Source organism: Manis pentadactyla, chromosome 17 (genome assembly GCF_030020395.1).
Source record: "Manis pentadactyla isolate mManPen7 chromosome 17, mManPen7.hap1, whole genome shotgun sequence".
Taxonomy (NCBI): domain Eukaryota; kingdom Metazoa; phylum Chordata; class Mammalia; order Pholidota; family Manidae; genus Manis; species Manis pentadactyla.
In genome coordinates, this window is record NC_080035.1 from 24,145,739 (window position 1) to 24,217,827 (window position 72,089).

Consider the following 72,089-nt stretch of genomic DNA (forward strand, 5'->3'; position numbering starts at 1 on the left):
TGTCCATTTCTCCTAGGTTTCCCAGCTTGTTAGCATATAGGTTTTCATAGTATTCTCCAATAATTCTTTGCATTTCCGTGGGGTCCGGCGTGATTTTTCCTTTCTCGTTTCTGATACTGTTGATTTGTGTTGACTCGCTTTTCTTCTTAATAAGTCTGGCTAGAGGCTTATCGATTTTGTTTATTTTCTCGAAGAACCAGCTCTTGGTTTCATTGATTTTTGCTATTGTTTTATTCTTCTCAATTTTATTTATTTCTTCTCTGATCTTTATTATGTCCCTCCTTCTGCTGACCTTAGGCCTCATCTGTTCTTCTTTTTCCAATTTCGATAATTGTGACATTAGACCATTCATTTGGGATTGCTCTTCCTTTTTTAAATATGCTTGGATTGCTATATACTTTCCTCTTAAGACTGCTTTTGCTGTGTCCCACAGAAGTTGGGGCTTAGTGTTGTTGTTGTCATTTGTTTCCATATATTGCTGGATCTCCATTTTGATTTGGTCATTGATCCATTGATTATTTAGGAGCGTGTTGTTAAGCCTCCATGTGTTTGTGAGCCTCTTTGCTTTCTTTGTACAGTTTATTTCTAGTTTTATGCCTTTGTGGTCTGAAAAGTTGGTTGGTAGGATTTCAATATTTTGGAATTTTCTGAGGCTCTTTTTGTGGCCTAGTATGTGGTCTATTCTGGAGAATGTTCCATGTGCACTTGAGAAGAATGTATATCCCGCTGCTTTTGGATGTAGAGTTCTATAGATGTCTATTAGGTCCATCTGCTCTACTGTGTTGTTCAGTGCTTCCGTGTCCTTACTTATTTTCTGCCCAGTGGATCTATCCTTTGGGGTGAGTGGTGTGTTGAAGTCTCCTAGAATGAATGCATTGCAGTCTATATCCCCCTTTAGTTCTGTTAGTATTTGTTTCACATATGCTGGTGCTCCTGTGTTGGGTGCATATATATTTAGAATGGTTATATCCTCTTGTTTGACTGAGCCCTTTATCATTATGTAGTGTCCTTCTTTATCTCTTGTTACTTTCTTTGTTTTGAAGTCTATTTTGTCTGATATTAGTACTGCAACCCCTGCTTTCTTCTCACTGTTGTTTGCTTGAAATATGTTTTTCCATCCCTTGACTTTTAGTCTGTACATGTCTTTGGGTTTGAGGTGAGTTTCTTGTAAGCAGCATATAGATGGGTCTTGCTTTTTTATCCATTCTGTTACTTTGTGTCTTTTGATTGGTGCATTCAACCCATTAACATTTAGGGTGACTATTGAAAGATATGTACTTATTGCCATTGCAGGCTTTAAATTCGTGGTTACCAAAGGTTCAAGGTTAGCCTCTTTAGTATCTTACTGCCTAACTTAGCTCGCTAATTGAGCTGTTATATACACTATCTGGAGATTCTTTTCTTCTCTCAGTTCTTGTTCCTCCTCCTCGATTCTTCATATGTTGGGTGTTTTGTGCTGTGCTCTTTCTAGGAGTGCTCCCATCTAGAGCAGTCCCTGTAAGATGTTCTGTAGAGGTGGTTTGTGGAAAGCAAATTCCCTCAGCTTTTGTCTGGGAATTGTTTAATCCCACCTTCATATTTGAATGATAATCGTGCTGGATACAGTATCCTTGGTTCAAGGCCCTTCTGTTTCATTGTATTAAATATATCATGCCATTCTCTTCTGGCCTGTAGGGTTTCTGTTGAGAAATCTGATGTTAGCCTGATGGGTTTCCCTTTATAGGTGACCTTTTTCTCTCTAGCTGCCTTTAACACTCTTTCCTTGTCCTTTATCTTTGCCATTTTAATTATTATGTGTCTTGGTGTTGTCCTTCTTGGATCCTTTCTGTTGAGGGTTCTGTGTATTTCCGTGGTCTGTTCGATTATTTCCCCCCCCAGTTTCGGTAAGTTTTCAGCAATTATTTCTTCTAAGATACTTTCCATCTCTTTTCCTCTCTCTTCTTCTTCTGGGACCCCTAAAATACGGATATTGTTCCTTTTGGATTGGTCACACAGTTCTCTTAATATTGTTTCATTCCTGGAGATCCTTTTGTCTCTCTCTATGTCAGCTTCTATGCGTTCCTGTTCTCTGATTTCAGTTCCATCAATGGCCTCTTGCATTCTATCCATTCTGCTTATAAACCCTTCCAGAGTTTGTTTCATTTCTGCGATCTCCTTTCTGGCATCTGTGATCTCCCTCCGGACTTCATCCCATTTCTCTTGCGTATTTCTCTGCATCTCTGTCAGCATGTTTATGATTCTTATTTTGAATTCTTTTTCAGGAAGACTGGTTAGGTCTGTCTCCTTCTCTGGTGTTGTCTCTGTGATCTTTGTCTGCCTGTAGCTTTGCCTTTTCATGGTGATAGGAATAGTTTGCAGAGCTGGGACGAGTGACGGCTGGAAGGACTTCCCTTCTTGTTGTTTTGTGGCCCTCCTCTCCTGGGAGAACAGCGACCTCTAGTGGCTTGTGCTGGGCAGCTGTGCGCAGACAGGGTTTCTGCTTCCTGCCCGGTTGCTATGGAGTTAATCTCCGCTGTTGCTGTGGGCGTGGCCTGGCTCGGGCTGCTTCTCCAAAATGGTGGAGTCGCGTTGGAGCAGGAGCTGCTGGGAGGCTATTTATCTCCGTAAGGGGCCTCCCTGCTCCCTGCAGCCCAGGGGTTAGGGTGCCCAGAGATCCCGGATTCCCTACCTCTGGATTAAGTGACCCGCCCTTACCCTTTAAGACTTCCAAAAAGCACCCGCCAAAACAAAACAACGCCCACCAAAAAAAAAGAAAAAAAAATTTTTTTTTAATTAAAAAAAAAAAAAAGGTGGTCGTTCGTTTTTCTTTATTCTCCTGTGCTAGCCTCAGGCCTCTGCTCACCGGTCTTTTTGCCCTGTTTCCCTAGTATTGGGGTCCCTATCCCTTTAAAACTCCCAAAAAGCGCTCGCCAAAGCAAAACAGCAAAAAAGCAAAAAAAATAAAATAAAAAAATGGTCGCGCGCTTTTCTTATGCCCTCAGTCGCCCAGCCTCCAGTGCCCGCTCACTGTTCTTGCTGCCCTGTTCCCCCAGTATCCAGGGCCCCCTGGGCATGCACTGTGTCTGCACTCTGGCCCGGATGGCTGGGGCTGGGTGCTCGGCAGTCCTGGGCTCCGTCTCCCTCCCGCTCTGCCTGCTCTTCTCCCGCCGGGAGCTGGGGGGAGGGGCGCTCGGCTCCCGCGGGGCCGGGGCTTGTATCTTACCCCCTTCGCGAGGCGCTGGGTTCTCTCAGGTGCGGATGTGGTCTGGATATTGTCCTGTGTCCTCTGGTCTTTATTCTGGGAAGGGTTGTCTTTGTTATATTTTCATAGATATATGTTGTTTTGGGAGGAGATTTCCGCTGCTCTACTCACGCCGCCATCTTCTGCCCCCCCCTCATTTCCTTTTTCTAATGAATGTATAGTTTTTAGTGTTTTTTCTTTAGTTTAATGATATAGCACAGAAGTTTCGGTCACTATCTTGGCTCTTTTATGGGAACTGCCTGGGTGACATTGCTTATAAACCTAAAAATTCTCAATTGTAATCTGTTACCCTTTTAAGAATATTAACCCAGGCTCATTAGTTTTTTCTTATATTGGATACTGAGTGAGTAAGTGAGTTTAATTTGATTTTTAAAAGTTCTGGATATTAATATTTGTTAGTTTTATGTGTTTTAGCATTTCCTATTTTTAAAAAAATTCCTTTGTGACAATGCTTATCTGTAAAAAAAAACCCCATTTAACCTTACTTTAACAATTTATAATATCACAACTGCCTTATATCAAGTTTCTATGTATGATTGTCTAATTTTAATAATTTTTTTCTGTTGCATTGACTGATGTCCCTACCACTCACCAATACTGCACTGACTTAATTTTTGTAAATTCATAGAGTTTCTCTGCTGGAATGTGTCCTACTACCTTTGTAGATTAATTTAAGGGAAGATTGAATGTATTACTTAACTGAGTCTTCCAGTCCATGAACAATCAGGCTGGCTTTTCACCTTTCTATCATTTCTGTAACTATCTCCTAAAAAACTTTTTGTGTCTTTTGCTAAATTGATTCCCAGCTATATTTTCATGATGCTGTAAATTATGAATGGGATCTTTGTCTCTAAAGAGTGATAATTACTTTTATATGTAATTTTTAGCTAACCTTGCTTAATTATCTTATTAATTTAAATGGTTCACATATTTTTTCTATGTAGTCAATCAAGTCAATTAAAAGCAAAGAAGATTTACTTTTTATGATTCTTATGACTTATATATTGTTTCTGATTTTAATGCATTTGCCAGAGCCTCTGATACAAGGCTGAATAGACATGTAGAAAGGGCTATTATATTCTTCCTATTTTAATTTAGATATTCCTCAATGCCAAATTTACTGTTTATTTTTAATATATCACTTATTAAGAACATTTTATTTCTAGCTTCCTACATTCTTAAATAAGGAATGAATGTTGACATTTGTTAATTATTTTTAGACATCTACTGGGATCATAATTTTTAAATTTCCCATATATTTTTGAATATGCCATATTTAATTGGTTTTCAAACTGAAATACATACAACCTTTAAAAGTGTTCAAGAATTTTCAAAGACTGCACAAACTTGAATGATTTTAATGTAATCAATTTCAACACTGTCAATTTCAACTTCATTCCTTCTGCCTATAGGTAAGTCTAAGAATATGCACATGTTGCCCTTTCACAATAGTCCTTTTGCATGTAGCCAAAGAAAATCCTAATTTTAACCCACCTAGAATTTTTCTATAATGAATTGACACTGGTTATTAAAGTACACTGAAACACAAAACACAGGGAAAAAGTAAGCATATTTGTATCTGCAAAGACTCCTTTAGTCAAAGTGCCATGAAGCTGAGGAGGGCAGTAAGACATTCTCTGTCTTATGCATGTTTTGTTTAAGAGTGCCTAGTGTGAAGTAAGGATGGACAGTCCTCTTTTACTGTACAAGAATGCTTCCCTGCTGGAGGAGAATCCAACAAGACAAAAGAAAAGAGAGCATCCTTAAATAGCAATGAAACTTTTAAGTGATCTTTATTTCTTTCATGTTAAAAATTCATGGCAACCCTTTCTACCTAATCTATCTTTCTATTGCAGATTATATTTTTGTTCCCCACATTTTACTTCCTTTCTGAATATGGAGTAAGCATCCTGTACCTTTGTCATGTGATATGTTTTGGCATCCAGAGGAATCAGCTTATTATTTATCCCTGATGCCTTCACGTGGGGTTTGGCCTTCTTTGACCAATGGAATATAAGGGGAAGAAGAGAGAGTGGCTGTGTAACTGTTGCAGGCTAATACTTTCAGAAGTATCAAAAGCTCCAACCTACTTTTTTACATGTTCACTCTCTACCACAAGAAAAACATATTGCAAGGGCTGATACTCCTTCAGCCTGTGTCCCAGAAGGCACACAGGTGGCGCAGACCTAAATTGTCCCAAAGCCTAGCCTACTTTCAAATGAAAAACAAGAAAGTGGACCTGAAAACTCACATTAGCTTATGCTGAAAATGTGAGGGCAGGGGTATGGCTGAAAAATTGTTCTCTGCCTCATACAAGAGCAGTATCTCAGATAATAAGAAAAGCCAACAACTAAGATAGTTGCATTCACATGTATATTTGGGTGATGTTTAGTGATTGCTTGTAATCATTGTGAATAATGAACACTGTTATTGGTAAAATCAGGAATGACATTTTTGAACTTGCTATTCTCTTTGCTCTGTGAGTCAAAACAAAGCATACAGATTTTCCCATGAACACAGATATGAACACTTGAACAAAACAGGAACCCTCAAGTCAAATGCATGTTTTGTATGTGAGTGTTTTATATTCCACTCTTCTTTTAAAGTATAGCTTCTTCTTTAGTGTGATTATTAACTGTTATCTCAATGTAAAGCGATGCTGAAGAACAAAAATATAATGTAGTGTATTCTTAAATGAAGATCTATTCACTGACAAGCCAAACTATCACACTGTGAGAAAGAGCAAGACTTCTTAAAAAAGACATGTGAAAGCTAATATTTTTCTGCAAAAGAGACTTGGCTGAAGTGGAACACTGAGGATTATATTTAGGTTCTGGTGTTCTTGCCCTAGAAGAATGCACAGAAGGAGAAAATAGAAACTATTGGGACTGATGCATGTGTTTCAAATTCTATTTCTGGAATTATAAATATCCAAGGAACAACCTGGAAGGCTAAATTTAGGATATTCTAATATTGCTTCAAAGTTTTGATAAAAAAGTACTATAAAATAAAGGAAACTATAAAAAGTATATATGTACCCATAAAAGAAGTAGAGTGGCATGTAGAGTACATTAGTCAACGTTATTTTCTTTTGAGAAATTACAATCCAAACTACATATGTCTGAGGCTTACAGATATTCATTGAACAGACTTTATTATTATGAACATCACCACAGAATCAACCTATTCTATGAAGAATGAAAAAAACACAGGGAAGTTAACTTCTTTTTAAGCTATTAACTCATATTTTTGGAATTAGATATATATTCAGAATTGTACTGGCCATGGCACTGATAACTACTATGGTAATGAAATAGCATTATGAGAAGAAGGAAAAAAAAAACCAGGAATAACAGAATAAAAGGCCACGGCTGGTAATTCTCCAGATATCTTCCTGGAAAAATTAGAAAGAAAAAGGAGAAAATCACAAATGAAAACAAAGTAACACTTGATAATTTATGCTTGTACCTAAATCTCAGGATAGGAAATGGTGGCAAACCAGATAGAAAACATGGCTTGGGTTCAAATCTTCTTAACTTTTTCTTCTCCACAGCTCACACTCAAAATGAATAGAAAAGGCATGAGAAGAAGTATCTGGGTCATAGGAGAGAAGGGAGAGCAGTTTGGACCTCTCTAATAAAAGAACATCAATCCATTTTCCACCACTGAAGTCTTACAGGAACCCAGATCATAAAAATGGCATTGTCTTTGTTCTGGAATTTGACCAGTCATATTAAACTGCCTATCCTTAGGGTGGAGAAGGGAAGGAATAAAGAAAGGAGTGAGTAAGAGTAAATGTGTATTTGTCAAAATCATGTATACTAATAATCTTGATAAATATCTGCCTTAAAGGAAAACAAAAGAAGCAGTCTGTTATTTTTTTAGGTTGTAGAAATTTAATAGGAGATCAATATTTCAAGGGTTCTCTGAGATTTTAAAAGGAAAAATTATAGCTCAGAGATAAAAGAAATTGCTGAGAAAATGCCATACCATAATCATGAATGAACCAAATAAAGATAGAAAAAATGTTTAAAAAAATATGGCTACAGCAATGATTCTGTAATATGAGAAGAGAAGGGAGTCAGGAATAAGAGGAAAACTTTAAGTAGAATCACTTATCAAAGAAATGTATGTAAGTAAAACAAAATGTACATGACGATTAAGCCAGATGTGACCTGAGTTCTACAAAAATTTTAAGGGAAAGTTGATGATTTTTAACTACATTCAAAATATCTATTTTGAAGAGAATGATCTTTAAACTATAAGATCGAAACATCAATACTTGAAATATATGGAAGTCTTACATCAGTGAGAAACTTACCCACATGAAATCAAGTTTCTAATTACTGGGAAATAATATCTAAAGGCAGACTCTAAAAACAACAAGAAATAATAAGAATAAATGGCAAGAAAGAAATCTTACTTCAAAGAACTATAACCACCAAAATTTAAGAACTCAAGAAAAGTTAGGAGATAGTATTCTGATATAGTGTTAAATACTGATATGGGTATTTGGGACCAAGGGCATTTGCATAAGTCACTTGTAAAATTCTAGGATCATTTAGATCCTAAATATGATTTGGTTGAATGATTTATTGATTTATTTATTTAAAAATTTTTCATATTGAGATACCTATAATAAATGCACAAATCATTACTGTATAGCTTCATGAATGTTGACATGTGTATACATTCAAGTAACTATTGCCCAGATCAAAAATGCCATTCTTACCAATATTTTCTTTCCTATTCACCTATTTCATCATTTCCCCACCATTCCCCTGTGGCAACCACCAGTCTGTTCTCTGTATTTATGAATCTATTTCAATCTTGTTTCTTTGTTTTGTTTTTCAGATTCCATATAAGGGAAATCATATGGTACTTGTCTTTGTCTGACTTATTTCACTTAGCATAGTATCCTCTAGGTCCATCCCTGTTATTGCAAATGGCCAGTTTTCATTCTTTTTTTATGGCCGAATAATATTCTGCTGTATATATGCACCACATCTTTTTAACCATTCATCTATTGATGAACATTTAGGTTGCTTCCATATTTTGTCTATTATAAACCATGCTGTGATCAACATAGGAGTACACGTATCTTTTTGGATTAGTGCTTTTGTTTTCTTGAGGTAAATTCCCAGGAGTGATAATTCTATTTTTAGGTTTTTGCGAAACCTCCATACTGCTGTCCGTAGTGGCTGGGCCAATTTGCAATCCTGCCAACAGTGTAGGAGGGCTCCTTTTCCTCCACATCCTTGCCAACACTTGTTATTTTTTGTCTTATTTGTGTTAGCAATTCTGACTACTGTGAGGGGATATCCCATTGTGTGTTTGGTTTGCATGTCCCTGATGATTAGCGATGTGGAGCTTCTTTGGCCATCTGTATGTCTTTGGAAAAAAGGTCCTCTGCCCATTTGTTAATCAGATAATTCATTTTTTTGGTATTGAGTTGTGTGAGTTCCTTATACATTTCGGATAAAAACCCCTTATAAGATGCACCATATGCAAATGTATTCTCCCATGCAGTAGGTTGCCTTTTTGTTTTGTGGATGGTTTCCTTTGCTGTGCAGAAGCTTTTTAAGTCAAATATCTTAAAAGGATCAATGATTAATACAATTTTACTAAGAGATTATACCAAGAAAACCTCAGTTCTTTCAAATATGGATCTGATCAGTTCATGATTATGAAACCTATAACAACAAAGATAATATATATTAGTTAAATTATAATAAAACAAAGTTTCTCATAAGACACATCAGAACAAAATCTATACTCTAAGGGTGGATTGAAGTGCTTTATCTTCTGCAAGTCTGTTCTTAGCTTCCTCTCCTTCACCACTGTCAAAAACAGTAAAATATACAAAGAAAATATGAAGCTGAAACAGACTTTATTGCATTTTCAGCTACTGGATATAGAGTAATTAAACTATAACCCAAGTGCTCCAACTGGAAAGAAGGTGACTTAAAAATGTGATGCAGGAAGTTGCTGATACCAGAATTTCACCTTACTGATATAAAGAAATATAAATTGGTAGCACACAGTTTCATTAAGGAAGTTACTTCTCTTTAAAAACCCTTAGTATGTATTGGTATACCATAGACATTTAGCAAAATGATAGGACCTTCCACAAAGTGAGATTCAGTACCTTTCTATATGATGGTAAGTATCACTCTCATGCTGCATTAGAAGAGAGGAAACAAGAACAGCGAGGGAAGAACAGGTAGAAGTGTGAGACATTACAGAGATAAAATTATTTAAATTGTGCAAAAAATGCGGTAGCAAGAAAATATAAAAATTCAAGGTGATTCTTAAGTTTCAAGCCTTGATGAATAGAAGCAGTATAATATATACTTTTATACCAGAATAGAATAGAAATCCTGAAGGAAGGTTATTTTAGTTTTTGTTTGTGTGTGCTGATTATCTTGATGTTAAATGCACTGAATTTGATGTTATAGAAATAACTATATACATTCTTCATTAATTTAGCAAGCTGTTTATCTAATTTTCATGGGGAGCACATTATGTACAAAGAGCCCTTGTATATATTAAGAGTGACGAAAATACAGAAGCTATGAGAGTTTGAAGATTTAACAAGGTCACAAGTTAGCAAGGAAAAGATTGAAACTGATGCCTGTTTGACTCCAAATCTTGTGTTCTTTCTCTAACCTGAATCTATTTATGGGGGAAAAAAGGAGTAAAATACCTATTTATTCAGCCATTGCTTGATTTCTAGATGTTAGGCTTTGGTCCTCGCATTCATAGAGTTAATTCAATTTTTTTCACCAGTGATGTGTCTTCTGAGCCTTCAAAGCTCAGGGTGGGATTGGTTTCTGTTAGATGTGAGTTTGAAACCAGACTCCCCATTAAACAGATGTATGACCTTGAGTGACAGCCTTAACCTCCCTGAGGTTGAACAAAGCCGTTAATGAGCTCACAAAACAGGTCACTGAGAGAAGTGCTCACAAAGTACAATTAGGGAAAGGAAGCCAGCCAATTTGTAATCAAAACAGGAATTGATTCAGATAGGCATCAGGAAGGCACAAGGCTAGGTTATATCAATCAACCAATCTATCAGTTGGGGTTAAGAAAGGAGAAACAATCATGAAAGATCATTTGGATATGAGTACACTCATAATTCTGACTTATTTTATATCCTAACTCCATGTCATCTGTTTTTAAGGGATGTTCATCTCAGAGGCAGTGAGCAGTTTGAAGAACTAGAGCACTGAACTAAGAAAAAATAATTGAACATATCTTAAAATATTATTTGCTCATTGTCAATATTATGGTTTAGGTTATGGAAAAAGCAATGGATTAGAACTAAGGAGATTTGCTTCCTAGTACTTATCTAGTACAAATATGCTGCTGACCTCTGCTGCCAGTCCTTGAGTATCTTTGAACCCAGTTATCTACTCTGTGGAAATGAGGATTTTGAATAAATAGTTTTCAAAGATCCCTTTGACATAAAGTGCCTATGATTCTATTACTTGAGTTCCAACAAAAACAACAGAGATACAAAAGAAAGCTTCAAACAACTAAACATATACAGATATTAAAGATGAGCCAGGATTGAAAAGAAATAGTCCCACATTCAGAAAATGATTTTAAATTAATGCATCCTCCAATCTACCATACTATTGAATAAAGGGTGTATTTATTTATAATATACAAATAAGTATATAAAACATACAGGCAGAAAGAAACCAAAAGTAGACAAATATTTGGAAATATTAGTTGGATAAATAGAAAAATATTTGTATAAGCAACTCATAAATTTGTAGTAGTGGTAGAAAGAGTGAGATCAGGTATTAAATCCTACCAAACAAAGGAATAAAAGAGGATTGCTGTGTTTTAATTTAAGTGAAAGAATCTTAATATTATTATATGTAAACTAATGGTACACATGCTTATGGCTTTTCACATTTAATGGAATAGAGAAAAGCTTTTGATTATTAATAGAAAAAGGAAATCAAAGATGTAAATTTAAATCAGTCTTTAGTGAAATTCCACTGAGACATTTTATGGTATCAAAAATATAAGTTTCCTCATCTTTATCATGTAATTCTAGGAATTAGAAATATCTAGTTCACTGAACTTCAATCCGTTTTTTCTTCATCATTTCATGAATCACATAATAGCCAAACAGGAAGACTTACATTCTGATGCTGTGAGATACTGACAATGAACTACCTGGCCACCTGATCCTGATTCCATTATTGAATGCTTTTTTTTATTTGTTATACATGGGATTTCTCTATCATCCTAAGTTAAGTCTACCTCAAAGGTGTGTTAAAAGTGCTTTGCTTGTTGTTCTTGTGTCCTACCAGCATGGCTGGCTATGAGACATGGTTTGAAATTGAATTTCATTAATAGCTCAGCAGCCCATTAGTTTCCCCTCTATATAAAAATATGTCAGATTCATAGAGAACAAGCAAGGACCTATCTTAGTTTGATCTCACAGGCACCATCTCTTCTAAAATAAGGTAAAATGCTCAATCAAACCCCAGGCCTTGATGCATCCACGTTTCTGAAGACCCAAACCCCAGGCATATGGGTCTGTCTCATTTTTAGATACACATAACAAAACGGTCATTCTGAAAGTTCATTCATTTGTGTGAGATACAACTGCTGACACAGTAAGCGTGTATTCTTTCAGAATATGGGGCCCAGTGGGTGTCTGCAACAGGCTTCATTTGCCAGTCAGCTCTCACAATGGATCACAGTCAAGTCTTTTCACCCCAGGTTTCAAAATTGAAACACGTACCCTCTGAGAAATCTTTCATGTATTTCTTTTAAGCTGGGCAGCAAAAATAATGAGCAATTAGCTCTTGTAATGATGCACTGCTGTTTAGATGAACGACTTGTAGATATTTCAAGTAGTTCATTCAGATCCTGGAGAAAAGAAAAGAAGTCCACTTAGGATGAGCCTTCCTATTTAGTCTTCAAAGACCTAGGTTGCTGACCACCAAGCTGAGCGTCTGAATAAAGTGATTGCTTTTAGCCTCCATGAAATGCTGGCACCCTGTTAGAATCATGTTTTTCAAGTTGCATTTCCTGGTACCAAATGCTTGTGCTATGTAACTCTCTAGGTAGCCTCCGAGAAAGGTTGAGGCTTTAATATAGAAAACCATATTCCTTTTCTACAGATTTAGTTATATTTAACAGATCTGTTTGTAGATTTTACCATAAATAGGAATTTCATTTAAGAAAAAATTGAGTATTCTATCCTTGAGCCCTTTCTTTGAAGGCTGGTCAAGGGCACATCTGACAGCTAACGGTTTTGTTTGATTTTGTTTTCCTACCAAATATATATATATATAAAAAACAACCCATAGTGGATCTAGATCTGTTAGATTTAAATTTATCTGAAGCCTTTTAATCCCAATTTATATAGTTTATTAATCCATGATTAATGAATCAATTTCACTTTGATTTTTTTTCCCTTTTGCTGAAGGTGTGGATACTTACAGAAAGCTCTAAAACTCCAACATTGGCATTTAACAAGTTTAAGTTTGGAGAGTCTTAGAGGGGAAATTTTTTATATCAGTCTTGAATGCTCATATTGAGAGAAACCAGTTCCTCATGGCAAGTGATGGTTGTTTCATTTCTAATTTGGGATAAATGGTGCTTCAAAATAAAGCCTTATGATAAAAGAGCAAAAGATTTAAATATGCTTTCTCTACTTAATAACATTTACTATCATATTACTTACTTCTTTGGTTGACCATAGTTTTTTAATTAAAAAGCTAATACACTGCATCAAACATTATCACTATAATATATTAACATCTTGGATCTGATCAGTTTATCAGATCCCTGACAGAAATACAGAAAAAAATGAGACACTGGTAGAAAATCTTCAAGTAGAAAATTTTCAAGGAAAAAAAAAATTTTTTTATGGTTAGGACATGGGGCATTAAAGCCAGTTCAGAATGTTCTACTCTAATAGATTATTGGTAACCAGAAAGCAGAGGTTCCCATAAGTCAGCGAGTTCCTCTTCCCCAGCATTTATGTGTTTTGCATCTTTGCCTAACACAAGGTACATAATTCAGTCCCTAGAATTTAGCAAGCAAACACTGCTGAAGTAAAAATGTGTGGCCTCTGTTGAATGGAGAGTTTTCTGGTAAAGTATACTGACTGTAGGTGGGGTACAGAAAGTAGAATGGGGTGCTATATATAACCAAAAGATTTTTTTCTGTCATATTCTTTCATAGGTAAATTTTTGCTCATAATTTCCTTTTGTGTGACTTAAAGAAAAAGGCCTCATTTTGGTATCTTCTAAATTCTCTTGAGCATCTCATTCGGTTTGAATGGGAAACCATTTTAGTTCTTGCCTCCCGTTCACTGCTGATGACAGCAGAATGTTCAATACAGGGAGTCGTGTTTGAAGCCATAACCCGCCCCAGGACAGTTGGAAGGCACGATCAGAGAAGCTAATGACTACAGTGCTACAGAGGGGTTGGAGGGAAGAAGTTCCCTACATACCAAGCTCCGTGTTTTCTGTAAATCTATTTTATACTCTCTAGGGAAAGATTCATTATGAATGACATAATTTGGATTTCTGCTAAGCAGGAATATCTCTCTCATGCAGGATTAAGGACTGAGAAAATTAGAAACACTCCAGGAGCTGAAGAGGGTAGAAAGTTAATAGAGGACGAGTAATGGAGAGATCAGAACAAAGGACCTGGGGGGATTATGAGTCTAAAGACCACTTCATCAAACTCTCAAGTGAGGAAAACCTATCAAGTAGGAAAGAAATGGAACTGTTTACTCAGCTCACAAAAGAGACCTTAGATGAGTCTTAGAGGGACTTTCTAAGCAAAAAAACTTGTAGTGTGGGCACAGCAAAAACTGCACACATGAGGAATCAAACAGAATAGTAAATCCAACATTTTTCTGCATGGTGAGGCTTTACTGTTAGAAAATTTCCTGACAAAGAGGGTACAAGGCCCACAGGCTCCTGCTTGTGCCCCTGGTAACGGTCTCATGCATTCCAGAGCTGCAGGCACTTAGAAGCACAGAATGCTTACACCTGGAAAATGAGTTTCTGACTTCTCTAAGTTTGCAGCATGTCATCTGTCTTCTTGTAGATATGCTTGTCTCGAACTACTCATTTTTAAAACCAAGCTCCCTGAGCAGAGTTTCAATACCATTTTCATTTTCATCCAACGGCTTATAGAATGAATAAGTGCTTATTTGTTTCTGTTTGTAATTTTCCCAGAGCAGCTGCTTGAACTCCCCATTATCTGTAAACATGAGCTCCCTGGTGGAGAGGTTTGGTAGTGATCAGCTGGCTGAGTGTGATTTCCACATGGCCGTCACATGCAGTCAGCTTCTTTTGTTCTGATTCTTTGGTATCTCATACAACCTCTGCTCCAACACTTGCCTCCTTCCCAAATAGAATTCCAGTTCCAATGGAAAATGGCCAAGCTAGAGCTACAAGAATATTGCGGAACATATCCAAATGGTTAAAGCCTGTCACCTCACTCACAAAATCCTCTCCTTTTCGACATTTCCAAATGATCAAATTAGTTTCAAGAAAGAAGCAAAATTAGAGTGTTTTACCATCTTAGTTTTTCCTGAACCACACACCTGGGCGATATTTGTGGGGGAACGAAGGTATTAAACTCTTATTCCTAACCCGTTCAATGTTACTGTCGCTGGCTCTGACGCTTTCACTTTCACTTCTCTTTGAACACCTCTTCCAAGACCCTGCATTCCCATTGTACCACAAAGGAAAAATGTGGAGATTTCCAATTCCAAATGTAAATAACTTTACCTGACATCCAAGAGACAAGGAACTTTTTCTTCATATGTAAACAAGAAAACAAACACTAGTGATTTGATAAAGTCACATCTTTGGGGATTCTGAAGATTCAACTAAATTTAAGCATACAGCATTTACTTTTAAAAGAGAGTTAAAGCACTGCTTTTAAAATGATTGAGAAAGAAATCCCATTTTATTTCACTAAAATTGTCATGAGCCTTTCTTCACTGAATTATAGTCAATCAAAATACGGAAGCCATTTGAACCTTGACAGGACTACCTGGAAACAAATATTTATCCAGCTACCATTGGAAATAAATTTTACAGGATTAATTATTGGAACTTTTCTTTAAAAAGCCTATGTCAATGAAGGTTATCTAACTGTCTCCTCAGTGGTCTCTAAGAGCAACAGATTAAAGATAAAACAGATGAAGGAGATTTTAAAAGGGGAAATGCACACGTTGTCTTTTGAAGTCTGGTTTCAACAATTTCATATTGAGTAGTGGTTCATTTCATGAGCAAATTTCTGAAATGGCAGGCTTGCCCCTGAGAGCAGCCTGGAGACTGACTGTGGACAGACTGTATAGCATAGATTTCTTTTTATTTTCCAATTTTTCTGCCAGTCTGAGGTCAGACTGACCTTTTATCCCTCTGATTTTTACCCTTAAACTTTTCCATCTCATTAGAGAATTTTCTCTAATTTGAATGATGAAGCCTTTTTCATAAAATTAAAAATGTTTACCAGAAAGGGATCTTGAATTCCAAATGAGAATGTCTCAGACTAAGGACAAGGAGGTCAAGTTCTGTAATCAGATCAGGATCACCTTGTCTATTATACCCTTCCCTTGATCTTTCCATAGTGTTGTCCAGTCTCTTAGCAGAAGGAGCTCTGCCTATTAAAATTCCTCTGCAGTTCATGGTAACAGGAGTCTGATTTAAAAAGACAGGCTAAGATTTTACCCTCTTAAGTGCTACTATTTAGTAAATATTTACTTTTACATTTTACTACTCTTTAAATTTCTTCAATAGTTTAGAAAAAACTTTTCTTTCTCTTTTTTCTCTTGTATTCACGAAGCTTTTATTTATTTATTTTTGTTAAATCATGTTCTTTTAATATGTTAGAATTTGGGGAAATTCTAAGATATAGAAAGGGAAATAACCAGCTATGGGGAAAATTGAAGTGCCTACGGCCAGGATCCTCAGCTGAACCTAAAATACTTGATGATGTAACTGGCCTGCTGCTAGGCTACTGCTTCCACACCTGCAGGCAACAAGCTATTATTGACTGAGTCACTGTGTAAAGTGCTCTGCTCAGTGCTCTGGACAGAGAGGAAGGAGGATTACATACCTGCAGACTGTTAGATGCAGACTTAATTCTAGTGCTCGGCCACCAGACAGACAAGTAAATCTCGGCACCTGCCTGCTAGAAACTTGAGAGTTTATACAGAGTTCTTAATGGAGTTCAGTTATGTATTTAGTCCAGATGGTCTCAGCAACACATTATGTGGATCCTAGTGCAGAAGGCAAATTACAAGGACAGGTGGCAGGGTGGGGGTCCAGGTGGGGGTGTAAGGAACCTCGGACTGCCTGGGTCCAGATAGCAGGGGCATTAGCAGGCACATCCTCTTGATGACTTCTACCAACATAGTGATTAGGGAGCAAAATCTGTAGGACTTAACTACTAGATTGCCTAGTGGCAGGTTGTCCCATGTGACAGTGAGCAAATGCTCAGCTTCTATCCATCTCTTTTCTTTATTTTTTATTTTGCTATCATTAGTGTACAATTACATGACCAACATGTAATAGGTTACATGATAATAGGTTACTAGACTCCCCCTATTATCAAGGCCCCACCACATACACCATTACAGTCACTATCCATCAGTGTAGTAAGATGCTATAGAATCACTACTTGTCTTCTCAGTGTTATACTGCCTTCCCCGTTTCCCCCCACCCCCCCACCTACATTATACATGCTAAATGTGATGCCCTGTTTTCCCCCTTATCCCTCCCTTCCCACCCATCCTCCCCAATCTCTTTCCTTTTGGTAACTGTTAGTCCATATTTGGTTCTGTGAGTCTGCTGCTGTTTTGTTCCTTCAGGTTTTTCTTTATTCTTATACTCTACATATGAGTGAAATCATTTGGTACTTGTCTTTTTCTGCCTGGCTTATTTCACTGAGCATAATACCCTCTAGCTCCATCCATGTTGTTGCAAATAGTAGAATTTGTTTTCTTCTTATGGCTGAATAATATTCCACTGTGTATATGTACCACATCTTCTTTATCCATTCATCTACTGATGAACCCATAGGTTGTTTCCATTTCTTGGCTATTGTAAATAGTGCTGGGATAAACATAGGGGTGCATATGTGTTTTTCAAACTGGGATGTTGCATTCCTAGGGTAAATTCCTAGGAGTAGAATTCCTGGGTCAAATGGAATTTCTAGTTTTAGCTTTTTGAGGAACCTCCATACTGCTTTCCACAATGGTTGAACTATTTTACATTCCCACCAGCAGTGTAGGAGGGTTCCCCTTTTTCCACATCTTCACCAACATTTGTTGTTGTTTTTCTTTTGAATGGGGGCCATCCTAACTGGTGTGAGGTGATATCTCATTGCGGTTCTAATTTGCATTTCTCCGATAATTAGGGATGTGGAGCATCTTTTCATGTGCCTGTTGGTCATCTGAATTTCTTCTTTGGAGAAATGTCTGTTCAGCTCCTCTGCCCATTTATTTTTTATTTTTTATTTTGGTATCATTAATCTACAATTACATGAGCAACATTATATTTACTAGACTCCCCCCATCATCAAGTCCTCCCCACATACCCCATTACAGTCACTGTCCATTAGCCTAGTAAGATGCTATAGAATCACTACTTGTCTTCTCTGTGTTGTACAGCCCTACCCATGCCCCCCACCTACATTATGTCTGCTAATAGTAATGTCCTTTTTTTTTTCTGCTTATCCCTCCCTTCCCACCCATCCTCCCAAGTCTCTTTCCCTTTGGTAACTATTAGTCCATTCTTGGGTTCTGTAAGTCTGCTGCCGTTTTGTTCTTTCAGTTTTCTTCTTTGTTCTTATACTCCACAGATGAGTGAAATCATTTGATACTTGTCGTTCTCTGCCTGGCTTATTTCACTGTGCATAATACCCTCTAGCTCCATCCATGTTGTTGAAAATAGTAGAATTTGTTTTCTTCTTATGGCTGAATAATATTCCACTGTGTATATGTACCACACCTTCTTTATCCATTCATCTACTGATGGACACTTAGGTTGCTTCCACTTCTTGGCTATTGTAAATAGTGCTGCAATAAACATAGGGGTGCATATGTGCTTTTCAAACAGGGCTGCTGCATTCTTAGTTTAAATTCCTAGGAGTGGAATTCCTGAGTCAAATGGTATTTCTATTTTTAGTTTTTTGAGGAACCTCCATACTGCTTTCCACACAGTTGAACTAATTTACATTTCCACCAGCAGTGTAGGAGGGTTCCCTTTTCCCCACATCCTCACCAACATTTGTTGTCGTTTGTCTTTTGGATGGTGGCGATCCTTACTGGTGTGAGGTGATATCTCATTGTGGTTTTAATTTGCATTTCTCTGATGACTAGTGATGTGGAGCATCTTTTCATATGTCTGTTTGCCATCTGAATTTCTTCTTTGAAGAAGTGTCTGTTCAGATCCTGTGCCAATTTTTTAATTGGCTTACTTGGTAATTGTTTGTTGAGGTGCATGAGTTCTTTATATAATTTGGATGTCAACCCCTTATCAGATATGTCATTTATGAATATATTCTTCCATACTGTAGAATGTCTTTTTGTTCTGCTGATGGTGTCCTTTGCTGTACAGAGGCTTTTTCATTTGATATAGTCTCACTTGTTCATTTTTGCTTTTGTTTCCCTTGCCCAAGGAAATATGTTCATGGAGAAGTTCCTCATGTTTATGTCCAAGAGATTTTTGCCTATGTTTTTTTCTAAGAGTTTTTTGGTTTCCTGACTTACATTCAGGTCTTTGATCCATTTTGAGTTTACTTTTATGTATGGGGTTAGACAATAATCCAGTTTCATTCTCTTACATGTAGCTGTCCAGTCCATGGCTCCTCTATCATATATTAATTGACCATACATGGTTGGGTTTATATCTGGGCTCTCTAGTCTGTTCCATTGGTCTATGGGTCTGTTCTTGTGCCAGTACCAAATTGTCTTAATTACTATGGCTTTGTAGTAGAGCTTCAAGTCAGGGAGTGTAATTCCCCCTACTTTATTGTTCCTTCTCAGGATTGCTTTGGCTATTCGGGGTCTTTTGTGGTTCCATATGAATTTTAGAACTATTTGCTCTAGTTCATTGAAGAATGCTGATGATATTTTGATATGGATTGCATTGAATGTGTAGATTGCTTTAGGCAGGATGGCCATTTTAACTATTAATTCTTCCTATCCATGAGCATGGGATGTGTTTCTATTTCTTGGTTTCTTCTTTAATTTCTCTCATGAATCTCTTGTAGTTTTCAGAGTGTAAGTCTTTTCACATCCTTGGTTAGGTTTATTCCTAGGTATTTTATTCTTTTTGATGAAATTGTGAATGGAATTGTTTTCCTGATTTCTCTTTTTGCTAGTTCATCATTAGTGTATAGGAATGCAAAAGATTTCTGTGTATTAATTTTGTATCCCACAACTTTGCTGAACTCAGATATTAGATATAGTAGTTTTGGTGTCGATTCTTTAGGGATTTTTATGTACAATAACATGTCATCTGCAAACAGTGACAGTTTGACTTCTCCCTTACCAATCTGGATGCCTTTTATTTCTTTGTGTTGTCTGATTTCTGTAGCTAGGACCTCCACTATTATGTTGAGTAAAAGTGGGGAGAGTGGGCATCTTCGTCTTGTTCCTGATCTTAGGGGAAAAGCTTGCAGCTTCTCACTGTTAAGTATGATGTTGGTTGTTGGTTTGCCTTTATTATTTTTAGGTACTTTCCCTCAATATCCATTTTGTTGAGAGTTTTTATCATGAATGGATGTTGAACTTTGTCGAATGCTTTTTCAGCATCTATGGAGATGATCATGTGGTTTTTGTCCTACTTTTTGTTGATGTGATGGATGATTTTGATGGATTTTTGAATATTGTACCATCCTTGCATCCCTGGGATGAATCCCACTTGATCATGTTGTATGAACCTCTTGATGTATTTTTGAATTTGGTTTGCAAATATTTTGTTGAGTATTTTTGCATCTACATTCATCAAGGATACTGGTCTGTAATTTTCTTTTTTTGTGGTGTCTTTGCTTGGTTTTGGTATTAGAGTGATGTTGGCCTCATAGAATGAGTTTAGGAGTATTCCCTCCTCTTCTACTTTTTGGAAAACTTTAGGAAGGATGTGTATTAGGTCTTCACTAAATGTTTGATAAAATTCAGCAGTGAAACCACGTGGTCCAGGAGTTTTGTTCTTGGGTAGTTTTTTGATTACCAATTCAATTTCTTTGCTGATAATTGGTCTATTCAGTTTTTCTGAATAGCTGACCCAGTGTTTCTTCCTGGGTCAGCTTTGGAAGGTTGTATTTTTCTATAAAGTTCTCCATTTCCTCTAGGTTATCTAGTTTGTTACCATAAAAAATTTTCATAGTAGTCTCTCATAATTCTTTGTATTTCTGTGGTGTCTGTAGTGACTTCTCCTTTCTCATTTCTGATTCTTTTTATCTTGATAAGTCTGGCTAGGGGTTCATCTATTTTGTTTATTGTCTTGAAGAACCAGCTCTTGCTTTCATTGATTCTTTCTATTGTTTTATTCTTCTCAATTTTAGTTATTTCTGCTTTAATCTTTATTATGTCCCCCTTCAACTTACTTTGGGCCTCATTTGTTCTTCCTTTTCTAGTTTCATTAATTGTGAGTTTAGACTGTTCATTTGGGATTGTTCTTTCCTGAGGTAGCCCTGTATTGCAATATATTTTCCTTTTAGCACAGCCTTTACGGTGTCCCACAGATTTTTTCTGGTGTTGAATTATTGTTGTCACTTGTCTCCATATATTGCTTGATCTCTGTTTTTATTTGATCATTGATCCACTGATTATTTAGGAGCATATTATAAGCCTCCATGTATTTGTGGGCTTTTTCATTTTCTTTGTGTAATTTATTTCTAGTTTCATACTTTTGTGATCTGAGAATGTGATTGGTACAATTTCAATCTTTTTGAATTTACTGAGGTTCTTTTTGTGGCCTAGTATATGATCTATTCTTGAAAATATTCCATGTGCACTTGAGAAGAATGTGTATCCTGTTGCTTTTAGGTGGAGTATTCTGTAGATGTCTGTTAGGTCCATCTGTTCTAATACTTGTTTAGTGCCTCTGTCTCTTTACTTATTTTCTGTCTGGTTGAGCTGTCCTTTGGAGTGAGTGGTGTGTTGAAGTCTCCTAAAATGAATGCATTGCATTCTATTTCTTCCTTTAATTCTGGTAGTATTTGTTTTGCATATGTAGGTTATCCTCTGTTGGGTGCATAGATATTTATAATAGTTATATCCTCTTGTTGGACTGACCTTTTATCATTATGTAATGTCCTTCTTTGTCTCTTCTAACATTCTTTGTTTTGAAGTCTATATTGTCTGATACAATTACCGCAGCTCCTGCTTTTTTCTCCTTATTAGTTGCATGAAATATCTTTTTCCATCCTTTACTTTCAGTCTGTGTATGTCTTTGGGTTTGAAGTGAGTCTCTTGTAGGCGGCATATAGATGGGTCATGTTTTTTTAATCTATTCCATGATCCTATGTCTTTTGATTGGTGCATTCAGACCATTAATATTTAGGGTGATTATGGATATGTATGTACTTATTGCCATTGCAGGCTTTAGATTGGTGGTTACCAAAGGTTCAAGGGTAATTCCCTTACTATCTAACAGTCTAATTTAACTCACTTAGTATGCTATTACAAACACAACTTAAAAGTTCCTTTTGTTTTTTTCCTCCTTTTTCTTTTTCTTCCTCCTCCATTCTTTGTATGTTATGAATCATATTCTGTACTCTTTGTCTATCCCTTGGGTGACATCTATTTAGCCTTGGGAATACTTCCATCTTTAGGAGTGTAAGGTGGACTCCCAAAATGCAGTGTAGAGGTGGTTTGTGGGAAGTAAATTCTCTCAGCTTTTGCTTATCTGAAAAATGTTTAATCCCTCCTTCAAATTTAAATGATAACCTTGCCAGGTAGAGTATTCTTGTTTCAAGGCCCTTCTGCTTCATTGCATTACATACATCATGCCATTCCTTTTTGGCCTATAAGGTTTCTATTGAGAAATCTTATGATAGCCTGATGGGTTTTCCCTTGTATGTGATCTTTTTTCTCTCTCTAGCTGCTTTTAAAAGTCTGTCTTTATCCTTGATCTTTGCCATTTTAATTATTATATGTCTTCATGTTGTCTTCCTTGGGTCCCTTGTGTTGGAAGATCTGTGCACCTCCATGGCTTGAGAGTCTATCTCCTTCCCCAGATTGGGGAAGTTTTCAGCAATTACCTCCTCAATGACACTTTCTATCTCCTTTTCTCTCTCTTCTTCTTCTTCTACTCCTATAGTGTGAATATTGTTCCATTTGAATTGGTCACATAGTTCTCTCAGTATTCTTAGAGCTTCTTTTTCCTCTTTGTGCCTCAGCTTCTTTGTATTCCTCTTCTCTAATTTCTATTCCATTTGCCATCTCCTCTACTACATCTAACCTGCTTTTAAATCCCTCCATTGTATGTTTCATTTTAGATATGGAATTTCTTAATGATTGAATCTCCATCTTAAATTCATTCCTGAGTTCTTGAATATTTCTCTGTACCTCCATGAGTATGTTTCTGATTTTTATTTTGAACTCTCTTTCAGGAAGATTAGTGAGTTCATTTTCATTTGGCCCTTTTTCTGTAGTTTATGAGATTTTGGTCTGAACCATGTTCTTTTGTTGTCTCACAATTCTATGTGGTGCCCTTTAATGCCCAGAAGCTCTAGTATCTGGAGCTGCTCAGTCCCTAGAGTGATGTTGGAGGTCGTAGGGGAACAGAGCTGGTGCCTGGGGGGAGGAATGATCTGTTTCCTGATTCCCGTCTGCAGTACCTGTCTCCAGTCTCAGAGCCAGTGGGCCGACCACACAGATGTAAGCCTCTGTGCGTGACATCTCTAGCTGTTGTAGGCAGAGCCTTGCTCTGGCTGGCCTGACACCAGCGCAGTGACGACTGGTTTGCTAGCAGGTGCCGGCAGGCCAGGGGGAAGGTGCAGCAGGCTGCATGTCATAGTGGGGGGCCTCAAAGCTGAGTAGGCAGCCAGGGGGATGGAGCACCTGAAGTTCCTCAAAATTCCCAACCTGCTGGGAAGAGTGCATCCAGACAACCTTGTCTACCAATCCCTTCTCCCACACCAAGCTCCATGCATACACCACCCCTTCAGCAGCCCTCTTGCTGCTAGGAAGGCTCTCAGACCGCCCATCTTTCCTTTATCCCAGAGCAGCCAGAATGGATCCCTGTCCTTGAAAAACCACCAGAATCTCAGTTCTTCAAGCACTCCACCTGTCCGAATTCCCCAATGTCTGGAGCACCACACAGTGTAGGTTTCTGCTTGCAAAGCACGTCTCCAGGGCTAGGTGTTCAGCAGTCCCAGGCTTCCACCTCCTCCTTGCTCTGTTTCTGTTCCTCCTGCTGGTGAGCTGAGGTGGGGGAAGGGCTTGGGTTCCACTGGATCAAGGCTTTGGATGTTAACCTGTTTTGTGAGGTCTGCTCTGTTTGTGAGGTCTGTATGCAGTCTGGCCCAGCATTCTTTCCTGTTGCTGTTTTAGGGTTAGTTGTATTAATTAACTATATTTTCATACTATTTGTGGTTTGGGGAGGAGTTCTCTGTGTCACCTCTCACATCACCATCTTAAATCTTCTCAGAATCTCTATCTGTTTTCTTATCATTAATTTATGGATAATAATAATAATAACAAAGCTTCCCTCAAAGCAATGTTATGAAAAACAGACTAAGATATGTCAAGTAAATCACTTAGTGGAATGGGTGGCAAATAATCTATTTTGTTGCTAAGTCTGAAGTGTGAGCAAATGGTTTTTGTAATCCCAGGTGGCCCAGAATGTAGTATGTGTGCTATAACTAATAAATTGGAACAAATGTATAACATTCAAACTAGCGCACACTTGGAAAATGAGACTGTGGGCAGCCACATGTGCCCAAAGCCTCTGTGTAAGAAGCTTGTGACACATGGGTTGGGGATAACAAACAATAAAAAAATAAGACTCAAAAGGTGGAACACAAAATTTTCTAACCTCAGATTGTTTTGTTACAGCTGTAATAGGTTATTATGTTATGTGGTACAGATAATGGATTAAATATATTATACGAGTAAATTGTACTTTTTAAATTAGATCCAAGGTACTGTTACAAAAACGCACTATATTTTTATAAAATGATTAAAATGTATACAAGGTATTTCTGTCCTGAGTAATCTGAGAGGAAGAACATTCTGATGCACGTAGAATCCGTAGCACAGTGTCTCAAGTGCCTGGTTCAATATGTAGTTAGTTGGTGGTTGAATTTGAATATGAGTCACATCAATTTCTTACTTATGTCTGGGATTCCATTGGTCAGCAATTTAATGTTTTACCTAATCAGTAATATTTTCTAAATCTGTACTGTTAATTCATTAAATATTTGGGATTAGTATGTTATTTTTATAGTACATTAGGAGATATTAAATAACTTGTCATGGGGAAAAACAGGTATATTATTAAATTGGATGCAAGTTATGACACATTAAGATAATAAAAATTGCTATGCATGTTAAGAGGACAGAACTTAATAAAGGCTAAGACTTTTGGAGTACCTCATTTTGCTTAAACTGCTGATCTTGTTAACAAAAAACAGCAATTCTGCAGGGTCAATTCTATTAATATTTCCTTTTCTTGAGATCACTGAGGGCAAACATAAGAGCCATAGAAGCTCACCTGAAGTTACAAAGCTAGTATGATGCCGAGCTGTGTCAAAATTCAGTGGATGTAACTCAAAAGGTTAGGTTCTTAAACACTTGTGAAACTACCTCCGCAACCACATAGGGGGAGATGATAGTCTTGATGACATTGGTAGCATGTAAAATGGATTAGAAAAGATGTGTAGAGTTTTTATAAAACCATAGAATCTCACAAGAGAAAGGGATTTTTTTTATATTCTCTGTTTCCACCCCTTTATTTTACAGATGAGAGAAAGAGAATTGTGACAGGCAGAATTTATAGAAGAATGAGATAAAATGTGTACTTCATGCAAAGGAGACAGCATGAACAATAACATAGACTTATTAGAAAAATGTGGTACTGACATTTTTAGAAAGATTGGGAGAAAAAGGTGTCAAGTATCAACTCTGGAGATGATCCCATAATCTAATTATTAATTAAGATGAATAATCAGGGTTAATAACCATATTAATTTTGTTATTAATTTATTAATAACCTTATTAATAACATTTCAGAACTTCTATGAGTAGAGATTTATAATAATAGGAAATATTTGTATTTGATTATAATACATATATATTAATTAATATGGTAAATGGATATGAGCATAATTTGAAATTTAATCTTTCTTTCATAAATATTTCATATCCCCTGAGCATTAGCCATGCTCAGATTCTGTCATATTTTGCTTGTATTGTTTGTAAATGAAAATTAATCCAACCTTTCTAAAACTCAGAATGGAGAATAGGTGTGATACATTGGTTTTAGACATGCAATAATTAAAATAATCCACAGCTTTATTGTGAGTTCTGAAGTCTCCATGAATCCTCTAAGATCCTTGGTTTTTGTTTCGTCTAATTTTAAAGGAATCTAGAAATCCACAGAACTATTATAGGTGAATGGGTATAGAAATTATATTTGTGGTATTGTTACCTGTCAAGAAGATAAAATCCATTCAGTTAACCTAATATTTCTCAATGTTAACAGGGGGAAAAAGTATTTTTGTTTACAAAAAAATTACATTCATGCTGGCACAGTGCAAAAAAAAAAAGAAAAATCCATGCAGCTCTCTTAGTCCTTTGCAGACAAACAGTAAAATTGTACACGCATAGAGCCGAGCAGCATGCTTTAGTCACAGTTCGGTAACAATTACTGAGGATCCTCGTGTTTGCTGTGTCCTGGAGATGTCACTAAAGAGACTGGCAAGGACATGCTTCACCTATTTGTGGCAAAAATATAACCAGGGGTGGTGGTGGTTGCAGGGGAGATGTAAAGCTTCACTCATACCAAAAACACATTTGTCCATTTTAATTACCTTCTTCCTCTAAGTAAAGGGTGGGGGGGGGGATGAGGAAGGGTGTTGCTTGCTTTATAAGAATTTTTATTTGTTATACTTGTTCATTAAGGAAGGTCACTTTTACCTACAGTTACAGAAGCACTGCTGCTAAAATTACCTGAGAAAGGAAGTCCGTGATTGTTGTATACTGAAATGAAAGCTTTTTCTTTTTTCCAAAGAGAAGTCATACACTTTATTAGAGCCTCAGGGCAAGAGTTTGCTCACAAGGTTTTCAGTCTATGCTCTTTATGCATTTGCATCCTTGAATAAAAGGAACAAAATATATTTACTTGATAGGGCTGAAAATTCAGCTATTTAACTCAAGGGATCAAAATCTTTAAAACATGTATGACTCAGATCTATAAAAAGGTCTTATCTACATTTCACTTGGTGAAATATAATATAGATATCATCATAGGAGAAGCATGTGTGTTATTGATTGCAAAATAAATGTCAGAATCAAACACTACCTGAGCTTTCAATTGTCAAAGGATGAATTTTACCTGATCCATTTAATCTACTTAATAGCTTAGATAGAGTTCCATTGCCTTTTTTCTCTTTGTATTTCTCAAAATATGTGAATTGAGACAATTTAGATATATCTAAAGACGAATGCATTTTATAAATTAAAAAATATCTGATACCATACTATTTGTTTTTCAGTATTCTACATCAGCCCCTATCCTACTGCATAATGCAGGGAGGCACTCAATAAATAATGAATAAAGGTATATAGTTACATTCACAGAAATTTAATGTAAGCTCACTCATCCTCATCTCTAATTCTCATATGAGTCAAACAAAAAATAAATAGCAAGGAAAAAATTTTTTAATTATTTGGAAGGACAGTGATAGTTTCTAGAAGAATATGTCACCTTTTATTATTTGTACCAGTTCCTCCTTCAAACTGAGGAAATGGCTGAAAGTTATTGTGGATAAAATGAGAGTTCCTGTGGCCAGGATTCTCACCTGGCCCTGGTTGACTAGCTCACTGCACACCTGTGGACAATACTGGCTGTTGACTCTATATAAAGAGCTCTGCCCCGTGCTCTGGGTGCGACATGGTGGCAGGGCTGCAAGGCTGCAGGAGAGCAGAGCAGAGGCTGGAGTGGTGACAGTGCTGAGGACAGAGGCACAGAGGATGGCTGTGTGGGACGTCTATGCAGGCAGAGGGGCCCAGAGGATGGCTGTGTGGGACAGCTATGCAGGCAGAGGGGCCCAGATGATGGCTGTGTGGGATGACTGTGTGGGATGTCTGTGCAGGCTGAGAAGCCCAGAGGATGGCTGTTTGGGACGACTGTGCAGAGAGGCCCAGAGGATGGCTGTGTGGGACGACTGTGCAGAGAGGCCCAGAGGATGGCTGTGTGGGAGGACTGTGCAGAGAGGCCCAGAGGATGGCTGTGTGGGACATCTGTGCAGGCAGAGGGGCCCAGAGGATGGCTGTGTGGGACAGCTATGCAGGCAGAGGGGCCCAGATGATGGCTGTGTGGGATGACTGTGTGGGATGTCTGTGCAGGCAGAGAAGCCCAGAGGATGGCTGTGTGGGACGACTGTGCAGAGAGGCCCAGAGGATGGCTGTGTGGGACATCTGTGCAGGCAGAGGGGCCCAGAGGATGGCTGTGTGGGACAGCTGTGCAGGCAGAGGGGCCCAGAGGATGGCTGTGTGGGATGTCTGTGCAGGCAGAGAGGCCCAGAAGTAGAGACTGGCTTGCTGCATGCAGAATTGCTCTGAGTGAATGGGATTCTAGTGACTGACCTGCCACCTGGAAATAAAGTTAGGTATAACCCTTTCACCCCAAGAACGTTTTGCTGTCAATTTCTTTGGTCACATTGAATCCATAGCAACTTGCCCAGGGCTGAAACCCATTGGCAAGACAGTTACTAATATGGGAAATTTCTCTTGTCAAGCATAGAAAAATCTTGAACAACTTATAAGAAAATGCATTTTCTTTTGCATGATAAATCATTTGATGTTGAGTAAACCCCTCACATATCAATAACATGATATTGGTTAGTATATACAGGATTTTATAGTGAACAGATGTTTTTTCATTAGTCAAAATTTTACCTCTTTATTGTATTTTCAAATTTACTTCATAAATTAGTATATATTGATTTCCCATATTTATGATGACAGAAAAGATTTAGAAAACAGTATTTTTACAGTGAAGTTTATTATTGCTGTGTTTAATTTAGGCAACTATGATTATATGTGTTGGAGAGAGATTTAAGTAGGTTGAACAGCTGGCAGGTAAATCATTCAATAAGCTTCTGCTGGTGAGTGGGCATAAGAAAGAGAAAACTGCTTTCTGTTAATTAAGTAAACTGCAAGACTTTATTTGAGCACCTCACAATGCAATGTATAATTCATTTTCAAATGGACAATACAGGTTTGCACATCACTTGGTTACTAATTTTATCAGTAAGCATTTTAAGAAACTGGTCTGTTTCAATGACAGAAGAAAAACTGGCTGTTGAGCCTTATTAATAGGGTTCTTTACAACTGACTTATTTGACTTCTAGAAAGATTTTGTTTATGCTAATTCACTTTACATCCTGAATTTAAAGCTTAATTTCCACCTTTTCCCTTGTATTTATAATTTGTGAGGCATCATAAGGCAATTGCATATTTCTAGTTAGAAATCTCTTACTGATTAAGAAAAGAAGCCAGAATAATATTTTTTATATCCTTTTAAAAACATTACATGCCTGTGTGAAAATCAAAAAAAAGAGAAGCATCATAAATAGCATGTTGCTTATCAATTAATAAATTGCCATAGAGGTCCCCAAATGTCTTTGTACCACCCTGACAGATGAGAAATATTTCACAGAGCCCATTATGGAAGTACTTTTCAAACTGGAATCAGGCACTCTGAAGTTAACATTAGAAACATGAAGGAACAGAGAATAATACTTGGGATGGAGGAGAGCCTTCATAAGTGATTCTTAACAATTTTCTTGGGAGTTCTTATAAGAATCATTGCATGTAAAGGTTGGTGTGTGTGTTGCATAATTACAATTCATATACACTTACATGTATACCCACATTAAGGAAGAAGAATGACAATAAGCAAGAAAGGAGACAGTAAAATTAGTGGCAAATACACACAAATCAAATATGGAATACTTTATAGTTTTGTCTAGTGATAACTTATTTGTACCTTGTGTCCCACCTTTCTCAGATACCCCATGAAAATGTCTGAAATGAAGAGATTTATGATAGGTCCTTAATTGGAGTCCAGAAGCCAAAGGAAGGGATGATTGGCTGTGTGACCCTACCTACTATAGCTCTTTCCCTTACTGATTGAATTACCCAGCCATTCACATTCTATATTGAATATCATACAATTACAATAAAATACATTATATATTTCACACTGTTAGATAAATTTTTAATAGCAAAAAATTAAAAAACTATCCACACTTCAATGCAGATGATAAATCCATGGGTAACAAACAATAAGTATAAAATATAAGGTTTTTATGCATATGGTAATGATGATGTTTACCTTTGTCTCTTCAATATAGAAAATCTTAGAAATATTTGATGTCATTTTTAATTTGAATTTATTAAGATTGCTTCCTTTTCCATTTACTCACAATGGAAGTTGCCAGAATAACAAAACAAATAAATCATGAATTTTAAGCTAACTACAAGAGATAATGTCCAAGATGGCCTTAACATTTCCCTTAGCTTGAATAAACCTTACACCATCTTCTGTTCAGCTTGAGCAAAGCTTACACCAGCTACTGTTAGGCCCCTAGCTTCCCTCTCACAACAGCTCTTACAGAATCCAGATGGCTTAACCATAAAGGTCACTCCTCGTCCACTTCTTAGGCTATTTACTTCAGAAAACATAATTGTAAATTCTTTCTCTGTCTCTTTAAAGTGTATTTAAGTCCTTTCGGAACCATCTTGCCTGTTTTACAGCCCAGGGATGTCTTCCTCAAGAACTGAGGAGCCATCACTTTGAAAAGTAATCTCTCAGTTGTTCTCTGTGTTTATGAGCCTATTTCTGTTTGCTCGATTGTTTTATTTTTTAGATTTCTGAAGGGGGTGGAGAAATAGGCAAAATAGGTGAAGAGGATAAAGAAATATAAATTTCCAATTATAAAATAAGTCACAGGGATGAAAAGTACAGCATAGGCAATATAGTCAATAATATTGCAATATCTTTGTGTAGCGACAGATGACAACTACACTTATTGTAGTAAGCAATTGTTAAATTACTATATTGCACACCTGAAACCAATATGATTTTGTATATCAACTATACCTTAATTAAAGAAAAAGAAATGTGATCATTTAGGGACTTAAAGTAGTATCCTTTTCCACTGGTTTCTCTGGGAGGGTAAGAGTTAATTTCTATGACTTCTAACTCCAACTGGTAAAACTTTCTATCATGAGATAATTTAGGTAAGGCCAGTTAGCAAACGTGGATAGCTTACAATCTGTTCTATTCTAGCTCTTAAAAACTCTTCTGGCCTTTGCTTCAGTAGAGTCTAATTCAGACCATACTCCGGTTTTTCTCTAATTACAGTAGCCTTCAATGAAGTCTTCCTTACCTGTTTAACTTTTCCAGTACAATCTTTGCTTTGATAGTTATTTTCAAGGATTAGAATACTTTGGTATATATAGGCTCAAAAGAAATTTAAGCCTTGCTTCCCTCTGAATTCTACTAAGATGATCATTTCTTTGAAACCGCTCAATGTTATGATTATTCATATATTTATATGTTTGATATTAATAAATATATTTACTGATGATTTAAAAATAAACCTTCAGTGAATCTTCACATATTAGACAATTTCATTGAATACAAGTGTCCATATAACAATTGCCAATAGGAACTAAGATTTAATGACTAATTTGTGGTGTAAAATAAATTATACCTAGTGGTATAATTTCACACAATGCCAAATGGAATTCTTATACAACCCTCTAAAGGAGATACTAGTATTATTCTAATAGAATACTGAGGCTTAGGGTGATAGAGGTCACACACAGAATTTGTAAATTGTGAGCCTGAATAAACCCAAAGCCTGAGATTTTCTATTATTTTTTTATTAATATTTGCAGGGGAAATTATTATTTTTTTAACAATTATTTTTGTAAGGATTACTTTGGAACATATTCATCAGAAATGCCAACTATATATTAGCGGTATGCACATTATTCTAAGAATGATGCTTTCCACATATGTTCATTCTGTAAATATTTGAAATTTATACATCTAAGGGTTAACCTTGTTTTAATTATTCCTAATTATAACCATTCTAGTTAAGAAATATTTTTCAAGATCTGACACAATACTTATTCCATTTATGCTAATGCTATTTCACTGATATTGTTATATTTTAATAGTGTGTGATTTTTGATGCACATAAAGTGGTTTGACACCATATTAAATGGGTCCAAATTACTGCTCATGCTTTTGCTGTGCAAAACCTTACTCCCCTTTACTTCTTTTCAGGTTTTGTAACTACCATTAAGCATACATGTTCCAGCTTTGAGTCTACTATTCACAAGTACTGAAGTAAGATTGAAAACGCCAAATAGCTATTTTTTATCAAAGAGTACACCTAATTAAACTGAATATTAAGTGAATGTTTCTAGTTTAAAATCATCTATTTTTCTTTGGCAGACTGAGATAGTATAAATATAAACTTTATTGTAACTATTCTCCTAGCTCAAAAATTTAAAAAAAATTATACTCTAGAGCTAGAGCTCTTTATAGAATCGTAGATACCATATGGATTTTAGAGTCAGTTTGGTTTCAATCCTCTAACACATGGTTGCATGTGTCAGTTTCACAGATATCAAAGAATCCCCTATGTAGTAGGAATAATAATAATAAACTTTCTATACAATGAGATTATTTTAGATTAATTTACAACACATACTGTTCTCTGTTTTCATCTTTATTTCTTCTGCATTACTTCACTCTGAATTTGTATGATAATTAAATATATCTTATATAATTAAGCCTATTTCAATTCCAGTTAATGCACATTAACTTCTAAGAAGCTAAAACATAAATAAATTATATTTATTAATTAAAAGAACAAACAAGACATGATGTCAGTCTTAAAAATGGCTAGGCCAAGGTTTTTAATGAAATCAGAGACTTTATCCTCTCATCTCTGTTTTTCTTTGATAGTTTCGTATCTCAGGTCAGCTGAGTTCATGGCTAGCTGTTTCTCCATGTTTATGTAGTTTTCTGATCAAAGAAGAAAAGGAGCTACCTCATCCTCAGAACAATTTGAATATTCTTAAGAAAGGTCACAAACATACATGGACCATGTCACAGGCCTACACCTCAGAACCAACATCATTGTTAAAGAAATGACACATGTTTACCTCTGTGACAGGGATAGGTTATTATGAATGGTGTGTGAGTGTGAGGGACTGGTCAGTCAAAAACAATATCCAAAGTTTTCCAAGCTCTAACAACAGAAATAATTGACAAGGACGTATGTCAAGCAACTGAATTTGAAATTTGCTCTGAAAAATTATGTTATTCCTTAGCTTAATTCCTATGTTCTTTATTACGAATTAACATTTCATATACAGTATTGTTAATTGCAAATAGAATAACATCACCACTGAGTAATATAAATGCCATAGGCTAGCTTCATTAGATTAATGAGCCAATGACTCCAACCTTGGAATCTCTTCTAATTATGTGCAATGCACTGATTCTTTCAAAAGAAGACATCTAATTAATTATATACAAATGTCATCTATAGGTCATTGACAGCTTGTATGACACTGATGATTCAGTTTAGTCCAAGGTAATTTAATACTCCCCTGGGATTTCTGGAAATGTCATCTTTGAATCAAAAAGTTCTTCACAGCAAAGGATTATAGAAAAGGACACTAAATCTCCAAATCCTTAACTTCTGCATACGAAGTAACTGTTTTCTAACCAGAGAGATAAATGCAACCTTTTCCATATACACATATGTGAAGATTTGTTTTAGTCATGTAAATTAATTAGGTGGTTTGAAGGAATACATGTGCTTGAAAAAGAAATATTTAATTGAAAAAGAAAGTATTTTTCATTGTCAGTAGGTGAAATGTCATTCTTCTTAAGGAGAGGAAATATCAAATTTAATTGATATTTGGACCATCGTATAATCATGAAAAACAATTTCCAATTTTTTTGTGTTCATCTACAATCATATTAAAGTTGGTGCTCTGGGAATATCTGTTAAATATGTTCTTTTTGAAAATAATAAAATAATAGTCCTTCAATCAAATGATTGAAAGCACTATGAACACTATTGCAAATAATTCACAAAATGTCTACAAACCTTGTTATTCAAAGGCATAAATTAAAACTAGGAATAGAACAAAAATGTTTCATTCTTCCCCCAAACTTCATGCCAGTTGTCCAAATAGCATGATGCCAAATAATGATATTAATATCATAGAATAATTTTATATTTAAGGTTCTTAAAATGTTATCAAAATGATTTACATTCTTACTTGCAGTATCTTATAGCTTTGATAAGTAGGCCATTCTTTATAAATTTATTCATTCTACAAATGATGTTGCACCAAAACATGCTTATTTAAAAAGGTAAAAATTTCATATGTGAGATTTAGTATATTTTATGTTTATTACAAAAGAATAGTTTATTTTTTTCTCAGTGTTTTTATATCCTAAAATAACAAAATCTCATGTTATTTATGGACTTAGATTTTAAAAATCAGAAGAAATGATACAGATGTACTTTATGGTAATTTTTAGTAATCTTTTTAAAAAATACAATAGAATTAACATTGTTTCCTTAAGATATAACTTAGCTACAATTCTGATAACTTTTCATTCAAAAGTCCAGCCTTATTACCTTTTTTGTGTACTTACAATGCATGAACTTGAACAAAACACTTGTATAAAAATATATTGCTATATGTTAGCTAAGTAGATTCTTCAGGGCTTTCTGGTTTCTAGATAATCTTATCTAGCATTTACTTTTTCCATGTTTTTTTATCAAGAATCTCTCTGCCTATGTAAAACAGATTAAAATCATATGTTCTCAAAAGTAACATGAGAAATATGAGAATGATTTTAAAAGGATAATTCCACAGAATTATGATCTAAACTGGTCAGCAGGCAAAAATGTCAGTAATTAAACTACTAGGTAGAGGTTTCCTAAAGCACTAGGAGTATTGCTAGCTCCTGGAATCAGGGAAGATATTATCAAGGGAATAAAGTGGCATTCATTTTTGGCCTTGATGAAAGGTTATTACTAGATGTGATAGCATGTGGGTAATAATCTAGGTAGAGAGTTGGGCTCTAAGTAAAGACATAAAATGCAAATGAGAAGTGACATTTCTGGAAATGGCAAACATTACAGAATTTTATTGGTATATAGAATGCATAAATGGGGGTATACTAGAGAACTTTAAAAATATGTTGGAGATAAATTATAATGCTTTGAAAATTCCTGTGTAATGTTTGGTTTAGTTTGGTCAAAGAGGTTTCACTGGGTAAACAACATTCAGAGAACTTTGGGAGATTAATCTCACACTATTGTATAGGATAAATTGGAGTAAAAAAACACATACAGTAATTTTCAGCTATGTGACACCCCCATTTTAATTCATTATAAAACTTCACAGCTTTCCTTCTATTAGACCACTAACATGGGTTTTTTTTGGAAATTTACAATAAAGAAAAACACTAAAGGATAAAATTACATGTATATAAAAGCTAAATTTTGACTAATAATTATGATTTGATGTTTTGAAATAATGCAAAGATACCTTAAATACTATTTCAATTTAGATTACTTTTACTTATACAATTTAAATACAACTGTGGTGTTAAATTTTAATTTAACAAAGGTATGTATATCTATACATGCATGTATGTTTTATTTTACATGTTAGGTGAATGTTATTCAAACAGGGAGCATGATTAGCAGAAGTATTAAATGGTATACTGTTTACATTTATAGTCCACAATTTTTAAATTACATATTTCAGTTTTATGAAAAAAAATTTCAAAATACCATAGATTAACTTTTATTTTGATTTTCATACCAAGAACTGTTCAACATATATTCTTTTTTTTTTTTTTTTTGTAGATAATTATTTTTTATTGAAGGGTAGTTGACACACAGTATTACATTACATTAGTTTCAGGTGTACAACACAGTGATAAAACATTTATATACATAATTCTAGGTTCCAGCTATCACCCTACCAAGCTGTTACAATATCTTGACTATATTCCTTATGCTATACATTACATCCCGGTTACTTATTATTTTACCATTGGAAGAGTATACTCTTTTTTTTGTGAGGGCATCTCTCATATTTATTGATCAAATGGTTGTTGACAACAATAAAGTTCTGTATAGGGGACTCAATGCACAATCATTAATCAACCCCAAGCCTAATTCTCAACAGTCTCCAATCTTCTGAAGCATAACGAACAAGTTCTTACATGGTGAACAAGTTCTTACATAGTGAATAAGTTCTTACATGGTGAACAGTACAAGGGCAGCCATCACAGAAACCTTTGGTTTTGCTCATGCATTATGACAACATATATTCATTTAATTATTGAATATATATTATTCAGTATATTCCTATGTTGATGGTAATTGATAGGAATGTACAGAACAAAAGTGGCAGAATGATTCTCAGAGATTGCAAATAGAGCTGGCATTCTTACTTGAATAAGAATTTAAAAAGAACTAATGTCATGGAAGAGGAAAGAAGGAAAGCATTGAAATATGGAACAGAATTTTTAAATCTACTGTAAGAGGCAAGGCAAATCTCTGTGAGAAAGTCATATTTAAGTTGAATCCTAAAGGAGGGGTTCTCAAAGTGTGCTCCCCTGGGAAGCGCATAGGAACTTTTAAGAGACAGAATTCTCAAACTCCACTCTAGAACTACTAAATGAGAAACTAGGTGGTGAGATGCAGCAACCTGTGTCTTGACATACCTTCCTGGCAGTTTTGATGTGCAGCAAAGTTTGAGACTGCATGACTCCTAGAGGAAGAGTGGAAATTACATGGGCCACACGCAGGAGTGGAATGGAATGTTTCAGGCATTACTCTAGGTATAAGGGGAGAGATGTCTGCTCAGAGAAAGTAAACAAGGGCAGACACAGCAAAGACAGTAAGGTGAAGTGATGCTAGGTATATCGTCAGGGGCTCATTTGTGAGGAAATTCAGGACTTTGTACTTTAATTTACAAAGAACTCAATCATGCATTCAGAGTGTCATTTTATATAAAGTCACAAATGTTTACTCCTTACTACTACAATATAAATAAGAATGTTATTTAAAGAGTCTGTATACCATTCTCATTATGGACCAATAAATGGTACCTTTTTCTTTCTTCAAATATACTTTCCTTTGTCCCTTTCTTACTTTTTTGTGTTATGGATAAAAATAATTAAGTAGGTAGCAACTAAAAATCATTCTATTATCAACAGTATTGTGCCAAAAAAGTTAAATTAACAAATAATGTATAGAAACTAAACAGAATAATTATTTCCATACTTAAAATACTCTATACTATCAGACACTTAAGAGTGCAAAAGACATTTCAGTATATATTATTGAGTTAACCATTTAAACATCCTTTATAAGATCTATTTTATACTTAAGAATTTAAAAAGTCTTCTCCAAGATTCCATACTCAGTAACATCCCTAGCAGGGCATATGCTCCACACAGTGGTGTGCTTTTCATCAGTTCTCTTTACTGATTTATCTCAAGCACCTAGGACAGTGCCTGAACCATAGTAGGTATTCAGTGACTATGCTGGTTGAATAAATGAGTGATTTAATAAGTAATGGAGCAACTATAGACATAAGCTATTCATAATTACAGATTTTATATCAAAACATTTATTTGGTCATATAATTTTAATCTTCCATTAGAGATGATTATTTTGCCTATTCTAGTCTTTCTCCATTTATTTAGCATGGTCAGCTACGTAAGTCAATGTGCAGAATGTCTTGTATGTGCGTCCTTCTTTTAAACAGACATGCACAACAAATGTCTATATTTTCAACTTCTTATCAACTGACTCTTGTATATATTTTATCTGGCTGGGGTGAAATTTTTTCTATAACTACTGTATGCATATATATGTGTGTGTTTACACATGCACACACACATATACATGTTAAAATCTAGTTTGTTTTTTGTAATCATGTGGAGTGAAAGATTCATCTGTCTTCTGCATAAACGTCAAGCAGTGAGTAGTCATTGTTACAATACGTAGAGGTAGCTATTTGTTCATCCTTTCAGCCATGGCAAAGAGGGATTAAAAAGAGAAGAGTGAAGATACACATTTTTCCATTATGTTTTTATATAGACCCAAATAAACTTGTTATGGCTAGAAGTTTACAAAAATGTATTTTTTCCCAATATGCCTTATATTAAAGTGTATGACTGCCTGGGCAACCTTTTACATATTTATATTCTACTTCCATTGGGTTATAAAAGTTCTCAAAATTCAGTAAACAATAAAACATTGTCATACATTGGATGAAATCAGTGAACAGGAGTCATTTTCTAAGTTTGTATAACATTAGGTACATTTTTACAGTTTTGTTTCTGTTTTTAAAATAAAATGTATATATTCTTTTTAGGAGGATGATATAAAAACCAATGTGTAAAACATATAGATAAGGACATAAGGTAACTGAAAAATATATTTACATTTTGGCTGTATCTTTCATTAATGCCAAACAGGCTATCTGAGCCCCTCATATGAAGGTACACATACAGGCACTCACACTATTTCCACAAGATTCCAAAATAACTTTTGTCACAAGTTTAGTTTTTTGGTTTGAAAAAAGAAATATATATACATATGAAAAATACATGTTATCATTGATTTGGCTTTTCTCTTTGGAACCATGGAGGAAAATGTATAAGAACAAGCAAAGAACTTCCATAGCAAGTAAATATCGGTAAAATTCTATGCATTTTATTTGTGAGATTCTGATTTGCTCCTTACCAATAGAGATCCTTAAGCATAATGTTAGGGAGTCTGGTGCTAAAGTACATTTCCCTGCACTCAGTTCTGAACTTTGTCACAACCTCTAGTTGTCTTGGAAAAGGCAAGTACCTTCTTTTAATTAGAAATGCGACATGTTAAGGAGCAAATGAGATATGACATAATGAACTTTGTTTAGGTAGAATATTCAAGAAATATGTGCCATCCTTGGTATTAAAGATAAGAATAAAAGCAATATGCAAAGCATACTATAGTTTCATTTCATTTAAAAAATTGATTAGATCCACTTTTTTATTTTATACCCATATATAAACTAAATTAAATCCATTGAGTTATTTTTGATAAAATAGGAAGCTTTTACCAGTAAAGCAAAAATACATTTATGGGGTTTTTTATTGTATTAGGGTAAAAATACATAGTGTTATCTACATAAATTTTTGTTTTGCTTCTTATTTCTTATGATTTTGTGTCTTACTTATTATCTCTTCCTATTTCCTTACCCTATGAAAAACCACAATTATTTTGAAAAAAAAAATCAGTTCTTTTATATTTCCCTATTTTTGCAGTCCTGATCCTGTAAAACTGTGATCATTGTTGAGCAACATTTAACTTCCATGACATGAAATGCTATCACGATCTTGCGAATCTACTTAAATCTTGGTTTTTAATGGTTTTAACTACCATATTTATCTTTCTACTCTGTTATGATCCATGGATTGTATTATACATTTTTATCTGTTTAGTCATACATATATTTGTTCTCCAAACTTTGCTTTTTCATTTATATTCTCATCTTGGTGCCCTGATTAATGGTGTGATCATTGGTAAGCTCCACACATCTCTGTTCAACTCTGCTGTTTCTTTGATGCCCTGTGTTTCTAAAAGTCCATGTGTATGAGTCTTTAGTAAGGTTTCGAATATATATTTCTGATGATATAGAGTAGAAGTACTTATTACAGTAGAAGTACTTATTAGACGTATAAATGGGCTACTGTGGATCTTTGTGACATTTTCCTAAGAATGGAATCATTTTGTGAAGTTGATTGAGTTCAAGGGAGACCAGTTGAATCAGTTGTAAAAACTGCACATCATATTTTGTAATCTTGGCAGTGAATGTACTGACCAATTTCAAGGTGTAGAAGAAAAAAATCAGAAATGATGCTGCATTTGTTTAGAAATGTGCAGAATGTGTTAGATAAACCAATCAATACCTAATTACTAGTCTACAGCCTTCTCTATTTTAATGCTCAGGCTTTCACAGAGATAAACCACCTGCTGTGTGACCTGATATATTTGTTCTGACAGCACCTTTAAAGGGACTGCTCAAAATCTGGCAATAACTTCCAAAGGAAATAATTTTCCAAGAGACTTATTTCCACAAAGATCCAAATAAATATATAAAGCCAAAGAAATTCATGAGCAAATAAAAGTACAAAGCCCAAGATCTCCTATTCTATATAAAGAAAGAGAAATGCATGTTTTAAAAAGCAATTCTTTCTTACTATAACTAATGAAGGCATTTTGAGGATATTAGTTATTATGTACAATTCTGTGACTATATGCCGGTTGGATGATGGATCGAAAACCAGTTCTAACTATTATAGTTGTTCAAACATCACTGTGATCAGTCCACACAGCACTGAAGGCTCTGTGGTTCTCTCAGTGCTTCCTCAAAAATTTAATTTAAAAAAAATTCAGAGATTTTATTTTATGGTTCATGCGTTGTTTCCATTTATTACAAGTAAGACCCTGTGCTAAGCCCTGAGTAGAATTCATGTATTCATAATCTATTGCCCCTATAAGTCTTATTTATCTATAAATATTAGATGAAGTATGTTCTCAGGGTATTTGATTATGAGTCAGCATTTTCCTTTCCCTTGGAAATTCCAGAAAAGGGGGGGGTGCTTTTAGCCAAAGACATATTCAGGGGGAGGGGAAAGGTATGCATAGGAGTATTTTCTTAGAATAGTTTAAAAACATTTATTTTACTGCATTAATGTAATTAAGATGCATTCCATGCAGAAATTGTCAATCACAATATCCTCCATCTAGATTTTATATTCCAATCTCAAGAAAACTATAAGTATATTAAAGCGTTACCCTGAAAATTCAACTGCATTCTGAATGGCAGATGCCACAACAATGTTTAGGGTCACTATTCTGTATTATTTTCCTGGTAGCTCATCCAATACTTGCAATCAACTTATTTCTTTTTTTCAGCTCTTAGGCATTATTATATTTTTTATTTTTTATTTTTGGTATCATTAATATAAAATCACATGAGCAACATTGTGGTTACTAGATTCCTCCCATTTTCAAGTCCCCTACTCATACCCCATTGCAGTCACTGTCCATCAGCATAGTAAGATGCTATAGAGTCACTACTTGTCTTCTCTGTATTGTACTCCCTTCCCTGTGCCCCCCCATTATGTGTGCTAATCATAATCCCCCTTTTTCCCCTTATCCCTCCCTTCCCACCCATCCTCCCCAGTCCCTTTCCCTTTGGTAACTGTTAGTCCATTCTTCGGTTCTGTGAGTCTGCTACTGTTTTGTTACCTCAGTTTTTCCTTTGTTCTTATACTCCACAGATGAGTGAAATCATTTGGTACTTGTCTTTCTCAGCCTGGCTTATTTCACTGAGCATAATACCCTCTAGGTCCATCCATGTTGTTGCAAATGGTAGGATTTGTTTTCTTCTTTTGGATAAATAATATTCCATTGTGTATATGTACCACATCTTTTTTATCCATTTATCTACTGATGGACACTTAGGTTGCTTTATCAACTTATTTTTTAAAAGGAAATGTTATCCACATATTGTATCTTCCAAATGTCATCCATATCTATAATTTCTTTCATTTTTTTTCTCATTAAACTTTTGTTTTAATGGGTCTCAAAATTCTGTGACAGATTTTGTTCAAGTGGTTTCCATTAAAAAGTGCTGATTTTAAAAACTAATAATTTATAGCTGCTGCACATCAAACACACAAACAAAAATGGCCCACAAAACATTTTCCTTTCCTTCTGAAGGTTTTACAATGCATTGTTATCATTAACCAGTCTTCCTTTCAATTTTTTAAGCCATTTTATTTATCTGTGCTTTCCTTCTGGGAGACACTTGTTCTCTTAGGAAGTTACCATAATTTTCACACTGTAACTTCAAATATAAATTGTATTATACTATTTTATTTTGGATTTCTACAGATGAATTTTTTCTGAATTCACATAACTTCATTTTCAGTTCAGTCAATTGCAGTCTGTTTGATATGTGTAATACCTTGAATCTAGCTTGGATAATACATTAAGTTTGACCTTATTGAGAAGAATAATGTAAATACCCCCTGAAATGTCATTCTCTTTAGTAGAGTAAATTGTCTTTTTTAGTTGTGACTTTCCTCTGAATATCTCCCTGTGGGGCAGACTTGTTCCATAAGAGCAAGTCGGATTTTTGTTTTATTTTCCTTATTATTGAGTGAGAAGAGATGTAACCAGACCCAGTATTTAACTGTTTGCAGGTGATGAGGAAGCTGCTTCTTTGGGTGCTCTTGGATTTCATTTCTCAGAATGTGAACTGGAGATGGAATTCTTGAGCATCCGGTATCATTCTCAGTACTGGCCGACTTTGATCTTACGTCAGTCTGCTGGAGCGTAGTGACATGAACTCTGTCAGCTCCCTGCTTTGGTTTATTTTGAAATTTATATGTAGTTGGTAGGTATTTTATTGGAGCAGAATTTGCATAATTATGCCAGCCCTGTAACCAACACACCAGGTTGAAATTTTCATCTGAAACTCCTCCTATTACCATGAGTATCTGCAATAGTTTTTCTAAGAGAACTCATTTATTTAAGGTACCAGAACCTAGAACTTACCGTCTGCTTCCTGTAAGCTGTTTCTAGAGCTACCAGCTGTAACTATATTCAGAAAAGAGGCTGTGATCATATGAGGCTAATGTTTCTGACCACTGTAGCAAATAGTTTAATAGGGCACACAGAAGTGTGTGTGTGTGTGCATGCATGTATTAGAATAGCCTAGACATCATTCCTGCATGTGTCTTAGTCCACTCTGGCTGCCTTAACAAAATACCACGGATGGGGTAGTACATAAACAATAGTAATGTAGTTCTCACAGTACTAGAGACTAGAAAGCCCAAGAACAAGGTGCCAGCATGCCTAGGTGAAGGCTTGCTTCCTGGGTCATAACCAGCTCCTTGTCACATTGTCCTCGTATGGTAGAAGGAACTGGGGAACTCTGAAATCTCTTTTCTGAGAACATTAATCCTATTCATGAGGCCTCTATCTTCATGACCTAATCACCTCCCAGAGGCCTCATCTTCTATATCTTTACATTAGGCATTAAGATACCAACCTGTGAATTTTGGGCGGGGGACACCAACATTCAGTCCTTAGCAGCAGTCATATAGTTTTTTATAAGGTATCTATTTATCTGTCTATCTATCTATCTAGTACATATATAATGTGTTATATAAAGATGTATGTATAGTTTATACATGTATATTTGTATTTATATACACTTATATAGACACAGATGTCTGTGCATATGTATATATATATATATATATATATATAAAACATATAATAAACATATGCCTTGAAAGAGTACCAGAATGAATATTGTTCATGCGCATGCATATGTGCATGCACATACAGACAAGTGCTTTTGTATAGGATTAGTCTGTTTATTGTAAGGCATGCATGTAAATAATGATTGTTTCTCTGCTATTTCTGTTAATACACCAAATAAGGTTTTCTCTCTTCATCAGACACAAAATTTCCATCTTTCTTCATAAAAATCTGTTTCTCTGAATTATAAATATAGTATGTGCTTCCTGTTGGTATAAAAGTAAAGCTCAATTTGTTTTTAAAGTCTTGAATACTCAAAGGCTTCTCATTTGTTAAAGATAGTGATTTCATGAAGTTTTTTTGTATTTGTTTGCAGTTAGTTTCATGTTCTAGTGGTCACAATAAGATATAATCCCAGATGTAATTGTCAATTTTGTTACATTTAATGCATTCTCACTCCTATGCCTCTCTCCTGATTTAATGGTGGCCATCTCTGTGTCATCAGTATTAGGTAGAGCAGACATACCCTTAGTCTGAACTTTGTTTCAAAGATGAGTTCTTAATGAGCTTTTGTCATTAAAGACATTTTTAATTATGTTTTATTTGGATTCTAGATGTTTATTTAACACTCCAAGGGCCCATATTTCTGGATTTTCTCTATTCCTAGAATTTCTGCATGAAAACCTCTTTTCCCTTTATTCATCATCTTCATAAAATATCCTACCATGAGTAGCTAGTAGAACCCAACACATGCTATCATCCTTTCTTGCCCCTTCCACCTGGGATATCAGACAAGTTGTTTGTGGGCCCCTACTCAAGGAATTGAAAGCAATAGTTCAGCAAATATTTTTCCACAGAAAATCACAACTCTGTTGTCTTCTTGTCTTTGATCTCTCTTGCCTTGCTGCCAGTCACTTTATCATTAATCCAAGGACATATATTTAATGTATTTTTATGCCAATATTCCTACTTAAAAATAATTTTGCATTAGGACAGAATACTTCCAGCATACAATACCAAAATAAAAGTGACTTGACACAATATAAATTTATTCCTGGCTGTCATAACAATTCAAGGAGTGTTTAATACTCAGCTTTCTAACAAGTAATTTAAGGGGCAATCTTCCCTTTGGATCCAGTTTTGAGGATAAAATATTCTCTAGGACCTGGGACTTCTCTTTTTTTCCTGCAGGTGAGGAAGGAGAGTGAAGATACTATGGGAAAGATTGGTATGGGGCAGGTCTGGGAAGGACATTTATCACTTGGGCACACCTTTTATTGACCTGAGCCATGAGGTGGCCAAGGCTCATTGTAAGGGAGTCTACAAAGTATGCTCCTCCTGCATCCCAGAAAAGTAGGAAAATGCATCGATGTTGGTGAACATCATCTCTTCTTCAGGTGCTTTAGGAATAAGAGGCCCAAAGAGGCTACATTCACCATCTTATGCCAAGCAAGAACATAGTATCACTTAGAGTAACTTATGAAAGGAGATAATATTGTAAGGTACAATGACTATTACAGTGATTTGAAGTTAGCAATCATGATTTGACAAGTTTTCATAAAACCCAGAGTTGCGAAATCATTAGAAATCAATGCTTATGTTTTATCCAATATTTCAGGCTATATAATCATGCCATTACTAGTTCTTCCTGTTTATTTTGTTCAATCTCTAATCTTTCTCGTGGCTTGTTTATTTAGCTTTATTTTCAATATGGACCCTAAGCAAAGCAGCATTTTATAGAGTATGGTTGCACAGGCAAAAGGTATGTGTGCAGAGAAGCATTATACTTATTTTCTATATATTCAGTCCCTGTATAATACACAAATCTTGATTTGCATAAAATTGTTCTAAATAGCCTGCCAAATATTACCAATTTATTATATATTCATAATATATGTATTATAAAAATTCAGACTTTCTCAATGGAAACATCCAAATTCAGCCCCAACATGATATCCAGAAAAAATTCGACAAGAACTCTTACAATACCATTTGTTTCCTCAGAGTCCTCAGAACATGCAGTCATATAGAGCCATGCCTACAAGTCTTCGTATTGTGAAACAACAACCCAGAACTCACCAACTACATGGTTCTCATCATAATTGTCCTTTTCTGAGTCATTGAGTCTCAGACCTTTCTGGGGAAATATTATGTTGAAGCATTCCCTAACAAAGGTGATTTTTGTATCATGATTTTCATATTGAATTCTCAATTGGGGTTGTACCATTTATTAATTGAATTATATCATAAGTGGGAAGCAGAAATAAGAGGGCATTATGAAAATAAACAGTGACAAGTGGAGGCTTTAAGAGGGTTAGGGACTATTGACCCCTTGAGTAATCTCTGTGAATTGTCCTGATCCCAAACTATCAAGTAGAGCATAATTTTGAGGATTAGGAAGGAAATTTATTAGAAGTGGCTTTGTACTACAGTATACCGATTTTTATTTTTATTTTCTCCAATCTTAGACCATCTATTGTAGGCAAAATGGCCTTTCTGCAAAAAGGTTACATTTGGCTTCTGTATGTCTTATATCAAATTAACTCATTTTTTGATACACTCAAATTTATCAGGAATAGGCAAACAACTCTACTATCTTTCTATAAGTTTACTAAAATCCTCCAAACTTGGTCTTATTTTAGAGGAATTCCATAAATCTTACTCCACATGCTATCAATTTTGTCACTACTATCCCACAGTAGAAGGAATTTATCATCCTGTAGGCAAAACAATGCAATATACATTTCCATGCTTTATCTGAGAGCTTATCAGTTGTCCTATTCCTAGTACAATTTTATGTCTTGCTAAAAGCTAATTTGAGTCTCATGGAACAGAACCCTGCTCAGGATCACTAAAAAACTGAATAATTATTTAAAGGATACAATGATTTTATTACTGGGAAATAAAAGATTCCCATATACAATAGAATTTTATGGGAAGTGAAGTAGGGAGACATCAAAGCTATGAAAATTCTCTCACTCTCTCTGGTCATAGTTTCTCTGTTTCTGTACATATTTTTCTTTCATTCCCTCAATGGACTAACTTTTTAAACTTCAGCTTTAATTGCACCTGGTCAAACATATTTTCCACTTTTCATTATAGTATGGCAACTCTAGATAATAATAATGATCCTATATATTTTCTTTATATGTCTTTTTAATTTGAATTATATCTCCATTACTAATGAATACCAGACCTTAAAAGCCATATTTTCAAATTCTTCACATAGAATATGATGGTCTCAGATAATAGTTTTAGCATATCCCTGGCTATGGGTGAATTGCTCATAGGTCAACCATGCAGTTATGGTTCAGTCATCTGAAGAAAAATGATACGGAGTGCACAAAAGTGAATATTTGTTATGCACCATAAGCATGCTTTATGCAAGAGTTAATCATACAAAGCTATTAACTTTTTATTGCTGTGTAATACATTAACACAAACTTAATGGGTTAAAACAACACAAATTCAACCTCACAGTTTTATAATTCACAGGTCCAGACGGGACTTTAGTGCGTTCCCTCCACAACATCTCATAAGGTTGAAATAAGTGTCAGCTAGACACATTCCCATCTGGAATTTGGAGTTCTTTCCCAAACCTATACAGGTTGTTGGTAGAATTCAGTTCCTTACAGTTGTAAGATTAAGATGCTGATTTTCTTGCTGTCTGTTGCTCTCAACTCCTAGAGGTTGTAGTCCAGTCCTTGCCAGGTGTTCCCCTTCAATCTATAAATCTATCAATACTCCATCTCCCCCACATCACATCTTTTTAACTTCAGGGAAGGCCAGTCCTATTTAAGGACTCATTGGTTTAGGTCAGACCCAACAAGATAATCTCACTTTTGATTATCTTAATTAGTAACCTTAATTACCATGGGTTTAATAGTAATTACTAATTAACTAATTGATAACTAATAAATTGTTCATTAGTAACCTTAATTACTAACAATCAATTCATTAATAACCTTAACTAAATAGGAAAGAAATTTGCAATGAAACAATCAGAGAAAGATATTCTTTCATATTCACCATCCCTGCCCACATTCAGGGGAAGACAGTTATACAAAGGACATAATATACATTATGGGATGATAGGAATCACGGAGTAAAGTTTAGAATTCTGCCTCTCATCATCCACCCTCTGGCCATCAATGAAATGATTCACCTCTCTGTCAAATGCAAAATACCCTCTCTCTATTTGTTTTATCCCACTGGGTTACCAGTTCAAGTCCCAAATCATCTAAAGCTAAATCTCATCATTTTATCAATTTGAGCCCATAATCTTATCAAAATTACCTACATCTGCATCATGTATGGATATAAACCATTAAGGAAAGCTCAGGGGTCATAAGTGTTCTCCATCTTCAGACCTGTAGTATTAAGGAAAGAAGATATGTACTTCCAATACATGATATATATAATTGTTACACATATTTTGCTCCAAAAGGGCGAGAAATGTTGAAAAATCATATTTTCATATATCAAATGACCATCATCTTTTGTAAAATGTCAGCTAAAATCTATGACCAATTGTGTGTGTAGTGGGGGTAGAGACTGTAGTGTGATGTTCTCTACTGAATAGTAGGAATTCTTTATCATTTTCAATTTTGGCTATGTCTAGTGTCAGAGATAGGTATAATGAATAATTGTCCTGAGTTGGTACCTCTCTCTTTATTTTCTTTCATGGTGAAATTTCAAGGCTTGAAGTTCTGAATTTTGAAGTCCTACTCATCAGTTTTTCCTTTGATGGTTAGTTCTTACAGTTTTATGTATAGGAAATCTTTGACTACACTAAGGTTGTGAAAATGTTTTCTTAATTTTTATTCAACTTTTTATAGTTTCAGATTTACCTTTAGAACTGGGGTTCATTTTCAGTTAATGTTTGTGTATGGTGTGATATAAAGTTTGAAAATCCTCTTTTTCTCTATTAGAGGACTGTTTTTTCTTATTTTTCTAGCACTGCTTGTCAAACAGCACTCTTCTTTCCCTCTTTAAAATACCTTGGGACATTTGTAGAAAGTCCGTTGGACGTTGTGTCTGTACATCTCAGGATCTAGTTTTGTATATACTCTTTTGTTCTACTAATCTGCCTTTCCATATAGAAATAACAGATTGATTACTACAGCTTTTAAACCTCACAGTAAGGTGATGTAAATTCTCCAAAATGATCGCTCTTTTCAAAATTGTTTTAGCTGTACAATGTTTTTTCTTTTTGTATAAATTATAGAGTAAACACATCAGTTTCGTTTAAAAAGTCCTGTTAGATTTTGTTTAGTATTTATTTTATTTTGTAGAGCTTTTGATGAGATTAAACATCTTAACAGTATTGAGTTCAGTCTGTAAGCATGGTATGCATCTATCTTTCAGCAATGTTGCAGTTTTAAGTGTGAAGGACTTGTATGTCTTTGTTAACATTATTCCTAATGATATTTTAATGCTATTGTCTTGCCAATGAGTTTCAGCCCAGGACCAAGTTATTCAGTGAGACCGATGAATGATAATGGAATGTTCTTGGGGTGAAAGGGTTTATTACCTGGCTTGTTCTACAGGTGATAGGTAGAGCACTAGAATTATGTGTGCATCCAACAGTCTGCAGGTCTGTAATCCTCCTTTCTCTCTGCCTCCACCCAGAGCACTGGGCAGAGCTCTTTATATAGTGACTCAGTCGATACTAGCTTATTGCCTATGACTGTGGATGCAGTTGACTAGCAACAGGCCAGTTACATCACCAAGTAGTTTAAGTTCAGGTGAGGATCCTGGCCATAGGAACCTTCCCTTTATCCACAGCTATGTTGGTGTTATTTTTAAGTTCCGTGTTCCAAATACCCATGTTATTATATAGAAACAAGTATGATTTTTATATCGGTCTTTTATCACATAATCCTATTAAATTTGCTTAATTCTAATAGCCTTTCCATAGATTCATTAGGAATTTCTCCCTATTTATAATATCATCAGTGAGTAAAAACAGTTTTGCTTTTTCCTTTCCAGTCGAGTTGTGTAGGTCTTCATTTTGATTTCTTTCTTTCTGTTTTTTAATTCACTGGCTAGGACCTTCAGCATTATGTTGTATAGCAATAATGAAAGTGGGCATACCTTCCTTTTCCCATTTTTAGGGAGAAATATCCCGTCTTTCATCATGTTCATAAGTATGATATGCTTTGTGGACTTTTTTTCTTTGATTCACTTTACTGGATTTACTATTCCTCCTCTATTGCTGGCTTGCTGATCATTTCCATGACTGGGTATAGAATTTTGCCGAAGTACTTTATTTGAATTTATTAACACCATCATGTGGATTTCTCTGTTATTCTATTAATATGAGATCACTTTGATTTATTATCAAATGTTAACATAATATTGCATTATTGGGATAGCCACAATTAGTCACAATGGATTATCTTTCTTATATATTGCTGGATTCAATTTGTTATTCAAATAGAACATTATAGTATATTACTAAAAAATATCTACCAGATTTATTCATATACACACACAAACACACACACACACACACACACACACACATGGAATTTTATAAAGGCATTTTCTAGTGTCCTCAATGACAAATTAAGAAACTTTATAAAATGGCATGACTTAATGTTTTTAATATTCCCCTGATTTATCAGGTATTTAAGTATACTGCTTGTTGATTTGTTGTTTATTTATTCAATCTAGTCAATTTGGAAGTTATTTTTGTAGTATATTAATTTTACAACCAAAGATCACTTTCTTTTTTAATATTCACAACTGTGATTTCAAATATTGAGCCAAGGAGGATTCTGGTAATAAATTCAAGCAATTGCTATATCGTTCCTTAACGCTGTGACTTTTCTTCATTTACTGATAAGAAAATGTGTGCTTTTCCTACTATTTCCAACATGACCCAAAGGTTAATTTTTCATTAAGTTTTAGTCAATTTTGATCATGATAGTTAATTTATTTTCTCATTTATGCATTCAGTAAATATTTAAGCATCAATATTTGAAGGACCCATTTCCTGGAGCATCTCTGTTAGGTAATTAAGAAAATATTCATTTACTTCTTGATTGCATCCCTTGAGTTTAGGTTGGGGTGATGTGATAAGTGCTGAAAAATAAAACATGGCCAGAAGTAAAGGATGAGGATTCTGTAGAAGCATTGAGATTTAGGGTTTATAATATTTTAGTGATTTAAATTTAACATCTTAATCTTTGTTTCTTCTTTACTACTATGGTGTATAATTTGTCTTACAGAGTAGAATTGTTTTTAAAATGTAAGTTATTCTCTTAATCATATCCACCATTATTTCAGATTTCAATGTTTTCATAAAAATAACTTTCCCACTTTGCATTTTGATATCATATTATTCTCCAGATTTAAGACAGGAATATATGGATTATTTAACACAATTACTACAATTAAACCTTTTTCACCAGAAATCATCACCATTTCTATGACACATTACAATATTGTTCCGAATTCTTCACTCCTTTCTATATTTATGCCCTTTGCCATATCACATTGCTGTTTATTCCACTAGAGATGAAGTATATTCCCCTAGCTCATGGATATTTAGCTTAGCCATGTGACTTAGTTCACCAATGGAATTCTAATAGCAGCAATAGTGTTTCCTGCCTGTTTGGAGCCTAGACCTTGAGAAGCATCACATGAATTCTTGTCCTTCTTATGCTTCTGTCATTATTATCAGAAGAACATATACTAGTAAAGGTACAAATTAAAAGAGAATGAGAGATTAGTGGCACAAATGACCTACCATCTATTTAGAACTAAATCCAGCCAAGCCTAAGTAAACAAGTGGGTACGTGAAAAAAAGTCAATTATTGTAGTCTCAGACTACTGAATTTGGGTGTGATTTGCAATATAGTGTTATAGATTTCAGTATTTTTATTACTATGTCATATTGTATGCATTCATACAATATGTATGTAAGCAGAAAACTCCTCTTGGAATTAGAATCATCTCCCTGATTGCTTGCCCCTTCCTCCTATTCAAAGGAAAAAATTTTGTTCTAAAGTTTGAGTTTGTTAATTTCATAATCTCATAATGATCTCACAATTTGATAATCCCACAAAAATTCAGTTAAACAAGCATATATAAGTTACTCACTTTTTAGACAGTCTCAATCATGCTTGATTTTCCTTTTGTCTTAGCCTCTTGCCTCTAATGTTCTACATGAGCATATAACTCCTTAATCTTATTTGATTTTGCAAACCCTTACATGTATATTTCACTTAGATGATCACATGCATTACCTGTTTTCATTAGAGTGACGTTTCCAATTATTATTACAATGATGGTGACAATTACAACTACAAATTTTCATTTACAGAAGATGGCGATATGCAACCATGCCCTTTCTGTTAATGAATTTTCACTTATTTTCATTATCACTTTATTTATTCTTTATTGATGACACGCTGTTAGCTCCCAAGTGACATGCATATTTATATCAGTATTCCATGCTTTTTCCCTCTAAGATATCTAATGTATGATAGCACACAGTAGAAAAAAGAAAAAATATATTTTGTTATATGCCATCACAACATTCCAGTCCTGTTTTCAGTACTTAAAATTTAAACTTGAGCAAATTATTTCATTTTTGGCTCCAATTTTTTTTATTAACACAATAGGACTGTTACCATCTATAATGTAGTAGTATTGAACTGTTATACTGATTTTTTTTCATTCGTTTCCATGAATCACAATACTGGCAGTACTGTGGTAACATAAAATCATTCACACATAAATATCCTCTGCTTTTCCATATTTGCCCAGATCACACTCTTGTTAGTTTACATAGTGCCCTCATCTATTTACTATTTAACTGTTTGATAATATCCCTCATATATATATATATATGTTTTGGATACTTGCAGCTCTCTTGTATCAACTTTCTCTTCAGAAGTCTTGATTTTGTTCTATAATCTTAAGCAAGAAATCAGGGATATTTATTGATAATAAATGAGCATTTGATGACCAGAGAACAAGTTTTATCTGCCGTGTCACCTCCCTTAAGAAGTTACTCAGTATATTGGTTGTGTAAATGAAACACATTCCACACATGGCAGGATGAAATATCTTCAAACGTAAGACTTTCAATAATTTAACTGTTTTTTTAATTTAACACCATTTTTTGTATTTTAGAGCTATTTAAAAAATGTAGGTGAGTAATTTGTCCTTACGAATAGAAGAAAGGTCTGAATGTGTCAAAAGTGAACTTTCTCATTATTATAATTTCAGCAGTTTTCTTCAATATTGTTTTAAAATCTGAAGGGGTTATTCCTTGTGTGTTAATATTCTTTACTTTTTTCAGTACCAGCTGTTTAAATGGGTGAACATTTTCTTTGTGCTTGTAATTGTGAAAATAATATTCTAAAAATAATCATCCAAAAGCACTTCATTACTTTTAAATGTATTAAGTTATCATTTGTGGCAGTATAATCTTAAAGGCAATTCAGATATACCATAGTTAATAAATAATATACTCAGGAAAAGTTCACTGATCTTTTTTATAAGATATATTTTTATAGCTTCTGATTAGTGTTTGCATTATTATAGTAATTATTACATTTTCATCCATTTTAGAAATTGATAATTTTAAAATAAATTCATAAAGGTTCTATATTTAATTGTTTTTAATAGCTACTAACAATAATCTACTTGCTATCCAAATTAGTCTTTCTTCATCTGGGAGAACTTTAAACCATCATTTAGCATTTTTTAACAAATTAAAATATATTTTCATTTTGGGAAGCCGAGATAGTTATATTATAAATAAATATATCAAATTTCCAAGTATTTGCATGTTACTTTTAACTTATTCTAATATTGACAAATATGCATTATACCTTGTTCATTTCTGCATTTGTATTATAATTGATGATTCATTATTTGATGATTTTAACCTCTAAAATCCATGTTTTAGTGAAAAGTAGTTTACCTGTACAGCTTGGAATAAGTAGATCTATTTTGAAAGAATGAAAGATGTGAAGAAGCAATGACATAAGTAACATAAATTTCAATGTATATTTTAAATTTTTATGTGATATAATTCATAAAACAAAATTATAAATTTTTATAATTTTTTCTCTGCTCTGTTTAAGATTATGTAATTTTCATTTTTTAAAATTGTATCAGTATTTTACTCTGCCTTTAAAATATTAACTTGGCACTCTGATTTTCATTTTGTACAGCCTCCTCTTTTTAACAGTATTCCTCTGAAGTTTTAATAGTAACAAAACAATAAAAACCAGGGGAACTTTTCTATTTTACTATTGTTTTTCTCTTCTTCCCACAATTTGCTTTTCTTTTTAACAGGTTCACAGAGATTTTTTAAAATAAAATTTTATTTAAGTTGGAGAAAAAAGGGCAAGAAAAAATAATTCAGTTAATAGTCTCAAGGTAAAAATTGAAATATTCAAAGACTATTTGAAGATTTTGTTATAAAACTTAGCTTTTAAGCTTAAGTGAGTAAAAAGAGTCAGAACTATGTATTACCATTCATGAAATAATTCCAATTCATTGTAACAAAATAATTTAAATGAAGGTTTTATATAAAAGTCACAACATATATTTTTCATTCACTATAAAATTAACTGTTGGACAAAAATAACAAAGTCTAGGGATATTTATTTCCTTTTGTCAAATAAGTGTACAAAAAATATTATCAAATATAATTTTGCTTATAAAATCTCCATAAAACATTTATTAATAAACTCTTTAATGATGAGATGGTATGTTTTAATAACCTGTTGGTCTACACAAGAATATTGCTTATACTAGCAACTACTTTGGGCTCCATAATAACTCCAAAACTCAATGTAGACAAATTCTGAAACAATTTTAGTGATCTGTTTTGCTTTTTATCTAAATTTTACCAAAATATAATCACTGACACCATATTGCTAAAATTTACCCATATTTGTTCACTAGATTCATGTTAATGCTTCATGTTCTTGGTTGACCTATATTTAGAAAATACATTTCCAGAAATAAATCAATATTAGCATATAGATAGAATTGAGTATGATGTCAATAGTTATTGACAAATTTGATATGTTGCTGGTTGCCTTATTTTAGAATAGTTCTGTTTTTTTTTTGGAGGCAGAAAATGTAAAATAGCATTTCAATTTTCCAATCCATTTAAACTTAGAAGAAAGTAATAATCTAAAGAAAAATAATAAAAGGCTTTGCAGTTAGGGTATGATTGACATATGGCTAAAGTATGTTTCAGTTGTAAAGACAAACCAGTATCAATAAAGCTGTGTTGACTTAGTTGGTATCCTCAGGCTCCCCTTGCCTACATATAATTGATTTTAAAGCTACAAAAGACTACAAAAGAAAAAATAACACTTTGTTATGTCAATATGGATTTCTACTGGCATAGCTCTGTTGTTTTATTAGACATGCATTTGGAGGGAAATGAAAATGCTCCCTAAAGCAAGCATACTTAACTTTCCTCAAGCATTTCTTATAATGGAAAATAAACTTTGAAGCTTTGCATTTCATTATAACACAGAAAAAAGAATATATATATATGTACATGTATAATGACATGATAAGTAATATATAATAAAAATGTAGTGTTGGGAGGAGGTACAAAATGGTAGCTTAGAAAGATGGTGAACTCACCTCCTCCCATTGGAACACCAAATTTACACCTACATAAGAAACAATTCCCTCCTAAAAAGATCAGAAAACTAGCTGAACAGCTCCTTCACAACAAATGATCAAAGAGATACATCATGGGTATGGAAGGGTCACATCAAGACAGGCAGGGTAGTCTTGCCGAAAAGCCTTCTCCTTGTATGATACCCTACTGTCAGGAAAAACCTCACAATTCTGGAGCTTCTCCTTGAGGAGTAAGAGATTTAAGCTCTACATCAGGGTTCCTACCCATGGAGCCTGCAACAGAGAGATGAGCCCCCAAATTATCTGGCTTAAAAAATAGGGCTCATATCCAGGACACCTAAAGGGCTATAGGGAATTGAGATACTGCCCTTAAAGGTCTCCCATGAAGATTAATTTTCCCCAGGGACCAGTGTGAAACCAGCAGTATGTAAAGTTCCTAGACTATAAATGAAAAAATTTTTCTTAGAGCATCTGCTATAGGGGCAGGGGCCTGTTGGGACTCTCTTCAAGGATGGAGATCCTGGAAGATGCCATTTCTGTGCTCTCCCTCTACCTCAATAATGCTGGTGAGTGCATCCTGACCCTACACTCTCCCTTGGCCCTGCAAAAGCCTGTGTGCCTACCCAGGCATATGTTCTCCAATGGCCCCTTGAAAGCTAGTGGGCATGTGCAGTCCACACAGGGGATGCTGTTTGATCTGATGGATGAAAGGGCTTGTGTTCCTGGGTCCCATGGAACTGTAACAGTTGGAGAGAGAGCTCTTGGATGCTACCATGCACAGAGCACTACACAGACAGCATACTAAAACAACCTCCAGTATTTCTGTGAAAAAGACCTATTTACTTGTCCTGAACTTCAGCCTGAGGGACAGACTTCAGATTTATCACTCATCCAGAAGCTCCAGAGATGCTCAAAGGGAACATAGGTCAGGAGACACCATCTTTGTGCTCTCCCTCAGCCTCACTACAGGTTCTCTATACCACCTAGAAAATATCTTTTTTACTCAACTGAAGCCATTAGTTTTGAAACAATGGCACAGAGGACACATCAGGGTCACTTGGTCTTGAGGCCCTCAGGATTTATGATTGCAGACCCATAGCACTGTGTTATGTTTGCATAATTTAAAAGCTGCTGCTAGTGGTCTGACTTCCAATCATCCTGAAACTAGGTCCTGACTGGGATCCATCTGTTTGGAACACTGAACAGTCTTGGCACATCCTCAACAGAGACCTGTCAAGAATAAATCAGGCTTCTTATACAATCACAAAGGTTCAAGAGACAGCCAAGAGCTAGGGAAAGGTTGAATGATAATGTTAATCTCTTACACAAGGCCACTCCTTCAAGACAGAGAGGTCGCTGTTTCACCTAATGCAAAAAAACAAACACAGAGTCAGGCAAATTGAGGAAATGGAGAAATGTGTTTCAAATGAAAGAAAAAGAAAACCTTAGGAGAAAAAAAACTTTAATGACATGGAGATAATTAATTCACCTGATAAACAATTCAAAGTGATAGTCATAAAGGTGCTCATTGAACTTGGGAGAAGAGTGGGTGATTACAATGAGAACTTCAACAAAGAGATAGAAAACATAAGAAAGTACCAAACGAAAATCACAGAGCTGAATAATACAATAACTGAACCGAAAAATACACTAGAGGAGTTCAACAGCAGACTAATTGAAGCAAAGACAAGGATCAGTGATCTAGAAGACAGGGTAGTGGAACTTTCCCAAAAAGAACAGAAAAAAGAAAAAAAAATTTTTTAACTGAACTTAGCTTAAGAGATGCATAGAACAATACCAAGAATAACATATACATTGTAGGGTCTCCAGGAGAAGAAGAGAGAGAGAAAGGGGTAGGAAAATTGAAGACATAACAGCTAAAAGTTTCCCTAATCTGGGGAAAGAAACAGCTATCCAGATCTAGTAAATCCAGAGAATTCCAAGTAACATGAAACCAAAAATATCCACACAAAATACATGATAATTAAAATGTGAAAAGTTAAAGTGAGAATCTTAAAAGCAGCAAGAGAAACTTGTTACATATAAGGGAACCCCTATAAGACTATCAGTAAATTTTTTAGCAGAAATTTTGCAAACCAGAAGCTAGTGGCATAAAATATTGAAAATGCAGAAAGGTATATATATATATATATATAATATATATATATATATTATATATATATATATATATATAACCTTTCAACCAAGAATACCTTTATCTGGCAAGATAATCACTCAGAACTGAAGAAGAGAGAAAGAGTTTTTCAGACAAGCAAAATCTAACAGAGTTCATTACTACTGAAGTGTACTTATAAGAGATGATAAAGGAACTTTTTAAATCTGAATAGGAAAAGCATTATTTAGTAACAAAAAATATATTAAAGTATAAATCTCCCTGGTAAAGATAAATATATAGTAATGGTAGTGATTTAATCACTTATAAAGCTGTTACGAAGTATAAGAGACAAAAAGTACAAAAATAACTATAATTATAATATTCAGTCAATGACACATAAAATAAAAAGATACAAAATGTATTAAAAACATAAAACATGAAGGAGTGTCAAAAATTTAGAGTTTGGAGTGCCATTCAGACTTAAGTTAATAGTGAGCTTGATGGTATCCATAAAGCAAAAACCTATCTACAGTAGATACAAAAATGATGAGAAAGGATTCTAAGAATAACACAAAAGAAAGCCATCAAGCCACAATGGAAGAAAGCAAGAGAGGAAGAAAGGAACAGACAACTGAAAAATAACCAAAATACAATTAACAAAATGACAATAAGTACATACCTATCAATGATTAAATGTAAATGATTTAACTTCTCCAATGAAAAGACAGTGCTGAATGGAAAAGAAACAAAAAAGACCATCTATATACTACATAAAAAGACTCATTTCACATGTAAGGACACACAAAGAATGAAATAAAAAAGATGGAAAAAGATGTTCTATGCCAATGAAAACCAAAAGAAAGTTGGGGAAAGCTATAAGAAAGCTTTACTTATATCACACAAAATAGACTTTAAAACAAAGACTATAAAGACTAAGGGTGTTACATAATGATAAAGGGGTCCATCCAACAAGAGGATATAACATTTGTAAATATTTATGCATCCAACTTAGGAACACTTAAATGTATAAACAAATAATAACAGATGTTTAGAGAGAAACTGTCAGCTATACAAAATAGTAGGGGACATTAATAATCCACTTACATCAATGGATAGATCATTGAGACAGAAAATCAATTAAGAAACATTGGCCTTAAATGACACAGTAGACCAGATGGACTTGAGAGAAAGAGAGGTAAGAGACATTTCACTCAGAAAGTACAAAATACACATTCTTCTCAAATTTACATGGAACTGTTCCCAGGATAGATATGTTAGGCCACAAAACAAGTCTCAATAAATTTGAGAAGAAATCACATCAGGCATCTTTTATGACCATAATAGTATGAAACTAGAAATCAATCACACACAAAAAAAGGAAATATCACTAATATGTGAGATTAATCAACATGGCATTAAACAACCAATGGATCAATGAAATTGAAAGAAAAAAAATACCTTGAGACAAGTGAAAATGGAAATACAATTTACCAAAATCTGTAAGATACATTCTGTTCTGAGTAAAGCTCATAGTGATACAAGCCCATCCCAAGAAATAAGAAAAATCCCAAATAAACAAAAACTTACACCTAAAGGAACATGAGAAAAAAAGAACAAATAAAGCCCAAAGTTAGTAGAAGATAGAAATCAAGATCAAATTGGAAATGAATGAAAGAGACTAAAATGACAGTAGAAAAGATCATTGAAATTTAAAGCTGGTTCTTTGAAAATGTGAACCTTTAGATAGACTTACCAAGAAAAAAAAAAGAGGGCTCAAATAAATAAAATCAGAAATGAAAGAGAAGTTACACCTGATACCATAAAAATACAAAGGATCATAAAAACTACTATGAACAACTGTATATCAATATGTGGGTCAATCAAGATGAAAGGAATAAATACCTGGAAATATACCATCTTTCAAGACTGAACCATGAAGAAATATATAATATTAATAGAACAGTTACTAGTAAGGAGATTGATTCAGTAATTGAAAGCCTCCCAATATACCAAACTCCAGGTCCCAGTGACTTCACTTGTGAACTCCATGAAACATTTAGATTAGATTTATTACTTGTATGTCTCAAACTCTTCCAAAAAATTGAAGAGAAAAGGATGCTTCCATGCTCATGTTATAAGGCCAATATTACCCTGATACCAAAACTAGACAAGGATGTCCCAAAAAATAAAATTATAGGCCAATATCCCTGACGGATATGGATGCCAAAATCCTTAACAAAATATTAGGGAACCAAATTCAACAGTACATTGAAGGATCATACATTATGATCAAGTGAGATTTATGCCAGGGAAATGAGGATGGTTCAATATCCACAAATCAATTAATGGGATACACCACGTTAACGAAATGAAAGAAAAAAATCATGTGATCATCTCACTAGATACAGAAAGTATTTGAGAAACTTCCGCATATATTTATGATAACAAGTCTCAACAAAATGGTATAGAAGGAATGTACCCTAACATAATAAAGGCCATATATGACAAGCCCACAGATAATATCATACTTAACAGTGAAAAGCTGAAAACTTTTTCTCTAAGATCAGTAACAAGACAAGGATGTCCATTCTCTCCAATTTTATTCAACATATTATTGGAAGTCCTAATCAGAACAATTAGGCAAGAAAAAGAAATAAATGTCATCAAATCAATATAGAAGAAGTAAAATTGTCACTATTTGCAGACAGAATTATTTTATATGTAGAAAGACCTAAAGACTCCTTCGAAAAAACTGTTCAAATTAATAAATGAACTCAATAAAGTTGCAGGGTACAAAAAATATATATCTGTTGCATCTCTAAATAAATTATCACAGAAATTAAGGAAACAATCCCATTTAGAAATTGCATGTAAAGAAAAAAATAATTAGGTATAAATTTAACCAAGGAAGTGAAAGACTTGTGTATGTAAAAATATAAGACAATGATGAAAGAAATTGGAAATAAACTAAAAAAATTGGAATATACGGAAAGATATTCCATTTTCATGGATAAGAAGAATTAATATTGTTAAAATATCCTTATTACCCAAAACATTGTATAGATTCAGAGTGATCCCTATCAAAATCCCAATGACATTTTTCACAGAAATAGAACAAACAATCCTAAAATTTGTATGAAGCAACAAAAGACCCTGAATAGCCAAGCAATCTTGATAAATAAAAACAAACATAGAGACAAATAAAAACAAACAAACAACAACAACAAAAAATACAGTTACCAATATTAAATCCTCATCCCTCTAGTGCAGTTACTATCTGTCAATATAGGAAGATATTGCAGAATCACTGCCTATATTTTCCATGCTGTACTACTATCTCTTACATTATGATTGAGAATTTTTGTGTCCCTTAATACTCCTCACCCTCTCCACTCACCCACTCGAACTCTTCCTCTGTAGTAACTCCTAGCCACTTCTCAGTGTCTGTGAGTCTACTACAGTTTTGTTCCTTATATTTTGCTTTGTTTTTATATTCCACAAATAAGTGAAATCATATGGTATTTGTCTTTCTTCACCTAGCTAATTTTACTGAGCATAATACCCTCTAGATCCATCCATGTTGTTGCAAATGGCAGGATTTATTTTATTTTTAGGGCTGAATAATATTCCATGTGTATATGTACCACATTTCTTTATCCATTCATCTATTGATGGACACAGGTTGCTTCCATATCTTGGCTATTGTAAATAATGCAATGAAAAATGTAGGGGTGCATATATCTTTTGAAAATAGGGATTTTATATTATTAGGGTATATTCCTAGAAGTGGAATTACTGGTCAAGTGGTATTTCTATTTTTAGTTTTTTGAGGAAACTCTATATTACTTTCTACAATAGCTGCACCAGTTTATATTCCAGCAGCAGTGTAGGAGGGTTCCCTTTTCTCCACATCCTCACCAACACTTGTTATTTCTTGTCTTTTGGATAGTGGCCATTCTGACTGGTGTGAGGTGATACCTCATTTGGTTTTGATTTGCATTTCCCTCTGATGGTTAGCAATGTGGAACATCTTCTCATGCACCTGTTCACCAGCTGTATTTCTTCTTTGGAAAAATATCTGTCCAGATCCTCCACCCACTTTTTAACTGGATTATTGGTGTTTTTATTTTTATTTTTTCAGTGTTAAGGCATATGAGTCCTTTATATATTTTGGATGTTAACCTCATCAGATAAATTGTTTACAAATATATTCTCCCATACAGTAGGATGCCTTCCTGTTCTGCTGAGGGTGTCCTTTGCTGTACAGAAGCTTTTTAGTTTAATGTAGTCCCACTTGTTCATTTTTTATTTGGTTTCCCTTGCCTAGGAAGATGTATCCAGGAAAAAACTGGACATATTTATGTACAAGAGATTTTTGGCTTATGTTTTCTTTTAAGAGTTTTATAGTTTTATGACTTACATTCAGCTTTTTAATCCATTTCCAGTTTTTTTTTGGGTGTGAAATTAGATAGTAATCCAGTGTCATTCTGCTGAACGTAGCTTACAGTTTTCCCTACACAACTTATTGAAAAGGCTATCTTTTCCCCATTGTATATCCATGGCTCCTTTATCATATATTAATTGGCCGTAAATACATGGGTTTATATCTGGGCTCTCTATTGTGTTCCATTGATCTATGGGTCTGTTCTTGTACCAGTACCAAATTTTTTTGACTACTATAGCTTTGTAATAAAGCTTGAAGTCAGGGAGCATAATCCCTCCAGCTTTGTTCTTCTTTCTCAGGGTTGCTTTGGCTATTCAGGGTCTTTTGTAGTACCATATGAATTTTAGAACTATTTGTTCCAGTTTTTTGAAGAATGCTGCTGGTCTTGTGATAGGGATTGTATTGAATCTGTAGATTGCCTTAGGAAGGATGGCCATTTTGAAATATTAATTCTTCCTATCCATGAGCACAGAATGTATTTCCATTTATTGGTGATTTTAATTTCTCCCATTAATCCTTATAGTTGTGAGAGTACAGGTCTTTCACCTCTTTGTTTAGGCTTATTACTAGGTATTTATTCTTTTGTAAATGGAATGGCTTTCCTGATTTCTCTTTCTGTTAGTTCATTGTTAGTATATAGGAATGGAACAGGTTTCTGTGTATTAATTTTGTATCCTGCATCTCTGATGAATTCAGGTATTAGTTCTAATAGTTTTTTAGTGGAGTCTTTAGGGTTTTTAAGTATAATATCATGTCATCTGCAAATACTGACAGTTTAACTTCTTCCTTACCAATTTGGATGCTTTTTATCTCCTTATCTTGTTTGATGGCCATGGCTATGACCTCCAACACTAAAAGCTTTCAGCTTTTTGCCATTTGGTATGATGCTATCTTTGTGTTTGTCAAGTTTATGGCCTTTATTGTCTTGAGGTATGTACTCTTTATACCCATTTTGTTGAGAGTTTTTATCATGAATGGATGTTGAATTTTATCAAATGCTTTTTCAGCATCTATTAAGATGATCATGTAGTTTTTATTCTTTTTGTTAATATGGTGTATGATATTGATTGACTTACAGATACTTACCATCCTTCCCTGGAATAAATCCCACTTGGTCATGATGGATGATCTTTTTGATGTATGTATTTTTTAATTTGGTTTGCTAATATTTATTTACTATTTTTGCATCTATGCTCATCAGGGATATTGGTCTTTAAAATTTTTTTTTTTTTGGTGTATTTACTTGGTTTTGGTATTAGAGTAATGTTGGCCTCATCAAATGAGTTTGGAAGTATTCCCTCCTCTTCTACTTTTTGGGATACTTTCAGAAGGATGGGTATTAACTCTTTTTAAATGTTTGGTAAAATTCTATGGCCCTGGGCTTTTGTTGTGAGGGTTTTTATTACTAGTTTAATTTCATTGCTAGTATTGGGTCTGTTCCAATTTTCTGTTTCTTCCTGGGTCAATCTTGGAAGATTGTATTTTTCTAGGAATTGGTCCATTTCTTCTAGGTTGTCCAATTCATTGGCATACAGTTTTTCACAGTATTCTCTTATAATTCTTTGTATTTATGTTATATTAATTGTGACAATTCCTTCTTTGTTTCTGATTTTGTTTACTTATATACTCTCTTTTTCTTGATAAGTCTGTCTAGGAATTTATCTATGGTTTTTATTTTCTCAAAGAACCATCTCTTCTTGGCTTCACTGGTTTTTTTAAATTTTTTTATTCTCTAATTTCTGCTCTCATCTTTATTATGTCTCACCTTCTACTAACTTTGGGTGTCATTCGTTCTTCTTTTTCTAGTTTTCTTAATTGTGAGTTAAGACTGTTTATTCGGGATTGCTCTTATTTCTTGTGGTAGGCCTGTGTTGTTATGTACTTCCCTTTTAATACCACTTTTGCAGTGTCCCACAAATGATGGGCTGTTGAATTTGTCTCCATATGTTGCTTGATTTCTGTTTTAATTTGTCCATTGATCCATTGATTATTCAGAAACATGTTGTTAATCTCCATGTGTTTGTAGGCTTTTTTGTTCTCCTTGGGTAATTTATTTCTAGTTTCTACCTTTGTTGTCTGAGAAGCTGCTTGATAACAATTTCAATCTTTTTGAATTTATTAAGGTTTTTTTTGACATTGTGTTTTACATCATCTGGCTTGAGGTATTGCTTAGGAAAAGCAGACTTTTTTTCTCTTTTTACTTTCTACAACCACTGGGCTTCCTGCACACTCTTAAGTCATTGTGGGACTTCAAGGAAGTGATTAATGGTAGCAGTCACTCTCCTTGACAAATTTTGATCCCCACTAGAAATTTGGCATCCATCATGTGACTGAAATATCCAGTTGTTTCTTGATTATTTACTATCTCAAATGCTATGTTCCACATTTCTATTTGGTCATTTTTGAAAGGATGCAATGATTTCTATTATGTTTTTGTATCAGCAAACTGAAAAGTAACCTTATAGTGATAGCCATATTGTATCATATTTGTCCTAATTAAGAAGCATGCCATTCACTTCTCTGTAAAAATTATAGTAGGTAACACCACCATCCAACTAGAAAAAATCTGTTTTGTGCATCAAATCATAGTATGTGTGAGTTTAAAGTGCTATATATATCAATTTATGCTATGATAAAGAATATAAAATACATTTTTTGCTAATTTAGTATATTCTCACATTTTTCCTTTTTCAGTATTTTTCAAATGCCATTTTCAAGGAGTTCAAAGTGCCAAATCAATGTAATTAAGCAGTTTGTTTTACTGTTTGTCAAATTTTAACACAAACACTGAAAAGAATGTAAAACTTTTTAAGTTAAAGGAAAGGTTCAAACTTAAGAAAAAGTTCAATGTTATTAATAGGTAATGAAAATAATTTTATTATTTACTTATTTACTTTTTTACTTTGCTTATTTTTTTCAAAGTTAGCTTTGACTATCTTGAAGAAGAAAATTTTCAGAAGAGATACCATAAGAGGTGTGAGATTCTTAGTCTGATGAAAAGAGAGCATATGTTTTAAATATGAGAAATGACAAATAATTCACAAGGACAGAATAACCAACTTAAATAAAGCAAGGCACATGTAACTATTTTATAAGATATTATTTTGAAGATATTCTTTATTTCCGCTCATGAATTGAGTTCTTAATATTTGATGTTTGAGTACTTCTCAAAGTTTATCATACATAAGAATATTTTGTGTGACTTGTTAAAACAGATTCCTGGGAGTAGCCCCAGAGATTTTGATGTAGTTGTTATGGGATGTGGCCATAGAATTTCCATCTTTAAAAAGTTCCTAGATTTTTAAGATTCTCCCAGGAAGTGGATCATACTTTGAATAGTATAGCTTTGGGATTCAAATATTAGAAATACATAAGCAATCAGGTATTTGTACATATGGGACTGAGCTAGGCGAGAAAACACATGGCAGCCTTCCTACTTTGAATCATTCTTTATCAGTGAGTACTAGTATGTTGATAATGAGTGAGGCCAACTGTGCCCAGCTCTCCTCTGAGTACGAATTAGTCATTTTATTAAATAAATTATTTTTCCTGTGTGCAAAAACTTTTGAGATTCCCTCTTTATTAGTTTCTTCTTCTAACTTGCCCATTAATATTATAGAACTGCTTTTCAAGTATGTGTGATAGACCCACATTCTTTAGTAACAGGCATTTTGTCTGTACTAAGCATCCTGGCATCCCATGGGCTTAATTGTCTGTCACCTAGTAAATTTTCAAAATATATTTGTAGAAATAAAAGTAAAACTTGAAATATAATGCACAAGTTAGTTGGTCCTTATCTAAACCCCTCTTTCATTTTCTACAATATCTTATAAACTTTTGTAATCCAACTCACTAATGGCAGTTATGACACATATCATCACTGAATTTGTCACTTGTTTCTCCTACCAGAATGTTTTCTTTGAAAATAAGCTGTGCTTTCTTCCTACCTCTAGGTTCTCAGAACTTCACAAGTTGATTGACATATTGTGTGACTATGCTTGATAAATGTTTAAAGCATATATTGAGTGACTTCTTTCATTTTTATCTTGAAAGGTTCAAGTGTATTGCCCCTTTCAAATTTCATGATTTTCTATTCAATTTCTGTTCTCAGTTCACATTGTCAATTCAAACTCTGCTTCCTTCAGAAATCCCTCAACTCATCTCCAAGCTATGTGAGGTTTTGCCATTCTGTCCACAACAGCATTCTATTCTGTGTCTGAGCACTTATGTGTATGTCATTATATATTTATTTTGTAACATTTGATTTTTAAAAATCTCTTCTACCATCTTAAATGTAAAAAATGTGTCTATTATGGCTTATTATTTTATTACATAGTATAATTTTTTAATAAAAATTAGTTGAAGCTTTGCATTAAATTGCTAAAAGTAGCTAATAATGTTAGAGTAATTATTCAAATGAGTAAGAATGAATTAGTTAAACAATAATAGGTTTATTTTCCAATAATATCCTATATTATTGTGCTTTTCTTGGACTTTGTCCCTAATTATTTATTTGCACCCAATTCATACGTCAATGTGTTATTTAATTTAGAATTTCTAATAGCTTTCTGGTGAAAAGAGTTTTGAGATGCCAATGATAAAAGATTTATTGAAATTTTCATCCAAATAGTCCAAACTATAGAATAACAGGTAATTGAGGAAATTTTTCAAGTCAAACAAAAATGAGTATAAGCAATTAAATTTTACAGCTGAAATAAGCTCAGTATAATTATATCATACATTATCCAGGAAATCAATGACTATAACTTTATCAAGGAACCATCATCAGCAGGACAAACTGGGCAATGTAGATGTATAATGTGCATAAAATCGAGTGTTTGCCCTAAAGGAACTCACAATGTTGTCAAGGACTTAAAAAAGAAATATAAAAAGGAATTTCAGGATACAGTGCAGAAATCATTTTAAATGGAGTCACCAAATAAAGATTTCTAGAGAAATTATTATTTAAAATGATTGTTGAATTAGTATTTATAATGTTGATAAAACAAAATATTAGAGACAAATAAATATGTACATAGATAATGAGAGAAAGGCAGAGACAGAGAGAATAAGAATGAAGTAAGACTTGGCTGTGAGAAATACATGCAGGAATTTCAAGTAGTTCATTTTAGTTGTGTAGCAGGCAAGGGGGGAGTAGAAGATTATAGGATAGAAAGATAAGTAGGAGTGAATGATGAAGGGGTCTGGAATAACATTAAAGCTATTGTTCTAGCACTAGTTCTAGAAAATAACAGACCCTGTATGGAAGTTGAGCCAACCAAAGTTCTTTGAGTGGTGTATTTGTTGAAATGTAAGCTTATACATTTTGTAAAATAATCATAGGTGTTAAGTCTTAATATCAAGTGTTAGTTTACAAAGTGAGTATAATTTTTGAGCCTAGATAGTCACATTTAATTTTAAGTATAGAAGTATTACTTAATATTATTTAATAGATGTTGTTCCATGAATTACTTTCAACCATTAAAGAGTATCTAACGGTATAATTATTATTCTAGTTCACCAGAAATGTTAGTTTATTTTCAATTTTTAGTTGAAATAGGAAGGGCTTGAAACATACTACTTACAAAAAAAGATGCTTTTTTTTCCAAATTTATATTAGAACTGCAAAACAGCATCACTGACCTAAATGACAAAATAAATGTTTAAAAATTACCTGTGTGGAAGTATGTTATCAGTTTGACAGTCTCTTACCAGTTAAATGTTATTTTAATGGGTACTTTATTTAGCAGCAAAGTGACTCAAAGAACAGCAAGCTGTATAAGTTTGATAAGACTTAATGTGAAAGAATATATATGATTTTAAATGAATTAAATGTTGGGCTCCTCAAAACTCTTTCATGATTATCTGAAAAAAGATAAGAAAACAAAATACTTCTAATTTTAAAACTGATAGTTTTACTCTCTGCTGTCAAAACCTTTTTAAGGAATAGTGTGACGGTGTTATCCTGCAGCAAAGATAACAATTCTGATGAAATTCTTAAAAATAAACCTATCTCTATTATTGTAAGGGAAACTTGCAAAATTAAAATGACAAATTATGCTCCAATGCAGACAAAACTACATTATACTATCTAAACAATTAAAAATTCAAAATAATTACAGAACTTTGTCAATATAGATAAGAGTTAATGGTAAACATTTAGGGAAAGTTTACAAATGGAAAAGGATATAGATGAACCACACTGATTGAAAATCAAGTATGTTCTCTACTCTTTACAGTAGAAGCTCTTTTGGAAAATTTTGAATGACAGTGTTTTAAGGAGTTTACACACAAGTCCCCTGTGTTTGATCTTCCTGCATTTTGTATGTCTCAAGGTGACATATTATTATTTTAGAAAATATTATGAAAATGTTAAATGATAAAAACAGATATATCCATAGACCAGGAAATAGGAACCTTTATATACTGTTAAAATTAAATAAATAAAATCAGGTAAGATACAAACTTATTACTGTTACTCTTTTTTCTTATTTTTCTTATTTCCTCATCATTAGAAAAGAGTTTACCTTATTTACTTCAAACTTTAAGGGGATAGAATATCTTCCTCTTTACTAAGCTGAATAATATATAAATGACATAAGCCTATTTCCATTTGGTTTTCTAATTTAATTTTCAATTTTTCTTAATTTAAGCAAACCTTTTCTGTATTGATATACCTGCTGTAGCAGTTGATTTGTTTTGAGAATTCAAAAAGTGTGTTTTTTAAAATGTTCATGCATTACGTTTTTTATGTGAATTTAAAATTAAACAATGTTTCACACATAAGATGAGGTAAAATAACTCAAATTTAAATTTAGATAATTTAAGTGCTGAAAACAAAGAAATTGATTTGTTTACTACATGATATCATAAGAGCTTCTCTGGAGTTCCTTTTGACTTCCTCTGAGGTCAAATAATACTAATGTTGCCATGGAGTGATTTGTCCTTCACATGGTATATTGGTTAATATTTTCTGTGTAAAAGGCCACCCCTAAAACTTAGTGTCTTAAAAGAAAAGCCATGTATTTAATTCATGAATCTTAGGTCATAAATTTAGGCTGTTGCACTATCTGGGCTGGGCAATGCTGATCCCTGCTGGGCTCAGTCTGGCGTTTTCTGCTGGGGCTGGCTGATTTGTGACAGCCTTGTCTGCGATGGTTGGGACAAGCTGGGCCTCTTCTACGTGTCTCTTATCCTTCTCTAGGCTGTTGTTTGTTGACATGGTGGTCTTAGGGTTCTACTGAGAAAGTAAATGTGGAAGGCCTTTCGGACCTGGGACCAGAACAGTCGTAATATGATTTCTGCATCCAACTGCCCAAGCAAGTCACAATCCATTTCAGAACCAAAGTTTAGAGAAATGAAATCCATTTGCCTTCAGAGTATATTGGCCATTGTTGTAGCCTACCGCACATGCAGGAGATGTTGGAATGATTATACATGACATTTTTAACATTATAGTCCAAGATCTCATTGTCTTTCCTCAAAGAGAGCCTGCAGAGTTACAACAATGGAAAAGTACCTGGCTTAAAACAGGGACTTATTTTTAATGTTTTATTCATTGAAATAAAATAAATAAGAAACCTATACTCAGATGGCAAATCCATTTATTGTGACACAGAACATAACGATGTAGGAAAAAAACAAGAGGATCCCCAGTAAACATTCTGTTATGTCCATTGTGCACACGTTCATATTTCCCATTGCTAATCAAGATCAGTCACCTCATTCAACATATTAACCACATATTTGGCTGTTTCATCTGTGACATAAAAATCCCCAAATGGCCAAAAGGAAAACTCAAATTTCAGTTGAACATATAAATTGTTAATCCGAATAATGTAAACTTTCCTCCCTGGGTACCAAGGCTTATAAAATGCAGAGGACCGAGTCATAGGGACAGGAAGCCATACTTTCAGTTCCATGAGGTGGAAACTGTGCAGCACCACCCCTGCTCTCCTCCCATTTCCTGAATTCAGGTGCAATGGCTGTAGTCAAAACGGCATCAGTACAGTGTACTGGGTAACGGCACAGACACCACCCTGCAGACAGCACCCACGCTCCTCCGGTGCTGTCTGCCATCCACAACATAAACTGAGTCTTCATGAACCGGAGAAATATGCTTTCTGGTCAGGTACTTCTGACAGTGAGGGAGGTTAAAATCAATGCATTGTATAATCTTCAGTTTGTTGAGTAACTTTTTTCGCATTACTATCAGAAGATTTTCCATTATTGGAAGCAATGCTGGATAGGACAAGATGATGATGAATAAAGCTTTCAGCAAGTTTACAGATTATGGTTCCAGCAGAAACATGAATGGCAAGGAAGGCAAATCAATATTCTATTCTCGTGAGATAAACCACTTCCACTTCCATAACAACATGAGACCAATGTAATCAGCCTGCCACCAGTATATTTACTTGGGGTCTTACAGTTGGTCATTATTATAGGCAAGTACAACGCTCAGGAGCAATAGTAGCCAAGACAGTGTTGGTGAGAAAAAGTTCCTTTTTTTATGTATGCATAACTTACACTTCCCTTCTGTACCTTCTTTGTTCATAGAGCTGTCATGTGAATATTGTGGTGCCTGGGGAAATAAGTCAACTGACATCACCACGTAACATATCTTAGTCATAGTCACTGAACAGTGTTTCTGTCTTTCTCAGCATTTATATGGGACAGTCTCATTGTTTACAAGTTATTTTAAGAAATTTACTCATGTAACTTTCTCCAAAATTAATTGTTTTCAGTCCTCTACTCTAGTTCCTTATTTTCTAATCTCATTCCTATAAATCCCTGACCAGCTCATAACAGGTTAAAAATAAGCCCAGACCTATACTTAGAGCCATTGCTCTTTCCAGGCAAAGGTAATCATAGACACACTGTTTTATTTTATTAAAAAAACTTTCTCCCTTCCCTTTGGAGCCTTCACTAAATGGGGTGTAATATGAAAATATTTCAATTATGTAATGCCATTTATAAATTAGACTTTTATTTTTCCTCCTGAGTCAGTTAGTATTAGGAAAAATATCATCAACTTATAAACTGAGGTAAAGATGGTGGTGCAACAAGAGGAACTGATAAGAGTAATTGAACATTCTCTTCATGTAGCTTTCATATACCTGTAGGATTTCTTCTGGGTCAGGACACTTAACTTGAAGATGGAATGATGCTGCCTACATTCGTTCTTGGCTTGGCGGGTCAAATAGCACATAGTTCATGATGGAGAGTTAGGTCATGGAGTCGATTATTATTCCATGCTCTTGTTTATAATCTCAATGAGAACTAAATAGTAAACCAGAGCTCTTTGTTTAAAGAAGAGCAGAACTTGTTGAAGCGAACATTACTTTGCCCCAAAACCAACTATTGTATGTTTCCTGTCAGAACTTGTCAATGGCACATACTTTGTGCATCACCGGATTCTCTGAGTGGAAGCCAGAGGGCCACCTTCTGTTGTCCCAGTTCAAACCTAGCCACATTATGGTCAGTGCGATTCATTGATTAGAGTTATGCACTGCTTCCAGATTTCAGAAGTCAAGCATTGTGCTACTTTCTTTGTGTAGGTGATTCAAATGAAGCAATTTGCCTTTCCCTTAGGAGGATAGATCCTAACATACTACAGAGCACAAGACCCTGAGTAACTTTATTGAAACAGTGACTCCTCATTTTTTGTAGGATTTATTGCTCAGTCAGGTACCACCATTGTTTCCCCAGTGTGCTACTGCCAGGTCACCACAACCTGGCACGATGTCCCAAAGTACAGGATATGAATGATGATCTATGGTATGATGAGATAATTTAACACTCTGTGGTGTAAGTCGGTCACTAATCCAGAAAGATGTTGGGTCCTGAGGCAAAATGTGACAGGTGGCCTGCTATCCTTGTTGGTACTATTTATTGGGCTTAACAAATCCAAGTCAACTGCTACATAAGATGCCAGGATGGCAATTCTTTTTTTAGTTTCCTTTTCACAAACCACATCGGTAAGAACCACTCTATTTGATTACAGTAATTCAGATAATTTAAGTGGGAATAGCTTAAAAGTTCCTCCTTGCTTCTTTCACGTCTTTGGTGAAGTTTCTTTTGGTTGATAATGTTGGTAGGCAAGATGGGTTAGATTCTTATGTGTGTCAGAGAGCTCAGAGGAGGCCTCTACCAGTGGCTTTACGTACCCATTCCAACTGTAGATTCAGAAACTGAGAGAATAACCGTGACTTGTGTTTATAGAGCTACTGGATTCACTAAAAGATTGAAATTAGCCAGATTCAGTTTGTCCAAGCTACCAATATTTGTTGCAATCATTAATTACTAAAACACTTGCTGTTTCCCTTTCCTTGGTACAGTTATCCTGGCTATAAGTATCAGGTACATGGTACTTTTTACAATTCCCTTCAGGGGATTCTGGGTAGGGGATTTATAATATAAATTTTTGCCAGAAATGTAAAGTCATTTTTCAAGGATACTTCCCCATCATTTAAGGATTTCCAAGTCTGAGATCTGACAAATCTGGGATATTAAGTTGGGGCCATAAATCTTTGTGAGGGCTCAAGTTTTCGTTGTTAATCTTGTTTGTATTGTTTTCTTTTAAATTTTTTGTTGTCGACAAAAACAGTGGTGAGGAGGTTTTCTGTTATTTTAATATGGATGATATATCCATTATTTTTATCCTAGGATACCATGATCAATGCATCAGTATTGTATTTACCTGTTCTACCATTGGTATAATACTGTTCTACCTGTTCTACAAATGGTAGAATGTTGTTCTACCAATCTGATGATTACTGACTCTGGTGTTTATTGTGACAACCACATCAATGCCCCTGGTGCTTGTGTGCTGTTACATTATTCTAGTACTCTGGGACCTCATCATTCCCACTGAAATCAGGGAGCCCATTCCAATGGAAATATAGTTCTTTCATTACTAGCTTGTAGGAAATAGTACTATCATTTTTTTCAATGATACTAATACTTCCCTCACCAATACATACTTCATTATTGCAATAGAAAGG